Source organism: Micromys minutus (genome assembly GCF_963924665.1).
Source record: "Micromys minutus genome assembly, chromosome: 2".
Taxonomy (NCBI): Eukaryota; Metazoa; Chordata; class Mammalia; order Rodentia; family Muridae; genus Micromys; species Micromys minutus.
The window spans coordinates 73,577,123-73,638,070 of NC_137971.1; the positions used below are offsets into that span (position 1 = coordinate 73,577,123).

General features: G+C 43.0%; 1 protein-coding gene across 1 annotated transcript; it reads right to left on the reverse strand.

Moving 5' to 3' along the window:
• Positions 1–8,808: 8,808 nt before the first annotated feature.
• Positions 8,809–57,595, reverse strand: LCMT1 (leucine carboxyl methyltransferase 1). The gene is made up of 11 exons (XM_080911757.1): positions 57,384–57,595; positions 40,507–40,598; positions 39,485–39,606; positions 34,238–34,314; positions 32,699–32,760; positions 26,654–26,756; positions 23,541–23,661; positions 20,212–20,313; positions 19,073–19,164; positions 11,458–11,555; positions 8,809–8,997 (listed from the first exon to the last, which is right to left on the reverse strand). The coding sequence occupies exons 1-11, from the start codon at positions 57,485–57,487 to the stop codon at positions 8,975–8,977; spliced, it is 996 nt and encodes a 331-aa protein (XP_080767883.1). The 5' UTR covers positions 57,488–57,595; the 3' UTR covers positions 8,809–8,974.
• Positions 57,596–60,948: the final 3,353 nt, after the last annotated feature.

Sequence of the window (60,948 nt, forward strand, 5' to 3'; positions counted from 1 at the left end):
CTATGGGTCTCTGTAGTTGTTCCTGTCTATAGAAGGAACATTCTCTGATGATTTCTGGGTGGAACACTACTAATATGGTACTGCAGAGTGTAGTTAGGGCTCTTTTTTATTATGTTCTTTTACAACAGTAGTATTTGGTTTTCCCCTAGGTCCCTGGCCTGTCTGGTCTCAGGTTCCTCTCATAAAAATGGAGTCAGAGATGGTATGGTGGTCTAACTGAGAATGGCCTGCATAGGCTCATATATTTTAATGCTTAATCACCAAGGAAAAGAATTGTTTAAAAGAATTAGAAATATTAGGAAGATTAGGATTGTTACAGAAAGTAACACTGGAGTGTGAGCTTTGAGGTTTCAAAAGCCCAGGCTGAGCCCAGAGTGTCTCTGCCTGTGGATCAGGATGTTAATCTCTTAGCTTTAGGATCAGGATGTAAATCTCTTAGTTTTAGGGCCATGCCTGCCTATAGGCCACCGTACTTCCTGCCATGATAATGAACTAACCCTCTGAAGCTATAAGCAAGGCGTCAATTAAATGAGTTGTCTTGGTCATGATTTCTCACCATGAACACTTGTCAGTAGAGGTGAAGGTTCTAGGTAAATACCAGCTTGACTTCTACCTGTTCAATGAATTCTGTAGGTGTTGTCTTCAGTTATAGGGCCTTGCTGTCAGCATGTGAAGAGCAACCAATAACCTTGGCAATAGTATGGGTTGTTTGGGGATTTCCATGGAGCCCCTTTGGCCAAATTATATCTAATTTGATTAGATATAATTCATTCCTGGCACTGGAAGCTTCATTTGGTAATAAGAGATGTCCATTTGGGGCTCCCCACTATTTAGCAATTTCATTTACATAGAGTAATATATATATATATATATATATATATATATATATATATATAATTACATGATGTATATATTTCAGGAAGCTTCTACTGTATTAGGTTTCCATACAAGTGTCAGATGGCCCTTAGTTTTAGCTGCCCCTCCCCCTATCCCACCCCTTACTCTTCTCCATGTTTGATGCTCCCATTTCCTGCCCCCTCACCTTATCCATCCATAAGTATTTGTTGTGTCCCCTTCATTACAGAGATTCATCCTGTAAGCATAATATTTTTGTGCATTGTGTAAAAGTCATCCTTGTGTTATTCGAATGCTTACTTCTCTGCCCTTATATCTTGTCCCATTCCAGACAGGGCATTGTAATACTATGTCAAGAATTTCCTATCTCAAGTTTGTGTAAAGAATGCTTACCATTTATTCTCTGCCTTGTCAATAAAAGCTGATCACCCAATGGCTAGGCATAAGAGAGATTAGGGTGGGACTTCCACCAGCCAGGGGAGGGAGAGAGAAGAGTAAGACAGATTAAGCCATGAGGAGGAGGGCGAGTAGCCATCATGAGAGTTCAGCTGGATTATGGAAGGTCCTAACTGCAAGTGTTATGGGGAATTTTGGTGGGAGGTAGCTAGATTAATTTAGACAACTAAAGTAGATCAAATGACTGCCCAGGTATTACAGTAAAGTTTGATTAAATAAATCTTGGTCTTCCTGTGTCTTCATCGGGGAATTATCTGGGATAATGAAAAAACAGCTGCCATATTAATCTACCGCATATATTTATATTAAATATTACTGTTACACCATCTCTCTCCCACTGTCCCACTGTTTCTTTACTCTATGCCTTCCTGCCATTATACAGATTATAGTTTGCATAATGAAGAATTAGCAGCTAATTTCCACATATAAGTAAGCACATACCATATTTGACATTCTGGGTCTAGGTTACCTCACTCGAGATGTTTTTATTCCTAGCTCCACTATTTTTACCTAGCAATTCCATGATTTTATTTTTAAAAGCTGAGTGATATTTCATCGTGTGAATGTACCGTTTTTTTTCCTCCATTGATCTGTTGATGGACATCTAGGCTATTTCCAATTTGTGGCTATTATTAATAAAGCAGCAATAAACATGGTTGAGCAAGTGTCTCTGCATAAGATGAAATGTCCTTTGAGTATATGCCCAAGGGTAGCAGAGCTGGATCTTAAGATAGAATCTATTTCCAGATTCCTGAGAAAGCACCACACCTATTTCCACAGTGACTGCAAAGGTTTTCATTTCCACTGGCAATGAACGAGTGTTCCATGCACTCTTCATCCATGGTAATTTGTTTATTGATCATGGCAATTCTGGTTGGCATGAGACAAAAATCTCTGATTGTATTTCTCTGATAACTAAAGATGTGAGTACTTCTCAGCCATTTAAGTTTCTTTCTGAGAGTTCTCTGCTTAGATCTATATCCCACTTTTAACTGGGTTGTTTTCATAATGTCTGAGGTTTTTTTTAATAGTTTTTTGTGTATTTTAAATATTAGTTCCCTATCAGTTGTGTAGTTGGTAAAAAATACTTTTCTATTGTGTAGCCTGCTGCTTGATCTGAATGACGGTGTCCTTTGCCTTACCGCTTTTCAGTTTCGTGTGGTCCCATCAATTAATTGTTGTTCTTGGTGCCTCTGTTGTCAATGTGTTGTTCAGAAAATCGTTTTTCTTGTACCAATGAGTTCAAGCCTATTCCCCATTTTCTCTTTTGTCAGATCCATGGTGTTTGAACTTGTTTTGAGGTCTTTGATCCATTTAGAAATGAGGTTTGTGCAGGGTGACAAGTACGGATCTATTTGGATTCTTCTACATACAGCCATGACTGTTTGTTCAAGATGCTTATTTTTCTTTCCCAGTATGTATTTCTGATTTCTGTATTTAAAAAACAAACAAACAAGTGTTTATGGGTGTGTAGACTTATGTCTGTGTCTTTAATTTGATTCCATTGATAAATGTTTCTGTTGTGTTATGCCAACACCATGCTGTTTTTACTCCTTTAGATATTTCATACAAATTGAGAGCAGGGACAGGTGGTTCTATTATTTTTCAGGAGTGTTTTAGCTAACCTGTGTGTGTGTGTGTGTGTGTGTGTGTGTGTTTCCATATGAAGCTGAAAATTGTCCTTTAAAGCTCCATAAAGAATTGTGTTGGAATCTTGATTGTACATTACTTTTGATAGGATTTTCACTATATTAATCCTTCCAGTCCATGAGCATGGGAGAACTTTCATCTTCTAATATCTTCAATTCTTTTATTCAGTGATTTAAAGTTTTTATCATGCAGTCACCCCAGGTATTTTTTGATGCAATTGTGGAAGCTGTTTCCTGGTTTCTTTCTCAGTCCACTTATCATTTGTATAAATGAATGCTACTGATTTTTATTTGTTAATCTTATATTCTGCTACTTCGCTGAAAGTGTTTATCAGCTGTAGAAATTTCCTACTGGAATTTTTGGGGCCATTTATGTTTGCTATCATACCATCTGCAAATAAAGATACTTTAACTTCTTCCCTTCCTATCTCCTCGATCTCCTGCAGTTGTCTTATCCCTCTAAGACTTCTAGTACTATACTTAATGGTGAATTAGTCAGGCTTCTCTAGAGTAACTGAATTTATACTATATATGTGCATATGCATGCAGAGATCCATTAATGGTTGCCTATGAATGGAAGGTCCAAGAATCCAAACTGCATGGCCTCGGCTTGTCTTTAGTATACACTGGAATCCTGAAGAGGTAAACTCTAAGACCAGCAAAGGAATGGAATTGCATGCAAGAGCAAGATCAAGCAGGCAAGGAGAAACACTTCTTCAATACCTATAGGCTTCCTGCAAAAGGCATGGCCCAGCGTAGGTAATCTACTTCAAAAGATCTCAAAGGATGGGAATTCAAATTAGGCAAAACTCTTTTACAGGTGTGCCCCATTTCTGAGTTTTAGTTAATTCCAGATATAGTCAAATTTAAAATTTTCCAATTTGGTGGAATACAGGTTTTTAAAGCATGTCTCTATGATTCCCCGAATTTCCTTGGTGTCTCTTGTCATGTTGCCCTTTTCATCTCTAATTTAGTTAATTTGATTATTTCCTCTTCCTTTTAAAGTTAATTTGGCTATGAGTTTGGATTTCTTATTTTTCTCAAACAATCAATTTTGTTTCATTGATTATTTGTATTTCTGTTTCTATTTTTATTGATTTTTGGCCCTTGGGTTAATTATTTCTTGTCATTTACTCCTTTGTTGTGCTACTTATTCTTCCTGTTTTAGAGCCATTACGTTACTAACATGAGATCTCTTCCATTATTTTATGGAGGCACTTAGTGTTATGAACTTGTCTCTTAGAATTTCCTTCACTGTGTCCCCCATAAGTTTGGGCATGATGTTTTTTCATTTTCATTCAATTCTAATACGTTTTAAACTGCTTTCTTAACGTCTGTCTTGATTCATTTTTCATCCAGTAGCGAGTTACTCAGTTTCCATTGAGTTTGTAGGCTTTCCGTTGTTTCTGCTGTTATTGAGATCCACCTCTAATCAAAGATTTGAAGGTCAAATAGGATATAAGGTGCTATTTCAGTTTTCTTGTATTTGTTGAGACTTGCTTTGTGCCCATATATGTGTCCAATTTTGGAGAAAGTTCCATGAGTTGCTGAGAAAGTATATTCTTTTGTGTTTGTGTGAAATATTCTGTAACTATCTCATAGATCCATTAGGTTTATGATGTCAGTTAACTCCAGCATTTCTCTGTTTAGTTTTTGTTTGGATGAACTGTCTATTAGTGAGAGTCTGGTATCACTGTGTGATGTTCAGTATGTGATTTAATAGTGTTTCTTTTAGACTTGAGTGTTCTAGTGCAAACACCCGTGCATAGATGTTTAAACTTGCAGTGTCCTCTTGGTAGATTGTTCCTTTAAGGAGTATGCTGGAGAGATGACTCAGTGGTTAAGAGTACTGACTGTTCTTCCAGAGGTCCTGAGTTCAATTCCCAGCAACCACATGGTGGCTCACAACCATCTGTAATGAGATCTGATGCTTTCTTCTGGTGTGTCTGAAGACAGCTACAGTGTACCCATATACATAAACTAAATAAATAAATCGTAAAAAAAAAAGAGTATGCAGAGTCCTTCCCTATCTATTTTCTCAGGTATTAACATGGCTACACTGGCTTTGGGGTGGGGTCATTTGCTTGGGATATCATTTTTCCATTCTTTTGCACTAAGGTTATATCTATCTTTAATGTTAAAGTCTGTTTCTTGGATGTGTAGATCTTGTTTTTTAATCAAGTCTGCTAGACTGTGTATTTTTATTGATGAACTGAGACCACTGCTGTTGAGAGTTATCAGTGAGCAGTGTTTGTTGATTCCCATTGCTTTGGTGCCTCTCCCCGCCCCTTTTAATTTGCTAGTCTTGGATTTATTCTTGTATTTTCTTGGTTGTGGTTAGCCTCTTCAGGTTGAACTTTTCTTTCTAATATCTTCTGAAGTGCTGAATTTATGTCTTTCTCCATCTTTTGTGATTAGAAATTTTGCTCGTTGTAGTAGTCTGGATGCAACTGTGGTCTTTTAAGAGTTTAAAGAACATTTGTCCAGGCCTTTCTAGGTTTTACAGTTTCCATTGAAAAGTCAGGTGTGATTCTAATAGCTCTGCCTTCATGTGTTACTTGGTCTTTTTTTCTGGCAGCTTTTAATATTATTTCTTTGTTCTGTACATTTAGTATTTTGATAATTATATGCCTAGGAGAGGACTTTGATTTCTGGTCCAGGCTGTTTGGTACAAATAGACTGATGCTTCCTGTATCTTGATTAGACTCTCTTCTTCGGGTTAGGGAAATTTTCTTCTATGATTTTGTTGAAAATATTTTGTGCCTTTGGCTTGGGGTTTCTTTTCTTTCTATTCCTGTTATTCATATTATTTCGCCTTTTCATAGTATCCCAGATTTCCTGGGTAATTTGTGCCTGGCTTTTTAAATTAGTTAATTAATTTAACATTTTTCTCTGGCCAGGGTATCCATTTCTTTTATCTTGTCTTTGATGTCTAAGAGTCTCTTCCATTTCTTGTATTCTATTGATAAGGCTTGCCTGAAAGGTTCCTGTTCAGCTCCACAGTTTCTCATTCCCAGATTTTCCTTAATTTGGACCTTCTTTATTGAGCCAATTTCTACTTTTATTTCTTGAGCAGTTTTTTTTTTTTCATTTCATTCCACTGTTTGATGGTGTTTTTGTGGATTTCATTAATGGATTTATTCATATCCTCTTTAAGGTCCCTAAGCATATTCATAAAAGGTATTTTGAAGTCCTTGTCTTGTGCTGCAGCTATATTGCATTTCTCAGGACCCACTGTAGTATGATTGCTGGTCTCTAGGAGAGACATATTGTCCTGGCTGTTATTGTGTTTTTGCACTGGTGTCTAGTGATTTGGGTTTGGGATGATTGTAATTGTAGGTACTGTTAGCTTGTCTTGAGTTTGTTGGGTGTGTGCTCCATTCTTTGGCTTCTGTTGTTTTTTTCTGGTTCTTAGGAGTGTGATGATTGTGGGTTGCCCAGTAATTCTGGGATCCTGCCAGGAGTGGCATTGGAAGTCCTGGGTAGAATGTCTTTCTAGGCATTGGGAGCTGACACTAAGAAATGGGCTGGGCTAGAAGCAAAAGTTAAGAGGGTCTATAGGGAGGAAAGCTGAGTGTGCCACTGGTGCCTTCACAGACCCCTGGTAATGGGGGAAGAGAGGAAGAAGAGGCCAGAGTAGGCAGTCTGCTACAAAGCTGGAGGTAAGACTGGAGTTTAGAACTGGAGAGAGAAGAGTGCTTTTCAAGTACCCAATGGCCCAAATATGTGTGCTCTGACAGGGCACTTGTGGCTCCCTTGCAGCTTCCCAGAGGAAACATGTATTTGGGAAGCACACCACTATAGCCACATGTAACTAACCTGACCATTCTGGCAGTTACATTTTATTAGAAATGGCCTTCACTTGCTGGCCCTCACCTGGATGACCTCCAACTGTAACATAGCAGCCCTTCTGCTTCAGGGCTTGTTCATTTGTGTATGCTACCCCAGGAAGGATGGTCTCTTGTAGGCTTAGACTTTTTCAAATACCTACTTTTAATATTGGTTCTTAAATGCTTTAACCTCTCTTCTAGCCCACCACCCACCGGAGGTAGTGGGAAAGAAAGGTTATTAGAATCAGTGGAAGTAGACCTGTTTAGAAATTGTTCTTTTTGAGCACTTCCATCTGCTTTGTCAAGAAATTGGCATTTTAGTTCACAGGAGTCAGCAGTGACAACTCGATTTACTTGAAAACACTTCATGGACACACAATCGGTCCAGTTCAGTGTCAGGACAGCAGCGGCAGTGGCAACACCTAGCTGGAACAGCCAGGCCTCAGCCTGAGTGAGCAGGAGGATTAGGACCAGCAGGAACACCAGAAGTTCTTCACCATGCCTCTCTCAGTGACCAAGAAGCACTGTTGCAAAGCTAGCTATGCAAACAAGCCCCTCTCACTGTCTGCTGAGTTCTACTTATACTCCCTCTTTAAAAAGAAAAAAGAAAAAAATGAGTACTTACAACACAAAAAATGAAAAAGGCCATAAACTGCCACCACCCCCATGCCCACATTTGCCAGTGTTGATGTTCTCTTGTGTTTATTCCATTCCTTATATTGTTACATCATGGACTTGCGTCACTCACTATGGTCTCAAGAAAATGACACACATTATCACAACTGAAAACCTACACCCTTCCTGAGAGTGGAAGAGATCAGAAAAGAAAAGCTTTCTCGTTTGGAGATTCGCTTTCTGTTCAGGCTGTCTCAGCAAACGTAATTCCACTAACAGGCACACTACAGGTAGAGCATACCTTAGTGTCCACGGAATACTGCCCCAAGGTTCCCCACAATGCAGCAGGGGACTATGACCTCAGCTAAGGGCTGTGACAGAACTTCCACGTGGCAATCCCTGTTCATGCAGCTCCAGTGTTGGGCCTTTTTCTGTGCTGGGGGTGGGGGGCTAATCTGCAACACAACTATATTAATCTCATTACTGCTGCTTTGGTTTATCACAACCCCAGGGGCTGAGAACAGCACACATTCAGCTGCTTGCGGCTCTGGAGGTCAGAAAGAGGAAATCAGTAACTTTAGCCCAAGGTCAAGCTTTCTGCAGGGGTGAGGTGGGGGTGTGTTTGTGAGGAGGGTCTTTCCAGGAACTTCTGGCCTTTTTAGAAATTTGATTTTTATTAGTTTTAGCAATTTATGTATGTGCACACCCATGCATAGGTGGGTGCATGTGGGCGCCGATGCCCACAAAGTGCAACTCCTCCTGGAGCTGGAGTAACAGGTAGTCAAGAGCCACCCGATATGGGTTCTGGGAACTAGATTTCAGTTCTCTGCATGAACAGTAAGTGCTTTTAACCTCTTGGCTGTCTCTCCAGCCCCCTGGCCTTTTTAACTTCTAAAAGTTGCTTATGTTATTTATTTTTTGGCCTTCCACAATTTCTGCTCTGTCACTGCCCCCTGTCTGGCTTGTCTGGACCTTGTGATTGTACCAGAGTCCCAGATGATCCACAACAATCCCATCTGAGACCCTCATCTCAACCTCATTGACAAAATGCCCATTTACCACAAGTGACATGTGTCCAGGTTTCAAGGCGTAGGGGCCTTTAGGGAGGCATTATTCAACCTGCTAAGGCAACTGGAATGAAAGAGATAAGTAAGCAGGCCAGCCTGGCAAAGGCAGCAGCAACACCAGAGCATCTGTAGCAGGTCAAGGGTTAAGGGTCACAGCCCATGAGGTGTCACAATAAAGAGCAGGGAGGAGCAAATTCCCAAATCGATTCTGACTCATGGGGTAAACCAAGGTCCAAGTTGAAGACTTGGGATCCTAGATTTTAGCTGCCATGGATTTGAACCCTGGTTTGCCCACAGAGCAAAGAATGTCACTGGATAGTAGCAGAATCCGACACAAATGGCAAGTGAGATTTATTTAAACAATGATACTGACAGGAAAAGGGTCTGGTGTGACCATCTTTGTAACCCAGGGTTCTGGATGTGCAACAGGACCAGCAATGGCGATGAGGCTGCCCATCCCTCAGGAGGCCCAGGCACTCCCTTAGTTGGAGCCTCCAGCAGATCAATAGGTTATCTCCTTCAAACCTACGGGAGAAACACAGATGCTGTCAGACGATGTGGCAGAGGAAAGGAACTAGGGATGTGTGTTCTGGGCACTGGAACAACTCACTGCTGAACCTCACCCTCCTCCAGTGTGAAACAAGAGCTCAGAAGGAAGTGAGAGGTCAGGCCAGCTTTCGTTTATGAGTGGCTTGGAGCAGATTTAGAAAGCATTTCATAACACTTTATGAGCTCTCTGCAGTAAATGTCCAAAATTTACTAACTGCTGAACTCTAAGCAAACACAAAGAGGGTTCTTCACCTTGTGCTGACACGCCAAGGACACCTGACCTTAGAATGTTTACTATCTTACCCTGGGTGTGGTGTGCATACCTGTAAACTCAGCACTTGGGAGGCTGAAGCCGAAGGAACAGTATGAGGCCAGCTTGTGCTTCAGAGTGAGACCCCCCCTGTTCCCAAAGCACAACAAAACCAACAAACAAACAAACAAAACAACAAAAGGCAGTTCAACTTACTGTTTGAGTAAACAACAGTTAACTCAGTTAACTTAAACTCATTTAGAAACCTGTCTTTTAAGGAAGACCAGAATGTGGATGCGTCAGTCCTTCTTAGAAGGAAGAACAAAACAAGGGAGGAAATACAAGGTCAAACAGAGGAGCAGGGATTGAAGAAAAGATCTACAGAGACTGCCTCACCCGGAGAACCACTCCATATACAGCCACCAAACCCAAGCACTATTGCTGATGCCAAGAAGTGTTTACTGGCAGGAACCAGACATGGATGTCTCCTCAGAGGCTCTGCCAGAGTCATACAGATACAGATGAGGATGCTTGCAGCTAAACATCAGACTGAACACAGGGACCCCAATAAAAAAGCCAGAGAAAGGACTGAAGGAGCTGAAGGATTTGCACCCTCATGGGAAGAACAACATCATCATCAGCCAAGGCACTGAGGTGGAGAGGGTGATTGGGAGAGGGAGCACCTTCATGGAAGCAACTTGAGGGGGAGGAGGGAGGGGAGGTGGGGAAAGGGTATAACATTTGAAATGTAAATACAGAGGATATCCAATAAAATTGGAAAAAAAAAAAAAAAAAACCTGTCTTTCGAAAGCTCAGGATGGTTGAGTACATTCAGCCCTATCTTCTGACAGAACTGAGGACACTCATACAGTTATGTCATGGAGAGGTTCAGTAGCAAGGGAGAAAAGCTCGTGTCACACCCTGCAGGAGTTCAGCACACGTGCAGGGTGCAGGCCAGGAGTGTCCCACGCTCCCCATGGCAGCTCTGCTTTCACGTGTGAGGCTCCATCACGTCAGCTGAGGCACATCTGTAATTCTAGGAGGCTAAAGTCGGAGGACTCCCAAGTTTAAAGCTTGTTGTACTTATATGTCTCAAAACAATCAAAGAAAAACTACAATTGATTTTTGTAAATGTAAACATAAGTAGCAGTTCTAGGGAACAGGAGGGGGAGCGCCAGTAGAGGCTGCTTGAGGCCAGGCAAGGAGGCCTCCTGCGCTCTACTCTTCATGAGTTTCCCAAGGCCCAAATACAGCTTCCTTGATAACACAGCAATGAAGGTTTTCGTCCAAACCACATTGAAGGGACTCTGTGGGCTGAGTGTGGAGCCCAAGCAGGCTGCATGGCCACTGCCTGCCTGTTACATCTGTAGGAGGCACCAGTGACCTGGAATCTGATGTAGTCTCGATGGACTATTCTGCTCAAGGAAAAACCAGTCACTGGGAAGCAACAGCAATCAAGGCAAGAGTCAGCAGAAGCTGGATCCACACCTGGGCAGCCAGGTGCCAAGGTGTCTGTCTAACCTCATGGTCACCTGCCTCTGTCAGGGACCTACACCTTAACCCTAGACAAGGAGAGAAACTGCCCAAGAAACTGAGTGGGTCCTTTTAGTTAAACATTATTTTATTTATTTTATTTTAAATAAATAAATTTTTTTTTGCCTGCATGTGTGTCTATGAGAGGGCATCAGATCCTTTGGAACTGAAGCTACAGACAGCTGTGAGCTGCCATGTGGTTGCTGGGAATTGAACCTGGATCCTCTGGAAGAACAGGCATTGTTCTTAACCACTGAGCCATCTCTCCAGTCCCTGAGTGGGTCTTTTACACACCAAATGATCCACATGTTAATATCTAATAAACCTGGCTATGAGCCCGTGAGGTTAAATGCTGGTTATTTTTATTAAACGTATTACTTTAACTCCTCAAGGTTTTCAACTTTCCCAACTACAGAAATACCATGGCCAGTGAGACAGGGCTGGTTGGTTATTTGGGGACTTGTAGTTTAAAGAGTTCACCCAATTCTGTGCTAGTAAACCTGGAGAAGGAAACCATGACTTCTCTGCACACACTGTGGGTACGCACAGATGTTTCTCTAGTTCTCTGAACCTGAACTTGCAGGTGTGCCTTTCCTTCTTGGAGAAGAGGGCTTCCCTGCTTTCAGGCCCAAGTGAGAGAAGCAGTCTCTTACCTAGCTCCTGGCCGCCTCGGGTGGCCCAGCACAGGCAGTAATGCCGCATGAGCTGCTCCAGAAGCTCCATTTCATCCAGGAACTCGAGGGATTCTATTCTGTGCAGGAATCAAAACAGGAGATGGAGGTCACAGAGTTAGAAAGGAAGCTGCTATATACAGCAAACCAGTAGCCAGCATCAAAGTAAACGGTGAGAAACTTGAAGCTATCCCACTAAAATCAGGAACTAGACAAGGCTGTCCACCTTCTCCCTACCTATTCAATATAGTACTGGAAGTACTAGCCAGAGCAATAAGACAACAAAAAAGAGGTCAAGGGATACAATTTGGAAAGGAAGAAGTCAAAATATCACTATTTGCAGATGATGATAGTATACTTAAGTGACCCTAAAAATTCCACCCGGGAACTTTTACAGAGCTGATAAACACCTTCAGCAAAGGGGCTGGATATAAAATTAATTCAAGCAAATCAATAGCCTTTCTCTACTCAAAGGACAAACAGGCTGAGAAAGAAATTAGAGAAGCGACACCCTTCACAATAGCCACAAAGAATATAAAATACCTTGGTGTGACCCTAACCAAGCAAGTGAAGGATCTGTACAAGAACTTCAAGCCTCTGAAGAAGGAAATTGAAGACCTTAGAAGATAGAAAGATCTCCTATGCTCATGGATAGAAGGAACAACATTGTAAAAATGGCCATCTTGCCTAAGGCAATCTACAAATTCAATGCAATCCCCATCAAAATTCCAACTCAATTCTTCATAGAGTTAGAAAAAACTTGCAAATTCATTTGGAATAATAAAAAACCCAAAATAGCAAAAACCATTTTCAACAATAAAAAAACTTCTGGGGGAATCACCATCCCTGACCTCAAGTTGTATTACAAATCAATTGTGATTAAAACTGCCTGGTATTGGTATAGAGATAGGCAGGTAGACCAATGGAATAGAATTGAAGACCCAGAAATGAACCCACACACCTATGGTCACTTGATCTTTGACAAAGGAGCTAAAAAACATTCAATGGAAAAAGGACAGCCTCTTCAACAAATGGTGCTGGTTCAACTGGCAGGCAACATGCATAAGAAAGCAAATCAATCCTTTCTTATCTCCTTGTACAAAGCTCAAGTCCAAGTGGATCAAAGATCTCCACAGCTACACTGAAATTAAGAGAACAGAAAGTGAGGAAGAGCTTAGAACACATAGGCATAGGGGAAATTTTACTGAACAGAACATCAATGGCTTATGCTCTAAGATCAAGTATCGACAAATGGGACCTCATGAAATTGAAAAGCTTCTATAAGGCCAAGGACACTGTCAAAAGGACAAAACGGCAACCAATAGGTTGGGAAAAGATCTTTACCAATCCTACATCTGATAGAGGGCTAATATCCAATATATACAAGGAACTCAAGAAGCTATACCCTAGAGAATCAAATAATCCTATTAAAAATGAGGTACAGAGCTACACAGAAGCTTCTTAATGGACGAATATCGAATGGCTGAGAAACACCTAAAGAAATGCTCAACATCCTTAGTCATCAGGGAAATACGAATCAAAACAACCCTAAGATTCCACCTCACACCAGTCAGAATGGCTAAGATCAAAAACTCAGGTGACAGCAGATGCTGGCGAGGATGTGGAGAAAGAGGAACACTCCTCCAGTCTTGGTAGAATTACAAACTGGTGTAACCATTCTGGAAATCAGTCTGGCAGATCCTCAGAAAACTGGACACAGTGCTAGTGCTACCTGAGGACCCAGCTATACTACTCCTGGGCATATACCCAAAAGTAGCTCCAATATCTAACAAGGACACATGTTCAACAATGTTCATAGCAGCCTTATTTATAATAGTCAGAATCTGGAAAGAACCCAGATGTCCCTCAACAGAGGAATGGATTCAGAAATTGTGGTACATATACACAATGGAGTACTACTCAGCTATTAAAAACGAGTTCATAAAATTTCTAGGCAAATGAATGGAACTTTAAGCTATCATCCTGAATGAGGTAACCCAGTCACAAAAGAAAACTTATAGTACTCACTTATAAGCAGATACTAGTCCCCCCCCAAAAAAGAGCTCAGAATACTCAAAAAAACATTTGAAATGTAAATACAGAGAATATCCAATAAAATTAAAAAAGAAAGAAAGGAAGCTACTGACCCACAGTCATGACATGTTCATGACACTACATAGAAAGAAGCTGGACACAAAAGAGTGCACATGCTAAGAAGATGGGAGGGGTGCCATGGCTCAGCACTTAAGAGGACTTGCTTCTCTTCCAGAGGCTCCAGGTTCAATTTTCAGCACCTACCTAATGGAGACTCACAACTGTCCTTGACTCTAGTTCCAGGAAATCTGGTGCCCTCTTCTGGCCTCTGGGGACAGATACCCGGCACACACCACATGTGTACATATGTGCAGGCAAACCACTCATACATGTGAAATAAAAATAAATACACTTCAAAAAAGAAAAAGGAGAGGTGGAATTTTAGTGCAGGGGAACAGTACAAACTTAGAATGTGCAAGGTCTTGAAGAAAGGAGGAGGGTAAGGAAGAAATGGAGGGAGAGAATAAGGAAGGGCGAGAGGAGAAAGGAAGAGAGAGGAAGGGTTACTTATCTCAAAAGTCAAGGTAAGCAAACCAGAAAGATATGCTAATGACAAAGGACTAATTTCTTTGCCCTATAAAGAGCTAAAACTTCAGTATGAAACTTTTACAACAATTTAAAAGATGAAAAAAAAATCACTACGATAGGAAAGAAAAACAAGAGGTTTTCAAATTCATTTATGAGAAAACAAATATAAATAAAGACACAAGATAGTTGTTTTGGAGATACACTGCTGTGATGAAACACTATGACCAAAGCCAGTTGAGGAGGAAAGGGTCGATTTAGCTTACACTTCCACGTCACTGTTGATCATCACGGGAAGTCAGGACAGGAACTCAAACAGGGCAGAAACCTGGAGGCAGGAGCTGAAGCAGAGCCGCAGGGGGTGCTGCTCACCAAACTGCTCCCCATGCCTTCCTCAGCCTGCTGTCCTACAGAATCCAGTACCATGAGCCCAGAGATGGCCCCATCCACGACGGGCTGTGCCCACCCCCTGTCGATCACCACTTAAGAAAACGCTCTACAGCTGAATCTTACAAAGTCATTTTCTCAATTCTCTGCTCTCATGTGACTTTAGCTTGTGTCATGTTGACATAAAATTAGCCAGCATGATAGTTTTTAAACTCTCAGATAGACAGAGATTAGAAGCTGGACTCAGGGCTGGAGAGATGGCTCAGTGGTTAAGAGCATTAACTGCTCTTCCAGAGGTCCCGAGTTCAATTCCCAGCCACGACACGGTGGCTCACAACCATCTGTAATGGGATCCGATGTCCTCTTCTGGTGTGTCTGAGGACAGCTACAGTGCATTCATATACATAAAATAAATATCTTTTAAAAAAAGAGAGAGAGCTGGACAGAAAAGAAAAGGTTTTGTCTACTGCTAGTGAGATGACAAAACAGGCTGGGCTTCCTGGAGGGCACTTTGGCCTCTTTACATGAAGAACATCCTCTGACCCCTGGACTAACCCTGCCTCTTTAAGAATTTACCCTGTGTGCAGAGATCCATGGTATTTCTACAGCATCACAGCTCCCATCTAGCAACAACAGAAACTGAAGTACAGAACCCACCTTAATGAACTAAACCACACTCACACATAGGTCTCTAAGCCAGGCTATGAGGATTAGCGTGGTAGCATGGGATAACTTCCAAGACAAGTCCTGAGCTTTACAGACAGGCTGTCAACATGGACTGTATGCTTAGTATACCACCATTCAGGGGGACCTAGAATAATCTAGGAAACACAAACAAAGCTACATAAGTTGTCTCAAGAGGTAGGTAGTAATCAAATGGGTGGTGGGTGAGAGGAAGGTTTTCCTTCGGTTTTTACTCTGTAATTCTTTGCTGTTTGAAAAACCAGATAAACGGTATGACTACCCAAAAAGCATTTTAAATGTAAATAAATATATTCAGAAACATGTACAAACAAAATGCCAATACTCCTTATACTCCTGTACTCTCTCCACGGGAATATGGTCACAAAGTGAGGGAAACTAAGACAAAAACAAAACGTTATCAGAATAAAGTAAACAAGGGTCCATAGCCCCACTGTGTGCAACAGCCTCTGTTAGTAATTTCCTCAGGCTATTTCCAGTCTTTGTGTGCACTTAGTGTGTGCACACACATGCATGTGTCTGTACCTGAGCACTCGTTCCTATGATGGCCTGTGAGCCAAAGGACAACATCTGGAGAGAGAATGACTCTCCACAATGGACTGTGGTTGCTTCCCAACCACTCCTACCTGACAGCATCTAACATGGTTTAAGTAAGAGTAACCCAAAGGCCCATCTGTTAAAGAATTTGTTCTCAGGGCAGTGCTGGTGAGAAGTGGTGGAGCCTTTAAGGGACTTAGCAGGAAGGAATTTAAGAGCCTGGAGGCGTGTCCCCAAATAGAGTTGTGAGGTTCTAGCCCCTTCTTCGTCCTTCCTTTTGCTGCAAGGTCATGCATGAGTCATGCAACTTTTGCTCTAACATGTTCCTGTCATCATGTGACCTTACAACAGATCAAAAGTAATGGTGCCCACCAGTCGCAGACCAGATGCCTCTAAAAGTCTGAGAAAAATAAGTATTTTCACTTTAAACAGCATTATCTATTGAAAGTACTTGTTATTAGGAACAGAAAGCTAAATAGTGTAGAAAATCGGCAAAGATTAAGCCATGTTTTGCTGCTGCCCCAGACCTGATTGCTGGACAGCCTTTGGAGACGGTGTGCTGGACAGTGTGGAAGTGGAGAGAGGCAGGGCAGAGCAAGGCTGAGATGCGGGTAAAAAGCAGACATTATGGCAATGCCGGGGAAGTGTATGGGGGGAAAGGAAGGAAACTGGTCTGGGAACTGGACATGAGACCAGCTTTGTCACACTGTCACAAACAGATTCAGAAACTGTATCTTGTCCATGCCAGAGGCTTTGTGTGGGTGGAGAGGAAAAATAGCAGACTAGTTCCTCTGGTGCAAAGCACATGGTCCACAGCAGCAGGACTGTTCACAGAGAAACTCAGTGTCAACGTGCTGGAGTGGAAAGATTGGAATGAATACAGCCCTGCCTGGAGGGGAAAACAAAACAAAAACTACTCTGCAGGTAAGGGTGGGACTACTTCCTGCTCTTCCAGTTCTCAGCACTCACTCCAAAGGACACCTGAATCCCAGCACCCACACTGGGAGGCTCACAATTACCTGTACAAAGAGCTCCAGGGGGGCTTATATACTCTTCTGGCCTCACAAACACCCCACAAATAAAGCATACACAACAGACACATATACAAAAAAATTAAAAATGAAAAAATTTAAATGGTCAAGTTACTTTTTATTATCAACTGGACACAACCAAGAGCCACCTGAGAATGAACCTCTGAGGAATTGCCTAGATCAGATGGTCCTGTGTGCATGTCTATAGGACAGTCTCACTGCTCATTCATGCCGGAGGACCCAGCCTACTCTAAGTTTCACCCCTAGGTCCTGGACTGTATAAGAAAGGGAGCTGAGCATAGACCTGTAATAGGAAGAGCAGTAAGCAACATTCCTCTATGGTTTCTGCTTTGGTTTCAGTCTTGAGTTCCTGCCTTGACTTCCTTCAAGGATGGATTACAACCTGGAAGTATAAACCAAATAAACGCTTTTCTCTCCAAGCTGTTTTTGGTTTGAGTGTTTTAACACAGGAACACAAAAGTAACTAACACCAAAACCAAAACCAACGAACAAAGACAGCCTGGATAAAAAAGAGCCCGGACAGGTTGGCCCACAGTATAGTTACTAGAACCTGAATAAAGAAAAAGTGTTGCCCAGGAATCACAAGAAGGGACAGTTCAAAGATCACAGCTCCACACAATTCAGATGCAAATGCATCTTCTTATGAAGACTTTCCAGGTAGCACTGGGTGCCTGGCCTGCATTCAGATGTCTGTCATCTTCCTCTGGTTCCTGGCCATGAGAGGACAGTGTGCTCTGCTACATACATTAACACAGTCCCAAAGTAATGACCAGCTAACCATGGGATGAATGTCCACACTGTGATGCGAAATACCCCTTTACTAAGTTGATTTCAGATGTCACAGTAACAGATCCTGACTTACAAAACAAAGTTCAGAAAAGAGCGCAGGGCCTAATGTGCTTCCAGAATAGAACAACTATCACTAACAGACACACACAACTGTGAGCTCTTCACCAGCGTGTGGGCTCCCAAGAAGAAGAGTGCTTGGGGCCGGTTTGATCCCATATCCCTTGTGCAGATAAAATCCATGTGACATCCAGAGTCAGGAAACCTGTTCAGGGCAAACAGAGCAAAGCCCATCTCTTGTCTCTGTTAGGGTTACATGTTGCTGTCTGTAAAAGGCCACAGCTGCATGGAACAAAGGAATGCCGGGAAGAAAGTTACCCTCTCTGTGGCTGATGTTCACCACCGATTCCCCGATGGCTGTTTAGAATAAAATATGCCAAAGCAACTTCATTATACGCCTTGACATGTATCCAGTGGAAGCCAGCCTCACAAGAAAGAAATTCCCACAAGAATCCAGAAAGTACCAGCCTACAAGACTGCACTCCCAAGGCATTGCTGCCTAAATAACTGATTCTTAGACACAAGAAAAAAAAAGTAATACTTTTCTAAATGTCAGTAAGATCTAAGGCAGAGCAAGGTCAAAGGTTCTTCCCGTGACTTTGTAATAGACCCCAAACTGTACCTCTAGGTCTCCAAAGGAAAGGGGAAAGGACAGAAAGGAAGCAGAGAGTAAGAAATGAACCAAGTAGGCACCAACACAGATGACATTACCTAGCACTATTAGTGGAGACACTAAAACAAATAAAATGCAAGATCATGCTACACATACGAATCTGGCCATTTAAAATTACCACAGTGCCAGTCCGTCTTCTGTATGTTGTTAAGCAAGCCTTGTGCACATGTAAACAATGTGGAGACTCACTATTTTGATACTACAGCTATAAATATGATCCATTAAGCTTTAAAAGGGGAGTATGACTTCTGTGACCACTGTGTACAGTATGGACTCACTGATTTAGAAGTCAGGAGTCGATGTATCAATTAATATGTGTGCAGATACCATGAGAGAATAGGCCCAACTTGTTAATGAGCCCTAACTGTACAGTGTGGCTACACAAGACTTTGTTTGTGCCCTCAGCATGAAAGTTTTAGGACAGTGAATTTAACTTTCTTCCATTAAAGGTGTCATTTGAGACCATTAAAGGATGTCATCTAAAGATGTTTTCCTTTATAAGTCATGGGAATATCATCTTCTCTCCAAAACAGGGATTACAGTTTCCCCAGCAGCGGTGGCTCTGAGAATTTGCTGGGTGTAACTACTTATTTAGGTTTGAATCATTTGCTTTGACAAAGGTGCTATCTCAGCAAGTGGCTGATAAGTTACTCTTACAAGCCTCCACCAATGCTTATCTTATTTCAGAATAAGTCTAAGATTAAGGTTAGCTTTGTGTTCCCGTTGAACAGTTAGCCTTTGCCTCACAAGCGTCTGGCACCTGGGCTTGGCACTCACATACCTGTTCACCTCTGCCCGTGGCAGGCCACTGTAGAGCTCCATCATGTTCACTGCAGATGCTGTTTCCCACCCATTCAACAGCAGCCGTTCCTTCTGCAAGGGGGTAGACACAGGGAGGATTCTAAGCGCAGTGTGTAGGCCCCAGGCCCTAAGACACGCAGAGTTCTCTGAGAGCGAGCCTGTTTTTTTCATCTTTCTTTACAAGTTTTCATTTTTTGTTTGAACATACAATGTTTTCATGGGGAAGCCCACTAGAGTGTAGAGACACAAGAGGCGCTCTTCCAACACAACTGTTATTTGTCTGGCTGGCCAAATGACTGGCTGCTCTCAGAGTCTTGCCATGGAGGCCAGGCTGGCTTTGGAGCTTGCTAGACCAGGCTAGTCTCAAACATGTGATCTTTCTGCGTCAATCTACAAGTGGTAGGATTATAGGTGTGAGCTACCATACTCGGCTTAAGTAACAGTTATTTAACAGTCATGTGACAAAGTTTACTTAAATAGTGAAAGGTATGGGTGGTTATCGCCAGCAAATAAATGACTTTTTAAAAGGGGATTACTACAGATTAATCAGATAGAAGGCTATGTTATCATCTATAACGTGTAGATCATGGATAGATGCCAAATCAAATACACTAACTATAAAACATGCCTTTAAACTACCAGGGAAAACTGACGCTGCTCTGAGAAGCAGGTGTCTGAGGAGCTACTGCTGATTTGTGAGGAGTGAACATGGCAGCACGGTCTACACTAGGAGGTTCTTTGGCAAGCATTTAGGGTGAAACCATGAATAGTGCAGTATGTGTCTGAAAATACTCTGACACCACCAACAATAACATTGTGGGTGAGACCAAGAGCCACTACTGGCAAAACACTGATAATTACAGAAGCTGGCTGATAAGACGTGGGTATTCACTCTACTATTCTTTCTACTTTTATGTTTGTGTAAAATTTTGCATAATACAAAGTCAGTTGTACAAAAGATCGGCATAATAAAAATAATGTACAATATGGAATGTAAGCTTATGCTCTCGTATCAAGGAGACAGGCAGGACTTGAGGCTTCCTACACCAGGAACCGTCTATGCCTGAGGTGCACCTGCCACTGAGTGTCCTGCTTTGCTGGCAGAGGGAATGCTCTGACCTGTGACTCCAGTGATTTGCAGGTTTCCACTCCTGCCAGGTCACACTGTCGCCTCCGGAGGTTTTCAATCATGATCTGCCCAAACCGGTCATCCATGTTGACCTGAGATGGAGAAAAGCTGGTGAGCCACCCTTAAAGATCTGTCCTAAATACACAGAGCACAATGTCCAGTCAAGGCTGACATTTGAAATGCACAGAGGAGCAGCTGGGGAGGGTTGTGGGACATGTGACATGAAACTGAGCTGGTGCACCCTACAAAGGGCAGCACACACCCACTTATTTGCCCCCTAGTACAACAATGCCATCCATGGCTGGAAGAGAGGCTCACATACATGTGCAAAGATGCAATGTTACATGTAACTGGACGAATATGGAAAGAAATACTTATTAAGTTCCATCAATTCTATTACCATCATAAAATGACATACCATACATCTGTGAAAGCAGACCAAAAAAAGGGGGGGAAAGATCAATACAGGCACAGAATGACTGTAAGGTACACTCTTAAGAATCAGTACAGGACTGAGGAGAGCTCAGCAGGTAAAGCCACTTGTTGCCAAGCCTGACTATCTGAGTTCAATTCCCAGGACCCACATGGTAGAAGAGGACAACTCCCACAGGCTGTACCCCCCCACACATGTACACACTCATCATAGCATAGGAGTCCCCACACACATGCACAAACATATACAATAAATAAATGTAAAGAAGATTTTTTTTAAAGAAGAATCAGGGGTTAGAGAAATGTGAACAGAACGTTCCCACCTGTCTCTCCTGCATTTACAAACATAAAACACAGCAGGCAGTACTGTGTCCCAGACAGAAGATATGGGGTCAGAGAGATCTGCTTGTCTTGTAATAACCAGTCTTATATTTGCCTGAATGGGTCTTAAGCTGGTATTTTTCCTGTCTCAGCCTCCAGAGAGCCAGAAGTCATGGTGTTACTGTGCGGTCATAGCAGTACACCAGTCCTCTGTCAGATACAACTAATGTGTGTACGTACATTACGTAGCTGGAAGACATGCTGTCTCTGTACACCAGTCCTTGTTCACATGCAAGGGAACAAAAAAAAAATCACTTTACTAATAAGACCCCCCGCCCTGCCCCGAGCCAGACTAGTAACATGGTACCCTCGCTCATGAGTGCCAGGACAGAAGGTGTCTGACAGCACATTCTTCATTTTACAAATAATGGTTTGAACCCTGGTTTGACAACAGCTGTGACCCTGAAAACACTGGATGGCTTCACTGGACTGGGGGAGTACTAACACCAGCCTTATGGACTTCTATGGTAATGAAATGAGCAAATGCATAGAAAACGTACACAAGCAGTGCCCAGCAGAGTGTGTGGAAAGCAGAGTGTGCACCGTCACCACGAGATTACCAACATGGCTTGTGGCTGTAAACAACTAACTAGGAAAAACACACAGGCAACTAATCTACACTGTTGATTCAAGTTACATTTCTACTGACAAAGTGAATGGTGGGAGCCGAACCAGGTGAAGGACAGCTGCGGGCAGTGCTTGAGAACCTAGCCCAGTCCCACGAGTGCTCCTGAGGGAACAGCCTTGAGTCAGAACCAAGCGGCCTCTCCCAGAGTACACTAGATAAGTGTTCTGGACGGAGTAGAGGCAAGGCCAATGAACGAGGTAGCACACACAGGACTTGTGGCCGTCACTCTCCACAGGTGTACACTGTAAAAGCAGACAGTGCCCAAGATGCAGTAAGAGAGAAGCTGAGGGCCTGGCTTTCATAGCCAATGCTCCTGGACAGATGTTTGCACTTGTAGATGGGAAGGAAGAAAGTTAGTCAGCGACCCCAAAACCTGAACCCAGACTGGAAAGGGAAAGGAGGAGCAAACCCTGGTCTAGCCTGGACCTGTTCACAATTATACGATACGGCCAAGTCTCCTTGCTCCTCCTACATACAATAAAATAAAATGGAAACGAAGAAGTGGATGAGATAGGACTACACAGTGAGATCCCATTAAGAGAGATTTTTTTTAAAAGTTAGTTATTGTGGTACACATCTGGTAGCCCAACACTTGGAAGCAGAATGATTACCCAGGTATGAGGCTAGCCTGGTCTACACAGCAAGCTCTTAGCTAGCCAGAGTACACAGTGAGACTCTGTCTTAAATAAACTAAGTAAATAAATAATGAAAACAGCTAGCATGCTGTTTAGCATCTCATGGATTTCTTCAAGGCACGTGCTAAGCAGAAAAGAACTGCAGCTTGAGAGGTGGCTCCCTGGGGAAGGGTTTGCTGCACAAGCATAAACATCTGAGCTCAATGCTCAGCACCCACATTGAAAGCCACTGTGGCCACATGGGACTACAACCCAGTACTGGGGGCTGGGGACAGGAGGGTCACTGGGGCTGTGCTGGCCAGTCAGCCTAGCCAAAGTGCTGCAGGTGCCAGGTTCCATGAGAACCACCTCGAGGTAATGAGGCAGAGAGAGAGAGCAACAGAGGCCTCCACATGGTGGATATGGGTGTATAACCTCCCCCCACCCCGGCCCCACCACAGCAAACATCTAGAGCTCGGAAGACTCTGAACAGCACACACTTACTAAACAGGGTGGGTGGGGTGGGGGAAGGGAAGTGGCCCAGGAGTAAATGTACACATAAACTCTCAAGTACCTCAACTAGGAAGCTTTGGCATCACTATTTTCAGGCAAGAAAACAAAGGCACAGAGAGTGTATGCAACTTGTCCTCATCACACAGGACTGAGACTCAAGCTTAGATCCTTTGAAAGCTTCTAAAGGGCCTTTTCTGTAGCCATTGGACCAATGTCAGCAATTAGTGATTGTAGGAATAGAAAATTTTATAGTTACAATCTTATATATCAGATTTCTCTTACAAAATTAGAAGCCTTGCAAATCTAGGTCAAATGCTCACATTAAATTCCTGGCTGGACCTAAGGAGTGGCCTCTCCAGCCCCCTCAGGTCATGCATGCCCTCTAAACCACCCGGCAGCCCCAGGTCCCTCAGTCCCCATCCTCCAGACCATCACACAGTCAATGTCACCCACTCACATCCCTGCCTGTCTAAGGCCTTTGAGTTTGCTCTTCCTTCAGATATGGCCAAAACTACGTCAATACATGGTCTACAAGCCTGTTGATAATATATGATAAAAGAAAAAATTGGAAACTTTCCTTAAGAATCAAGGTCCAAAATCTCTGCCAAGAGCTGGGGAAGTCAAGAAAGCAGGAGAAAAGGGTTGCTAGACCAGGCTGATGAAGCAGACACACACAGAAGGAACTGAACAAGGACCGAGGCAGAGCTACTCTGGAAGCCCATGCAGAATCTGCCTCTCAGGAAACTCTTACCTGCTCATAGTTTATGAACATGGCCGTCTCAAAACTGCTGGCTGCCCATTTTAGGAGGTTGGCTGACTGCTCTGGAGTCATATACACCAGCACACATTCAGTTATCAGGAGTGTTGGCAATCTTAAGGGAAAACAAAGGAGGCAAATGTGTGTTCATCAAGTCAAGACACCAACTTACGCAAACATCTCAGCAATGGTGCTTCATAGCCAAGAAATCCAGAATCCTGCGGCTTCATCAATGTCTAGTACAAGTGTCAAGACACACAACTACAGAAAGGACAGCAAGGAGCTGGGGTCTGTCTATCTGAAGGAAACGAGCTCAGCACATGGAATGGCTGCTGCTGTGTGCCCACTGTCCAGGGGCAACAAACCCTGTAGGATCTCCCATGGGAGGGTATTCTCCTACCCTGGAACTGGGGCTGTGTAGACCCTTGTTCTTGTCAAAGGGCAGCGGCAAACAGTGTGGAGATCACACTGCACTGAGCGTGACCTGTTCCTACAATGGAGTCCTGACAGAAAATGAATGAACTCCAGATAGCCAGGTAAAGGGAAGAAAATGAAGCGTCTTTGCTGACAGTCCCCAGCTGCCCCGTCTGCTGGCCACTCAAGGGGGCCCTAGAGCTATCAGCATTCTTGGCCTCAAGAAAGAACCACTCACTTAAGCCCAGCCCCCATTGCAACTCACAAAATCCTTTAAAACATGTGAACTGTTTCAAACCACTGAGTTGAAATATGCAGAAATTACTAATATTCATTCAGCAGAATCTAATCCCTATCAGGTAAAGATTGGCCATAAAGAGACCAAAAATAAATAAATAAATAAATAAATAAATAAATAAAAACTTTAGAGCTTAATTCAGTGGTTCAGAGCTTGCCTAGCATATATAAGGCCCTAGGTCCATCCCCAGAACCAAATAAAAATTAATTAATTTTAAAAGCTGAAGACATGCAACCACTCTAGAAATCAATCTAGCGGTTCCTCAGAACATTGGACATAGTACTACCTGAAGACCCAGTTATTCCACTTCTGAGCATAAACCCCACAGATGCTCCAACATACAATAAGAACACATGTTCCACCATGTTTATAGCAGCCTTATTTATAACAGCCAGAAGCTGGAAAGAACCCAGATGTCCTTCAGTAGATGAATAGATACAAAAATTGTTGTATATTTACACAATGGAGTTTTACTCAGCTACTAGAAACAATGACTTTATGAAATTCCTAGGAAAATGGACATATCATCCTGAGTAAAGTAACCCAATCACAAAGGAACAGACATAATATGCAGTGACTGATAATTGGATACAAGCCCTGGAAAGCTCTGAACACCCAAGAAACAACTTACATATCATATGAAGCTCAAAAAAGAAAGGCCAAAAAGTGGAAGGCTCAGTCCTTCTTAGAAAAACAACAACAACAACAACAACAAGTGTATAGCACCCACTCAGAGTGTGGTACACCTAAACCTTAAATCATTAATAACTCAAGAGCTAAGAAGATAGCCTTGTGGCAATTTTTGGTATTTAAAAATCATTATGTTTAATCTATACATACCAAGAAAACTTTGACTATTTCCATGTTATGTTTTGTTCTACATGTACTTTATGCTTATGATAACTAGTAAGATTTCACTGAATACTATCAAACCTTTAAAAAAAATCAAGTACTGACAAAAATATATTTATACAGTTTTATGCCAAAATGCTTTTAAAAATCTGTACATCTCTCTCTTTTTAAAAATAAAGTTGTAAAAAAAAAAAAGAAATGTAAAATTTAAAAAAAAAAAAAAAAAGAATGAGACAGGGCTGGAGAGATGGCTCAGCGGTTGAGAGCACTGACTACTCTTCCAGAGGTCCTGAGTTCAGTTCCCAACAACCACATGGTGGCTCACTGACTGTTCTTCCAGAGGAACAATCAGTGCTCTCAACCGCTCCCAACCGCTGAGCCATCTCTCCAGGCCCTTAAAACTACTATTGAGGGTACCCGTTAACATGAAAAACAGGATTAACATTTGACTTTTTTAAAGACAAAATTTCACTTACTGTGTGCTATGTAGCCCCAGCTGCCCTTGAACCCATAATAACTTACCTGCCTCGGCCTCCCAAGTACTGGGATTACCAGCATGAGCCATGATGCTCAGTTCAGGCTCACTACTTTTCAAAATGTAATGGGAAGGAAAGCACTGAGAGGATAAGGAAGCCACCCAGGAAATCAGGCACAGTTCTCACACTTGTAACAACTGCTTTTCACCTTTGGTATGGAGTTCTAAAAGTGAGGCCAATTTCCCCATCAACAGCTCGCTCACTTATAACTGGGTCCTCCCTGCTCTGTCACAACACTGCAGAAGCCACGGGTCCCTAAAGCTCAAGTCAGACTGAGGTGTGACTTACTCCAGAAGTGGGCAGTACAAGTTCCTCCTGTTCTTCCACTGTCACATGCATTTCTTCATCCAATCTTCAAACCCATATGGTGATAGAATATTTACCCATAACATAATGCAAAAAAAAGAACTAAGGACCAAATAAATTTTTAAAAATATTTAAAATGGCCTCTGTCAAATAACTGGTTCATCAAAAGGTTTGGCACTATGCTCAGGTAATGATGAGGGTCCACAGTAACCTAGGAGCATCAGATTCCATCCCCTGGTGACTTTCACTAACATGCTCTCAAAGCACAAGCCTAAGGGACCTGGTGTCCTTGAATATACTATGTTCAGCCAAAGGAAGAATATGCTACATGAGATCTGTGTAGTGGAAAAGCCAGACATGTCCTCAGACATCCTGACATCCTGTGACCGTCACTATCTACCTCTTTGGCCACTTTTAATGAGTGTTGGCCTCTATGTATCCTAGACACCAGCTCTTTCTTTGCATGTTGTTATAGGCTCTCGCACACTTACTTTATTATATTAGGGCCAGCATTTTAAAAAGGAGTCACCGGTGAAAAGCATACTTGAGAAAAACACAGCTTAGAAATCTCAGAAACTATAATAAGTAGCAATGACATAATACAGCGTAAAGACAGAAAGCAAGTAGCAAGCTCTACTCACTGGATCTCCTAACGCGAATGAAACAAAAACACATAAGGGGTTTAAAAAAAAAAATCTCACTGTGTATTCATGTTACATTTCTTTAGTTTCTCTTCCAGCTCAGAAAGGTCTCGGAGATCTGCTCCAATGATGGCATATCTTTTTGAATCCAGCATGTGACTATCTGCAAATGCAAAAAAATAAAACGCTCATTTCAATACAAGCCAATGATATCATACTTTTAATGGAGATGACTTTTTCTTTTTTAAAGGTTATTTTATTTTAAATTTTTAACCTTTTTATGTGTATGAATGTTGCCTGCATGTTTGATCGCATATTATATGCATGCCTGGGGTCCTCAGAGGCTAGAGGAGGGCATCAGATCCCCTAGAACTGAAGTTACAGATGATTGTGAGGCTCTATGTGGATGCTGGGAATCAAACCTAGGTCCTCTGGAAGAATAGCAAGTGGTCTTAATGCAGAGCCATCTCTCCAACCTAGATATGGCTTTTTCAAAATTAAAATAACTTTAATCCAGGTATGGTGGTGCACACTTTTAATCCTAACACTTGAGGAGGCAGAGTCGGGTGGCTCTCTGTGAGAGGTTAGTCTGGTCAACATAGCAAGGTCCAGGACAGCCAGGACAAAAGAAGAGAAACCCTATCTCAAAAAACAAACATAATAATAATGATGATGATGTGATGATGATTGATACAGAAAAATCTAGGTTCAGTGCAAGTCCCTGCATCACTGAAATGGGATGGAGAGCAATAGAAGAAGATTCCTTTTCTGGCTTCCTTATGGGTACATGCACATACACATTCATATTCATGAATGCACACATAAATACATACTTGAATACACATGTAAATCACATGAGCAGAGTAAAAATTAGCCCAAGTCACATCTTCTAAAGGTGTCAATATAACATTGTAGTTTTTTTCTTTTATACTTAAGCTCAAGTAAAACAATTCTCTCCCACACGCAGGTATTTAAGAAAATAGGACCACTCAGTACCTGTTTTATAAACTATGTTTCCTACCTAATATCAGCATTGAAGACATCATTCTCTTTATTTTGATTTGTTTTCTCAAGATGAGGTCTGACTATGTTGCTCAAACTGATTCCTCCAACCTCAGCTTGTCCAGTTGGGACTATATACCTGCACCGCTATGTCCGGCTCAGGGCACCATTTTCTATATTGATTTCCTAGCATGCCACTAAAAGTCTTTCACGGCTGAACATATGGAACCACCAAGCAAAACCACCTTGTATTTGGCCAATCCCTTACTATCGGACATAAGTGGTATTACCAGATTGTCTTCATCTGAGACACCTCAATGAGCACCCTGGTACACACACTGATGAAGCACCTGTCAGTCACCTCAATGAGCATCCTGGTACACACACTGATGAAGCACCCGTCAGTCACCTCTTCAAGGCAGAGGATTGACAGTGGAATTATGAAGTCAAAGACTAGGCCTATTTAACTACTGATACCCACCCACTGGTGAGTGGTTCTCCAAAAACCGTACCATTTGTAACATGTTATGTTTAAAAGAAAGTAACTTAGGTAGCAATACATTTTTAAGATGAGTAAGAACATGAACTTCCAGGTGTGCCAGAGGTAAGATGGAATGGTGTGGTTCTGAGGACCCAGAGTTACGACTGTGTAGACCTTGCCACTGTAGACTCCTACACATCTAGCACATTCCCAGGGACTCTGATGTTGTCAGTCTAGAAACTACATTCGTGGAACCATGGATCCAAACACAATGACACTGGCCTTTGGTGGTCATCAGTGTGGCCTTACAAACTTTCCATTATTCAATGACTGGGTTTTGTTTGTTTGCTTTAACAGGGCCTTGCTGTTTAACTCAGACTGGCCTTGCACTGACAGTCATTCTCCCACTGCTCGGGTGCTGGGATGGGGGTGTCTTATGTGCCCAGATCAACTACCTTTCTACCACAGGCATTATTTACCATTTCCTGAGTGGTACAGAAAATGTAAGGTGACAAGTCTTCCTGAGCCACTGCTCCTGATTCAAGTTCTGCCTCTGAGGCCCTTATCAACAGGTGCAGAAAGTGGCACGGTGCCTGCCTAGCATGCACTAAACCCTGCATTCAATCCCCGGACTAAAGAAAACAGCTATAGCGTGGGAGCAGGTCCCTTGTCATCTTCATCGGCCCATTTGGATGATGCAAATACATTGGGGGAAAAAAAAACAAAACACCTTCTGGGAGTCCCTTAGATGTCAGGAAAGCAATAAAGGACAAACAGGGAACCAGAGTCAGCCCCAGAGTACCACAACGCTGTATCAAGAAAATAAAGAATACAAAAACACTTGTCTGGCCTGTAACAGAAACAACAATTCCCACATGCCCGTGTGCCTTCTTAAAAACAATACATTGATAGTAAGCAAGTCTTTAATGAGTTTTTCCGTTTCTGACAAAAACTTGAAAGGCACACAACAGAACTTTGAGGCAAGCAGTTCTCTAATATAATGGAAAATATAATATAATGGTGGAAAGGGGCAACAAAGTGGTTTGGGAGAGACTTATCTTACTAGAACCAGTATCAAAGAACAAACAGTGCACAAGGACAGCAGATGTGAAGGCATGTAGTGATCAGAGGCTCTCAGGCCCAGTCTGTATCAAGAAGGCATACCAACAACAGGCAGTGCTACCACACAATATGACCTCGAGCCTCTGATGTGACAGAATCTGAAGACTGGAACAGCACACACTAGCACTGCATACAGTTGTCCCTAAGTCAAAGCTGTTCCAGTTGTTTAGATATACCAGGTCCATCGTCTGTCCTCAGAGAAAGTCTCTTTACCATGCCACAGGTAACACAATGGACCTATGGGGGACAAGGGCTCAGAGTAAGTTCCAAAGAAGTCTTATTATTCTGAGAAAACACACTTTTATGAACTCCAGCACTGGCCAGAGCCCATAGATTGAGTAGAAAGCCCTGGAGCCTCCCTGGAGGTGATGTAGGGACTTCCCATAACCACAGGAGACACGTCCCTTCTCTCCTTTTAGGTTTTCTGGTAATGAACGTGGAGGAAGGTTCAAAGTATTTTGTGCAATAGTTATAGAAGGCTTTCTGAAATAATAGACATATCCAGGTTTGGAGAGCCAATTAACATTGATTTAACACCTGTATATTGGGTAGCAGGGTGCAATCCTGAAATCTTAGCACTTGGAGGTGGAGAGGCCTGAGAGCTGAAGGGCAGCCTCGGTTACCTTTGGGCCACCTTGGGCTTCGTGAGATTCGGTCATTGGGGAAAAAATTATAATGACACCTGTGTGTTACTACAAGCAGTTTTGTAACCAGCACTCCTTCAGAGGACTTGTTGCTAAGAAAACAGACAACGGAGAAGCTCTAACATACAATTACTATGTAGTAACAACTAAGAACTGGCTTATACATGGCCAAAACGAGAGACAATTATGAAAATCCTTATTATACAAGCTTAGCCATTCTTCAGTGTAAGAAGTGGTTCTCAAACAGAGCCACTTAACGGCTAGAGAGCTTGGAGCAATATCTAAAGACAAATTTGCATGTCGTGACTGAGGGATGTGTGTTAGAAGTATCTCATGATGAGGAGAATCAGACCATAAATATCAATAATGAACACAAAGACCCTGACATAAAGAGAGGCACAAGAACCCAAAATCTACTAAGTAGTAAATCATTTAAAGTCCTTAAATAACACATATTCCCAGCTACTCAGGAGGCTGAGGAAAAAGGATTGCTTAAACCCTGGAATTTGACACCAACCGGACAACATGGAAAGACCCACCTTAAACAAAACAAATAATCCAGTGGTCCTAAATAGTCTGTGATTGGGGAATCACAGCACTTTGTGATCTATGCAGATCACAAACTAAAATCCGAAAGCAAAACCTTCTTTAAATTGAATTTACAGTAGTGCATGGTCACATTTCAACTTGAGCACCATCAGCCCTGTAGCTCTGAGCAAGTAACATAACCACGTGATTACATTTCTTTTAACCATAAAATGTGGAAATGCTGATCTCAAATGATTATGTTTAGTATTGAAGATGTTAAGCTGATATGCACTGAGGTATCCTGGGTGGCACAGCAAACTAACAGGGATGAAGCAGAATGTTTTGAATTTCGGCAGGAAATGGATACTTAACATCAGACAAACATAAGCAAAACACAGTTTCAACAGTACATCTCTTTGAATTCCTCCAATGTTACCATCCCCTAGGGAAGTTAAGCTCTCATATGCTGTAGATAAAAAGCAAACACGGTGAATGCTGATGTAGACATACATGGTACCCAACCTGATTCCAAGGTGAAGTTGTTAAATATTCAACGATACACGTTTATCATTAGTAATAGCAGTTAAAGATTGAAATAGTCACACATAAAGAACGGGTGTACATCTGGAATCCTAGTACTTGGGAGGCTGAGGTAGAAGGATTCAAACTTTAAGGCAGCCTTGGCTGCATAGCATGTCTAAATGTCTAAATGACAAAATACTGCTTGTCCAACTTGTCCACTCAAATGACTAATGCATTGTTACAACATATATACTTAAGTTTGAATCCAACTAATTAGTAAACTCAAGTGTGGGAGATGTCTTTATGCCTAGAGTACTGTAGAGTTACTGAGCCTTCAAGGCACTGTAATTTTAAACAGATAGGGTCAGCCTGACCTAGCACAATGCCTGGGGACACACAGGAGGACTTTGGCAAAGACAAGAACCCAGCTGAGAAGTTCTACCCAAATGAACCCAACTACAGAGACAAGTCATGCTGTGAGCTAAACAGATGGCAGATGCTTCAGACCACACGGTTTGCAGAGGTTTGCTACAAAGGGTAGCTGATAAAGGCTGTGGTCATCTGCTCCTAAAAGTGTGCAAAGAGAGACTTGATAGTACTGGTAGTCTTCAAGGAAGCACTTCAAAAGGCACACTGATCTGAGATGAACACAACCAACCCAACTCAATGAAAGACTAATTTCCTTCAATAAAAGACTAATTTATTATTTTTAAAGATAACAAAGGGCTCTTTTTAGATAAGAAATTTTTCCAGAAAATTTGAGTCTTGTTTCTTGCTTTTATTTTAAGGTAAAGGGGACTCTGTCTCAGGTGGATTTCTTGACCACATGCAAGATTAATTTGCCCACCTGCCCACTCATGTGATAATTTGTTGGCACTATGTACAGAGCACTGAGCCAATTCTCAGAATACAAGGATAACCAAGATGTGGTGTGAGCTGGGCTGATGGCATTGTCTGTGACCCTAGCACTGAGGAGGTATAGGCAGAAGAAACCTAAGTTCTAGGCTAGCCCAAGCTACCCAGCAGGGCCCTAAAGAAAAAAATAAAAAACAGCCAGCAATAAGCCCCTGTCACCACTGGGCTCATTATCCAACAGGAAAGATGAAAACGGAGCACAGCCAAGCAGGGTAACGCCCATGGGGAGTGTGCACAACGGGAAGTGGTTCCACATCATCCATTTCCACACTGTTGATCAAGGCGATGCAAAGCGCAAGGGTGGCCGTGTCACCCTAATGTGACACCAATTAACCAAGTACATAAATGGGTGTTACAGAAAAGTGAAGAGCAACAACAGGTCCAGTTGATCTGTGTGGGGAACAAAGGCTGGCAGCCATACATACATCTGTGGGAACATTAGCGGACTCTAGTCACAGGGAACATAGCTATAGCACGGAAGCTGTGCTGAAGACTACTGTGTTGATTATCAGAGGATGGCACTCTTCAAACATGCTCTCTCACCTGTACAACTATTAAACCCTTTGACCTTCTCTGTCAACCACAAATGAACACAATAGAAAATGTTGGTAGAGATCTACAGACAGACAGACAGACAAACAAACAAACAAAATACCCACCACAATCTCTAGGCCTCAGCACCGAGAGAATGTGTCAGGCATCTGCGGATATGGCTAAGTGGTAAAGGGCTTGACAAGCATGTAGAATATCCTAGGTGACAGCTGGCGCTCAGCAGATTAGCATAAACGAATGGACTGTATTTACACTGAGACTATTATACTGAGAAGGGGACCCTGCCTCAAACAACTAAGTGTGTTATGATCCTGACCGCACCACTCGTAGGTCACTTGCCCATTTGAAGCGTGTCCTCTGGGTGTAACTCCATGATGGGTCTGAATAGAAGTGGCTTGTTTCTACGGGAGAATGGAAAGAGGAGAAAAGGGAGTCAATAAACACATGAGTGAATTTCCTGCCAAAAGGCAGCCATCGGTCACAAACTGAGCAAATAGACTCAGGATGTCTGTGAGAGTCTAAGATTTGCATAGACTTTACTGTTACACTCCCCAACTGGACATGCTGCCAAAAAGGTTTCTGATTGTGGAGCATTTTTATTTCTGATTTCTGGATGAGGAAAGTTTGGTGTACTGCTTATGTGCAGAACAAGGGCCACTTCAGAAATCTTTCACTCTCCCTACATTTGGCCCTGTGTACACGGTAACAGTTCTGTCTGCATGGCGTCAGGTTAAGGCAGCTCTGCATTTGGCATTCAAACCACACACTGATCCTGAAGTAATTCAGTTTGACAATAACTAAAATGCTAACACAAATTTTCTGAGTGTTCCAGGATTATCCTCTTGCTCTCAAACAAAACTGTATCTTATGATCCTGGCTGTTCTTTGTCATACAGGTACAAAGAACTGCCTCTTAAAATCAACCCAGCAAATGAAAACAATCAGAAACTAGAGACCTGCGTGGCTATGCACAGGTAAACCCAGTCTTTCTTTCCAGGAAACCCTCTGAGCTTCGGCTTCACCCGGGGCCGTTAACGCCTCTTCCGCCAGGGTGCTAATGAGCTCAGCAGAACTACACAGTTCTGGGTCCCCGTTCATCATCCTAAAAGCCTACTTAATATAAAATGTATTTAATATTAGAAAAACTGGGAAACTCAGAAGACCACAGAAAAGGTTGAAAAGCACGCCCAATGTATAGAGACAAGGTAGCTCTAAAGAATAAACTGAAAGTTTTAATGTCTACAGAACTTTAAAACATAATAGCTAGGCTTTTATTTAAATATCTATTTATGGTGGGGCAGAAGTGTTAAAACAACAACAACAAAAACCCTATTAATTCCTGATACAGAGCTTTCAAAGTCAAGGTTTAGATCTTAGTTCTAGCCAGGTGACACTGAGCAAGTCAACTTGTCTGAGCAGAAGATTCTAGTCTCCAGAAGAGGGGTCTGAGTACTCAGCTCCTGAGTCTACTGTGAGGACTGGGCCATCCAAAAAAACATGAGACAGCAAGAGGCAGAGAAAGTGCACCATCCACAGCTTTGTAGGCCCTCAGAGGAGCCCTCACAGCATTCACATACTCAAAGCAAAGCAGAATCACTATGTTAACTCAGGGCCCCATGATAAAGCAGTAATCACAAAGAATGTTCAGAGTATTCAACTGTTTGGCATAGGTTTAGAGAAGTTAGATTAGTGAGTAAGGAGGGTCGCGCAGAAGGCTGCACTGACTGTTGAAGACTGTGCTAATCTGGACACATGGTCTCAGAGCAAGAATGGAAACCAAAAGGCAACTTTCTCTTCTGAGGTCGTTCACATTCAACTAGATACGCCAAGAGCTGAGTCTCCAACTGGCATCCTGTCCCCCCAACAAAGCCATACTTACTTGATGGTGTGCAGCTTTCTTGTGACTATCATTGGAAAGTCGACTTCAAAATATTTATTTGGGAGAAGGCCTTCATCCTGGAGAAAACCAAACAGAATCATCCCTTAGCTCAGTCACTAAATGCAGCAAGCACTAAGTACTTACCTAACTGCAAAAGGGGTACTTAAGAGATTCTAGGTCAGAAGATTCCTATGATCACAAGAGTTATTTATTTTTATTTGTGTGTACAAATGTTTGCTGATCCTGTATGCATGTCTGCACAACAAATCTGAACCCACTACCCTCAAAGGTCATCAAATCCTGTGGAATTAAAGATGGTTGTAAACTGCCATGTGGGTGCTGAGACTTGAACTTGTGTCCTCTGCAAGAACAAATGCTCTTAACTGATAAGCCATCTCTTCAACCCCCAAAGGCATTTTTTCAAATTCCTATGGTCTCATTATGAATGCACCTGAGAGGAGCAAGAATGAATACAGAAGCTAGGAAACAGCTCATTACTGAAGTGCTTGTCTTATGAGTGTGAGAACCTGAGTTTAATTCTAAAACTCATGTAAAAATTCAAAGCATGGTGGTATGAGTTTGTAATCCCAGGGCCAAGGAGAAAAGAGAGAGGACTACTGGGGCGCTTTGGCCAGTTAGTCTAGCCTATTTGTTGAGCTCTAAGCCAATGAGAAACTCCAACTCAAAGGAGGTAGATAATGTTCCTAAGGATGACAACCAAGGTTGTCCTTTGGCCTCCACAGTGTTTGTATACACATGTAAGTGTGTGTGTGTTTGTGTGTGTGTGTGTGTGTGTGTGTGTGTGTGTGCCTACAAACATATGTGCAACACACACACACACACACACACACACACACACACACACACAGAACACATACATTAAAAAAACAGATGCAGGAAAAACTAAGAGGTTTCATGTTTGTCCAGGTAAGATCTATAGAGCTTGCAGTGGGATAGTGGGGGAGGAACTGTGAGTTGTCAAAAGACAGCACACACAGCACACGGGGTTACAGGAAAGTCTGGTGAAGAGCAGAGCTTGAGTCCCAGCTCCAGCATTTATCTGAATGGGCCAAGAGGTCATCTCTTAAAAAGTGAAGGAGAACTGGAGAGATGGCTGAGTCGTTAAAAACACTGATTGTTCTTCCAGAGGACCCAGGTTTGATTCCCAACACACATGCACACATGTACACACACACACATGCACACACACACACAATAGTTCACGAACACCTTTAACTCCAGTTCCAGGAATGAGACAATGTCTTCTTATCCAGGAATATACATGGTGCACAGACACACATGTAGGCAAAGCACCCAAATAAATACATTCAAAAAAATTTTAAGCAAAGACACTGCTAACTTTCATGTGGTTGAAATGAGTTAGTCCATGAAGGGCGTTCCGAGAGAGGCCTAACTGTAGTAAATTCTATGTCTATGCCTTTTATGACCTATAAACACAGTAGAAAGATAAAAGACCCAACATTAATTTCTCAGTATGAACTACGGTAACAAGTGTGAAAATGCACATTAAAACATAAGATGTGTGTGCACACCCACACAGCTCCACTCCTTTCTTCTGTTTCTTAGTATCGTGGGTGGCTCTACTCCACCCACCGAACTACTACTATTCGTCTTATCCTTTCTCCATCCAAATGGTATTCCAATCATCCACTCACTCAACCCTGCTGACTGTTCTCAGATCTGTCCATTCCTCTTCCACTGTCCCCTTTCACACTGACTATAACAATAAAGCTTCCTGGTCTTTCTGCTACACACTATGCTACTTCCACAGCTCTTCAGGGTGAGATCCAATGAAGCAAGGCCTGGCCAGCCTTTCTCCTCAGTGCCCATGCCCTCCCCTGCCATCTGAATATCCCAGAAACACAGACTTTACAGGACGTGCAAGAGACCAGATCTCCTGAGTCTGGTGATGGCTGTACGGGTGCCTGAGGCAGTATGGGAAAGGAGAATCCGGGACAGGGGAACCCTTAGCTCTGCCTTGAGCAACTGCACATATGACAACCAATCATGGAGACGGTTCTAAGATATAAAGACCAGGTGTGAAGGTGTAAATGAGTCTGAGGGACCAAACAGCAATGACAGCGTGGTGGGGACAGAGCTACCACAACTGTACAGCCACAGAAAGTAATCCCTTAACTCTACCAGCATGGAGATGGCACAGCCTGGGCTTCCTTTACAAGGCAGGAAGGACAGTATCCTCACACCCTTGACTCAGAAACCTCAGCTGTCCACACTTAATGGTTTGTGCTCCAAAAAGCTGAGCTGTGTAGAAGCGGCCCAAAGACACTTGAAGGATGAAGGATATATGTTCAGGGGACATGGAAGCACTTCAATAAGAAATCCTATTAAGACTATTCACGGTATAAAACCTGCCCGAGATGTAAGAACTGAACCTGGTATAGCTCAGTGGTAGAGCACTTGCCTAACATGCAAGAAGCCCTGGGTTTTATCCTTAGTACCACAAAAACAAAACAAGATCACTTAATCAAAAGATATATGTTACATGTCATCTGCAACTCCAACAGACAGCAATGGAAGCAAACACAGTCGGTTGTCTGTCCTCCCAGCCAAGCTTCCTTTCCTGAGGGGGGAAAACACGTCAAGCTTCACTCACTAATGCTCTGAATCTCTGGGCTGTCAGCATCCAGGCCTAATGAGCTCCCAGCTAAGGAGCTGGTATACAAGGCTCCCTGGTCTGTCAGACTTGCACAGGAGCAGCCTGGAATGCAGAGGGAAGCCACCATGGCTGACCATCTTGCACACAGCCAAGGACAACACTGCTGCCTGCTACGGGACTCAAGAGACATCAAGAAGTGGCGCTACCTCAAACAGCTTCACCTTTCAACCAGTATTCCTTCTGTGACAGTCCCAGCTTTCTAGTCTCTAGGAAACCCCAGCTATATAAAGGGTCTTGAGATCACACAGAAGGAGCAGAAAGCCCATAGTAATAGCTTCAGTTCTGCAGATACAGCCTTTATAGCAGGAAGCCATGTGACAGTAAGAGCATAAAAGATCCTCCCTATGTGTCTATGGGAAGGGAAACATGTCTAAAGTTTTGATTTGTAGTTTTTCGTTTTTACAAAGAACCAGAAAACAGTTTAACCTTTGCAGGCCATATGATCTCTGCTCTAGCTAGTTAACTCTTGTTATCCTAGTCATACCATAGCCAAAGATGAACAACATAGTTACAAAAACAGGTGGTGGGCCAGATTTAGCTTAGAGCTGGCAACTTCTGCTCTGAAAGCAAACAGTGAGCTAGAGAGACAGCTCAGAGGTTAAGAGCACTGGCTGATCTTCCAGAGGACCATAGATTTGACTCCCAGCACCCACAGGGCAGCTCACAACCATCTGTAACTCCAGTTCTAGGGGATCTGACACCCTCTTCTGGTTTCTGTGAACACCAGGCATGCACAAACATGTACATAAACATACATTAAAGCAAAACACCCAGATGTAAAAAAAAAAAAAAAAAAAACAAACAGAAATATCTACAATAGCCCAAAGAAAACTTTGGATTTAAGAAAAAAAATGCTTCAGAACAAAATGATTATCAGTACAAATATGAAATTTTCACAAAAGACTTCCAAACTTTCTGTTTTTCTTATAACTTGACAGAAATGCTTTTTTTCCTTAGAAGAGGTAAACTTTGTTCATAAATAAAAATCCCAGATTTAATAATTATCAAGTTATCTACACAAAGGGAAAGAAAGCAACCCATGTGATCAAGGGACCTTGGGCCCAGTGGAATGGTCTCTCAACAGCAACACCCTTCCAGAGAATACCCACTCAAATCCTTTATACCAACCATGAGGCACTCTGCCAGGAAGATAAAACAGGCCTACTGAAAAGATGTCTCTCAAAAGGCACCCCCTGAACTACCTCAGCACTGAGTAAACAAGGGCTTGAACTCACTGCATGTGTGTCCAAACTCTAAAGCAACTGGTTGTTGGATCCCAGAAGACACTTGTTCCAGCCCCTCCTGCTCCATCTGTGAAACCCTCACAGACTCATGCTAATGTCTGTCACATAAAAGTCCTCATAAATGCTAGTCATCTTTCCTAGAGAATGCGAAGCAAACAACACCAAGATCACTGGTCCCTCAGGTAAAACAAAGGCTGGGAGCTTTGATGCCCAGAGTCCTTATCAGGTGAACTGATTAGAGACCAAAGATCTAAGTAGGTTGGATTGTGTACATATATCCTTATCTATCTTATTCTACACTTACAAACAATCTGGAGAAAAGTACATACCCACTACTGCACATGACTGACCTCACAGAGAAGTCAAGAAATCTGCACAAACCTACAAGAAGAACATGTAACACAGAGGACATATAACAGTAAAAGCCAAGCCACAGAGCAAAGGCAGAACACCAGCAGAACCATATCTCCCCTTGTGAGCACGACCAGACCTCCCTCTCCACCCCTAACAGGGTGGCCAGAAACCCAATCAGAACAACTACAGCAGGCTTCGTGTCACATCCTGTTCACCTCACAAATGTCTGAATCTTACCCTGAACGGCATTACGTAGTCAACTGATCTTAGTTACCATCAAAATTAAAAATCCATACGTTCGTTCTCAGTAATTCCAGTAGAATTTTTTTTCCTTCCCAATGTATATCAACACATACAGAAGAAAATATGTGAATTTTTTTACTGTAAGTTTTAGTACAATGTAATCTGAAAACACAATCAAACTTCCTGGGCCCTGATGAGACAACACAGAGTTGAACGTTACTGTGGAGGTTATTGTGGGAGGCATCTAGGCAGCTGGAACTGGATGAGAAAGTCTACCACTGAATTTTTTAATGTATTTTTTTATTTATATGCATGTGTGTATGTACAAGTGCTGGTGTGCGTGTGTGTGCATGATCCTGTTAGTTTGCACATGCATGTGGAGTCAGAGGACCACCTCTCAGGTACGTTCTACTTTTTTGAAACAGGATATCTCACTGGCTTGGATAGCCCCCAAGTAGTACAGGCTAGCTGGCCTCAGAACTTCCAGGGACCCACCAGTCTCTGCTCCCTAGCTCACGAGTGCTGGGATTACAGGAATGAACTACTGTGCCCAGTTTTTTCCTGTAGATCCTGAAGGCAGAACTCAGGCCTCTGTACTTTACCAGCTGAGACAGACCCCTCTTTAAATATATTTTAAACATTTTAAACTAGGAAATCATCATCAAAAAATTAAGCTGGAGCAACTGTAGTAGGAGAACCTTTAATTACCTTTAATTTCCAGAAGGTGGTATCCATCCCAGCCCCGAGGTTGAGAATCTGACAATGGCATTCTGTCTTCCGGAGGAAAGCTTTAATAAGCTGACTGACACCATGAACTCGAGCAAAATATCCTTGAAGAGAGTTTTAGAGAAACAAGCTGTCAGTCACTCAGGGACAACACACATTATCCCTCAAAGCCATTCGAGAGCCAGGAGCTGTAAGGGTTCCTGGCTCAGCAACACTCAAGAAACCCACCTCAAGACTACAGGGAACACTGCCAAGTAACCCAGCACGGCCTTACCTCAGGACCCTTGGTATTCAAATCTGAATACAGAGACTATCTGCCAAGATCCACTTTTAGGGGCCAAGATCCCCCTACATTACCCCAGATGAATTAAGATAATATGGTCAGTGTTCATTGGGGCAAAAAGTAAGTCATGTTTCTGCCTGGATGAAGTTACTTAAAAGCCTAACAGCTGATACCAAACACTAAAAAAGGCACAAAAGTTTACCCCCACACAGGCAGACAGCTCATAGCAAAAGATGCGTGATAGTTTTGTTCTGTTTGGTGTTTCGGGTTTTTTGAGACAGGGTCTTATTGTGTAGCCTAGATGAATTTAAAATCAGTTTCCTGCCCGAACCCTCAGAGTACGGGAAATAGAGGCATGCCCCACTATACTTGGCTTATAAGGAGGTAGTGTGTGTCTTCGTGTTCATGTTCACAAACTTTCAGTGCTAGGGATTAAACCCCTGAACCTGTACATGCTAAGCAAGCACTCTATGAATGAGCCACAGCTGCAGCCATTGATAGGTTCTTATACATGGGAGAATTAGGCAACATTTCAGTAACATCATTTTTATGATTGAATTGAGATTGAAAGGGTTTATAGCATGCCATATTGGTGAGGATGCTGGGAACTAAGACCTTCTATTTTCCTTGTAAAGAGAACCCTGGAAGGCTCTCTAAGACTAAATGTGTAAACCTTCAGGGCCCGTGGGGTTGAGTGGCGGGGAGGCAGATGGCCACTTACCTCTGTTAATTTCAGGGGCCTTTCTCTCTTTAGACTGCCTCACAAGATGTTCAATGTACGGATCATGCCAGTAGCCAATGCTCACCGCAAACCTGGAAAAGTTGAAAAGGTATGCAGTGAGCTTGGATTTTCAGTCCTAGGGACCACTGTTGAGTTCTCAAGAATCAGATAGAGGATCTAGAGGAAAATCAACAGCTTCAAAAGGCTAATGTATGCACATGTACTGCCTGACGGCCCTTTACCAATACCCATCTAACATGTCCACACTCACGGGACACCACCCCACATGCCTCCCACTTCAATCACACCTCATCTCCTCTCCATGACCCTACACAAACCAGCCTCCGTTCATCACCCCTGAGGCCCTGTGAGCATCTGTTCACTGTGTAAACACTCAGGCCACTCACATAGAGATTTTATCAACTGTAACAGAAAGTTTTCTAATTGCTACCCTAAGTCTTCACACCTCAGACTCCATGTTCCTTAGTAACCAAGTCAAGACTTAAAGGGTACGTGCAGTACAACTCCAAGCTACAGTTCAAGCTCCTGGAAGCAGACACTACATCTTTTCTTTGACTCTACCAATAAGACTTTTTTTTTTCTTATTTGTTTTGGTTTTGAGACAAGGTCTCACTACATGTCCTGGCTGGTTTCAGCACCTGAGTTTGTCTTGCCCAGCCTCCCAAGGGCTGAGGTTGCTGATGTGTGCTACCACACTAAGTAGCAAGTCTGACTCTGCCTTGCTATTTTCTATACAAGTTTGTCTCTCACTGATATTTGCATATGTGTGATATCATGAGGAAGCACATGGACTGAAGTAGTTAATGCAACATGTAAAATACTGATTTGCCAGGCCTTGCTACATATGTCTCCATAGTCCAAAGCAAACGACACACTTAGAATTTGACCACAGTTAGTGTACTTAGTCTCTATACAGTACCTAAAGCTCAGAGGTAGACCCAGTCAGAGTGGCAAACACCTTTAATGCCAGCATTTGGGAGACAGAGGCAGATGGACCTCTGAGAGTTCGAGGCCAACCTAATCTATAGAGTGAGCCAGGGCTATGTAGTAAAATCCTGTATCATAAAGCAAAACATAAAACAAAACAAAACAACTCAGTGGAATCATTCTTACCTAAGGCACTACATTCAATCTCAATACCACAAAATAAATAAAAACAAAAAACTCTAACAAGTATGGCTTTCGATATGTGACTCCCTACTATCAAATTCAATTTAAACAGTATGTAAATCTTCATTTTTAAATATAAAAAAGAGCTTAAAATAGAAAATACCGTATATTACAAAGGGGAAGCCTAAAGAAGTCTTGAAATGTGTATTGCCTTACTGAGTCCTGGTTGTGACTATCTGACAGTTTTCAGGGGAATCGTGTAGTGCCATCTAGTGGTAAAGATGTGTCTTCAGCTGACTAATAGTCTTTCCAATCCTTAACCGAGGGAAGGGGAAGAGAGTGTTCTCAACTGAGTCTAAACTCAGGACCTCACCATTTGACCAGGCACAGCAGCCAGCTCACTAGGGTTTTTTAACACACAGTAGGGGAGGAAGGAAAAAAAGACGAACATCAGAATCTGGGACTCACGGGCCATCCATTTGGGGCTAACTAAGCAAACTGGTGTACCAACACAAAGCAAGGCCAACCGGGTGTGTGGGGGAGAGAGGGCAGCTGCCTAGCCATGCCAGCAAATGCCTATTGTGTCTAACTACACAGATGACAGCAACCCTTACGGACAAAGACCATGAGGCACACAAAGAATAAACGGTATATGACTCGAAAGGGGTAAAATGCAAAGACCTAGGTGCCATGGAATTGAATAGTCGCCTTCACCATGAGAGACACCTAAGCCTGACTATCTGATAACCCTAAAAGGCAAGGATTCAGCCAGGAGAGACACCAGAAGCCCATTATGAAGAACTTATGTCCTCACAAAATAAAGAACTCTCAAAAATTAGGAAGAACTTCCTACAGGTAAAAATGGATTAAAACACATATTTGGGGGATAATTCATAAAAGAAATTCAACTAATAAGCTCAGCCTTAACAATTCTTAAAGGCAAAAGGAAAGCTCAAATAAAGTGCCATTTCTCCTCTCAAACTGGCACCAAAACTATTTCTGAGAGGAGCCTGGACTGGGGGATGAGGAAGCAGGCACCAGGCGGTGATAGGCACACCTGTGCCACAAGGTGCTGTGCCAATGGGAATATATAACATGGGAATATATAACATGGAATACATACATACGCTATGAGCCAACAATCCCACTTGATCCTAATAACCAAGAACGGGCACAAAGAGTTTCCCATAAGAGTATGACAATTCCATGGAGTATGACAATTCCACGTGCAGGATGTCCCAACTGTTAGGAACTAACTCACAGGTACCCATGATGCCCCAGTAGATACTAATAGATCGAAATGCAGCAGTTAACTCCAATCACTCATGATGCTAAACACCAACTCTGCTTGCTGGTTCTACTGTGCTCTCCTCTGTGTGTGTGTGTGTGTGTGTGTGTGTGTGTATGTATATACCTAGATATGTATATAGCACATATGTTTAATTGCAAAGACCGTTCTTAGTACCAAGCTTCCATCCTGGGTGTAAACTACATTCTGTTTGTGGTCTCAAAGGCCTCTCACTGCTTCCAGTTATAATTTTATTGCTGCTCTTTCAGTTTCACTTTTACTGTACACGGCCTGTGCATTGCTTCTTGCTTTATGAATGAAACGCAGAAGTAGCTCCTTCCGGGTCATAGGCTGCCCCTAACTAAGCATTTACTGAGGTCTGAGTGCACCTGCCAACATGACTTATTGAAGCATGCAAGAAACCACACACCTCTGGAGACCACCCCTTTGTAGAAGCCATGCCTCCAGCTGGAGGCCTGAATAGAGTTAAAGGAGGAAAAAGAAAAGCTAAGTGAGTTTCCCTCTCTGCTTCCTGGTCTGCCATGGCCAGAACACTGCTCCTCTACCACAGGCTCCTGCCAACATGATGTTTCTCCTCAGGCTTCTAGAGCAAAGAAATACTGGACTGACTGTACCCTCCTAACACTGGGAGCCGAGAGCTATCGTTCCTCCCTTAAGTTATCTACACTAGGCAATCTGGTCATGGCAATGGAAAAGGAGCCTATGCCCTGTTGAAAGCAGTCACTGAACACTGAGAAATGGTACCAACATTCACAGTTGGGTGTTGCAGTAAATATTAAAAAATAAAAATGAACTGTTTATCTCTTTGCCAGCCCTGAGGTCTCACTCTTCAGGCCCGACCCTGATACGGGGCCGCGCACACCTCTGGTACTTGGTCCAAGCTGCCACCAGACCAATTTGTTCGCACAACTCCCTTCCCTGGCAGTTTTCTACCAAATGTTCTCTGCCTCTCTGTCTCAGGGTGTTTCTCTATGCCAAAATCCCACAAACACAACTCTACAGCCTGATAACTTTTCATACAGGTTTATATATTCAACTCTCAATTCACAAACCCTCTACACAAGATTACATCAAACAGAAAGATACAAACTGCCCTTCTATTCTATATGAGATATTAGATCTATAAAATCCTTAATGTTTATAGCTATTTAATGCCAGTTAATATCACCTGGGTCTAGCTGGTCCTTGGGAACCTGACCTCTTAGACCTCCCCTCTCTCTACCTCCCGCTCAGTCACTGGCTTTCCTTCATTTTACTAATTAAACTGGGAAGGTTCAGTTGGAGTCATGTGACTAGACCCTCCTTCTTGGGGAAGTGGAATTAACAAAACAGCTTCAGGACAATCTACAGTAGGGTGCTACGGTAGAGTTCAACCAGAAGGTCCCTTGGTCTCCAACTTAGCATACCATGAGCCAATACTTCATATGATGCTAAGATGCCATGATGGTCTATCTCTGTTGTCAAGTTGATGAGATCAACTCTGAAGCAAACCTCTGGTCCCATCTGTAAGGGAGTTTCTAGATTGGATTAACTGATACATGGGCAGCACAATTCGAGGCTGGAGTTTTAAGCTGAATAAAGCCGTGTGCTACGTACCAGTGTTCTCTCTCTGCCGCTTGCCTGGCTGATGGAGTTACTGACTCATCTCCCTCGCCACTGCTCATTACTTTTACAGTAAGCTTGATAACTAAGGTTAGGGTAGAACACCAAGACTGTACGTTTTCCAATTTTGATCTTTCTAAAACACTGAATCTTTTTATTCCAGATCCCTTATATTTCCATATGTATTTTAGAATAAACCTGCTATTTCTTCATTAAAGAAAAATAATGAAGCTGAATTTAGACTGGAGTATAATGACTCTATATATCAACTTGAACAGAATAGAAATCTATCTTTTGTTTTACTCTGTTTCTGAGGCAGGGTCCCATGCTGGCCCTCACGATATAGTTTAAAATGGCCCTTTAAACTCTTGATTCTCCTGCCTCCGATTCAGACATGCTGTGATTAGAGGTTTGCAAAGCCCCCCACTTGGCTCAAACATCTTAGCAACACCCTACCTCCAATGTGAGAAAGTACATCTCCATTTAAATCTTTAGTCTAACTAAGCAAGGCAGGGTTCTGTGTGGAAAGATTCCATATCTCTCATCAGATATGAATCCTATCATGTATAGTTTATTTTTTGTCCTATCACAAATGAGAACCCAGTATTTTATTTCCCTGTGTATGTAGATACATGCACTCAGAACACGTTTGCCTGACAAAAGATTATACCTAGAATATATAATGACCTCCAGCAAAGGAACAATAACATAAATAAAAACAGACAAAAGAGTTTAACACACTAGATAAAAAAATGTAGAAATGGCAATGAATACATGAAAACATGTTTGATTGCCATTGGTCACCAGTGAAATGTAATTTAAAACCATAATGGATACATTTCACATACACTGGCAATGCCACATGCGACAAAGATCTAGAGACTGGAGTTCTGGTGCATTACTGAAGGACTTGTAAACTCACAAACCAGGAGGGAAACCAGTGTGCTGGTTGAACCCACCTATGACTGGGTTTGACGACTGTAACTAATTGGTGATTAACTCCAAGTCACCAGTAATGAATCAGTGTGGCACGAAGAAGAAAACGACTTCCCCTTGGAGTCATTTAATCAAGTCCAGGTTTGAATTCACTGCTTTGTGCTCCCCATGTCTTCTGTCCTCTGTCTGTGGGATGAGTCTAAATCTGTGCCTGCCTGAAAGCTGTCTTGTGAATCTGACCCTGTGCGTGTGTTATGTGTGTAACTGTGTCTTTGTGTGTGTGTATCTGTCTATGTGTCTGTCCCTCACAAAGAGCTTTGTCTGTATTTATTGAACAACACAGAAAGCACCACATGAGGAAGGGATGGGATACTTGACAGAAATCCTTAACAAAGTTTTACAAGAGGTCAAGTCACTGGCTCCACCTGATCCCAACTGACCAGATAACACACACTGTTTATCAACCATTGTCCATAAGTGGGTGCTTTCAACCTTTCTGCAGATCTAAGGGAGCTGCTGCTCTCAGCTAATGACTCAGGTGCATTACTCGGGTAGGAGGAATGCAGAGCACACAACTGAAAACTGCAGCTATGCCTTAGCTACCACTGTGAAAGCTGACTTCATGGGAATCTACCCAAGTAAGGCTGATTGCCACATTGTTCTCCTACAGAGCAGTCTGAGTACACAGTAGGCTCAGTCTTAAGTGGCCTCAAAGTGTATTATTAACCCTGGCTGTGAGTGAGGTCTAGCAAAAGTTTCAGTCTCTTAGAATGTAAGAGATATTTTCAGAATATTGCATTGCTACCACCGGGCAACTACAAAACAAAAGAACCCGAGAGAAAGGAAAAAGAATGCCGACCAAAGCCTATTTACAATGGCCTGTACAGGACCAAGAGCAGGTAAATGGACAAACCAGACAACAGATACAGGACTGCACGACTTCTGACCAAATGTCCTGCCAAGATCCTGAGCCTGCTGGTTGACTACGCCTTGACCATAGGCTTTATAACTGCTAAGAGCTTAAGGACCCATCTGCAGGATGGCCCTAACCCACCTTAGGGTAACCATCTAAGAAAATCTGAGGCTGCTAAAAGAAGTTACTGTTTGTCCCAGTCAACACCTGAACAGGGCCCTGGCTGTCTCCCACCCTGGGGGGGGGGGGGGGGGGAAGAGCCTAACTTCACAAACATCCAGGAGATTTTACATGAGCCAATCTTGTCTTCTAAGGGTTTGTGAGTTTTCAACACCCTAACCACACTGAGAGTCTGCGCACTTCCATTTTCTCATTGTTCCTTGAAACACTTGTTTCTATTGAACAAGAAGTTCGGTTCAGTTTGTGCTGGACTGAGTTGGATTGGACTGAGGAAGTTTTACTGATTAAAATCTACTTTATTGTCTGTGTATCTCTGTTGATATGCACATGAACAGATCTCAGAGAATACACTGTGTACAAAACACACTGGGACAAACCTTCCATCCCAGTACTGTAAGTCTGAGGTCATCCTGATCTATATAGTAAGTTCTAGCCAGACAGGGCTACACAGTGAAACCCTATGTCAGAAAAAAAAGAAAGAAAGAATAGGCACCATATGATTCATTAAAAAATTTACAAAACAGTCAGATCTAGGGCTGAGGATCTAGCTCTTATCTCCTGAGAGTGGCACCTGCCTTAAATTCAGCATTCAGGAAGCTGAGGCAGATGGATTTTTGTGAGTTTGAGGTCAGCATGGTCTATATAGAAAGCTCCAGGACAACATGGCTACCTGGAGAGAGCCTGTTTCAAAACAACCACAAAAAAGAAGTCTATACAGCAGGCTTCCCCAGAGGAGACTGCTCCCTTGACAAAAGGGGGCTCGAGGCATACAACCCTCGGTCAGCCTCTGCTTCCACAGCCACTGAAGAAAATGAGCAGACTGCTGTGAACCACAGGGACCAAGTGTCCACTGGAAGGGAGCCAATGCTCACCGCAGTCCTGTTAAACTTTTGGAGCTGGAGAGATGGCTGAGTGGTTAAAAGCACTGGCTTCAAACAGACCTGGGTTCAATTCCTAGCACCCATATGGTGGCTCACAAATGTCTGTAATTCCAGTTCCAAGGATCTGCATGAAGATACCCGTGTAGACAAAATACCAATGCATGTAAAATTAAAATAAATAAGTCATTAAAATTTTTTTAAACTTAAAAATTTAAGTTTTGGAACCAGTGAGATAGCTCAACAGCTAAAGGTGCTTGCTGCCACATGTTTACATCCTGAGTTCAAACCCCAAGCAGAAAGAGAACAGACTCCTGCAGATTATCCTGTGTATTCAACTGTAACAATGTATAAATGCACATATGCAAACAAACAGACAAATGAATTTTAAAAAAGAAAAAAGGCAGTAGGTCTGGTAAGCTGCAAAAGAAGGTCTAGTGAGGTGTGCATGCATTCCCAGAGAGGCAGGAAGGTAATAAACTTGAAGCCACCTGGGAGACAGAGAAATAAACAATCAGAAACAAGAAAGAAGGAGAAAAGAAAGGAGGGAGGGAGAGAGATGGAGGGAAGAAAAGAAAGCTGCGGTGGGTAGGCAGGAACATGGTGTACTATTCTTCATTTATAGGCAAGTTTAGAAGCTCATTTACCTCGACTAGAATGGTCCACTTCTATAGTATATTTGCTCAAAATGGAAAGTAGAACTGACTTTGAAATATTTTAGATCAAAATCTCCACCTTGCTCTCTGGTGCACAGCTCCTAAGATGTAATCAGTACACTATAAAGGCCTGCGTCAAAGTCCTCAGAACCAATCTAACTTTGCCTAGAGGAGACCATACGGCCTGCTCCCGTGTCACTTGTACTGAGAAATTATTACCTTCTATAATAGCTCAAAGGAATGTCAGTCTTGGTCCAGGTCTGGTTTCTATAACACAATGACCACTCACACCAGTAAACCAGGACTTCATGCATCGGGAAATACAATCCTTAACACCTCTTGGATTCAGTTTCTCATTTGACAGATGTTCACTGCGTGTCTACAACATGCATCCCTGCTCTGTGTTGAGTCATTCTCCTGGAAGATACAAACATTAAGCAGTTGAGTTTTTTAGTTATGTATGTCTGAGCTGCTGACCACAAGGGAAACACTTGGGCACTAGACAATTAACAGAGGGGCTGGGGTATGGGGAACAGATCAAGTACTGAGTAAATGTGTCTGCTGATATGAGCACAGCCATGTCATGGACCTTAATGCCTCAGACCCATGGTAATGGCAAGGCCTTCACCAGGTCAGGCGCAGAGTAATGGCAAAGCCTTCTCCTAGTCCTAGTACAGATGCTGACAGCGTGTTCAGAAAGTATCAGCCACTGCTTCCTCCTCTGGGGTGACTGCAGCCTGAGACTACTCTCCTACAGAGATCAGCTAACTTGACTTCTTGCTTAGCAGTACCTAATAAAGCACACTGAGTTTCTAGGCTACTGGTGCATCTCCTTCAGAAAGCATGGCCCACCCAATTCCACCTTTTTTTATCTGTGTGTTGTTTCTTCATTCCCGTCACCCTAATCAGGTCAATCAATTCTAGAGCCATGCCAGTCACACCGTGTATCAGAGGTGTCTGTTGGAGCCCCATCCCATCTGAGCTAAGCAAAACATCCTGGAATAATCCTGAGAGTCCTCAGCCATCAGTCAGCACTGTCTATCACCCGCTCCACCACCAAAAGTATCATGGATGTGATGGATCTGCAGTCCTGCCCCCATGACCATTCTGCCCCGAGTACCTGCAGCTCTCACTTAAGGTATTTCTGGCAGTAAGTCTTCGTCTCCCTGCCTCCATCCTTGCTTCCTACCGTCCATTCTCAGACTTTTCAAACCCAAATCAGGCTACTTCGTTCTCCAGTTCATGCTCCTAACTCGTAAGAGAAAAGTTCCAAGAGGAGCTGGGAAGTTGTCTCAGTGACTAAGAGTACTCGAGTTCTTCCAGAGGATCCAGTTTGGACGCCTATAACTCACACCGGCTATAACTTCAATGCCCACTCCTGCATGTGGTGCACATACATACCGGCAAAGCACTAATACATATAAAATAAATTTAGGAATTGTTCAAGTTCCAAGAACCTACTATGCACAGACTCTTCTCCCTCCTAATCACTCTGGATTGCTGCTTATAAAAACAAGTCCAGCAGGCTTGAGAACACTTCCATCCTGTTTTCTGCCTGGGATACTGTTTTCTCAGATGTCTCCAGGGCACACTCCCTCAACTTCTATGAGTGTTTGCTGTAGATGTATCTTCTCTGGTCTTTCCCCCTTGAAATCATATCTGGTATGACACGTGTGTGGCTTGCTTCCTGTCTAGTTTCTAAGAGCTCCATTTGATTTCTTTAATTCCTATATCTGTAATCTAAAACACCACTTCCATAAATGAAGCAGGCACTCACTAAAGAATTCTGGGTGAACGGAAGTTCACTTCTGTAAACTGACATGAGGGACCAGCATGTTTGGTGGCTCTGAGGAAGGAGAACTGAGAGGAAGACAGAGTGGGGTGAACTGATGCTGGAAACCCATATCAGAACAAGCAGGACCCTGCAAAACTGGGTAAGGCCTGTCAACAAGAAGCCATTAAGCCATGAAGGGAACAATCCAGACAGCCTTTTACAACATCTGGCTTCACTATGACTTATGGATTAGAAGAACATCTGAGGAAGCCCAGGAGGCAGAGGAGTTCTTTAACTCTGATCAACCTCAATTCTGCTCATACCTTGCACTGAGAAACCAGGAGCTGAGGCGGAAGGAAATAGATTCCAGAAATACTTTAAGAGGAAAAGCAATGGATCTAAGTAACAGATTTCATAGCTGGAAGGCTTAGAAGACCGCATTTCCCTGCTTTACCTGTGACCTAGTGACCAGTGGAGTAGGGGCAGGAGAGGAAGAACATGCCAGAGTAATCTTTAGCAGGACAGGTTAGCAGTAGAGCATCTGAGGCCATGCTGAGATATCCGAGTGAATATTTTTAATTAGGTGGATAGCCAGTGGAGAGTGATCAAATCAAAAAAAAGGAACAGTGGGTCAAATATCACATTGTATGTAGTTTTGTACCTGTGGCTAATAGGGACCTAGAAGATTTTTCAAGTGGCAGGATTAAGTCACCCTGAACAGGATAAGGATGTGTATTAAGAGACTGAGTGAGGGGGAGAAGAACAGGGCTTTGGCAGAGAGAGAAAGCCCCCTTTGCCACTACCCATCTCCTGCACAGCTAGTAGAGGAGTGCTGCTAGCCTGTGTCAGGCCACCACTTACATCCGTGAGGACGGCGCCTCCTTCTGTGGGTCTTGCTCTCCTGCTGCCCAGTGTCTGCCTCTGCCAAGGTCCCCTCACATATCACTCTGCTTCTGTCAATGTTCCTAGTCAGGCCTGGCAGCCTCTGTGCATGTTGTAAAAATTCACTCTTCTACTGTGCACAGAAAGCAGCCTTGGCCTCTAGGAACTGGCTGGTTAGCATGGGCTAGACCTTCATTAGCATGAGCTAGGCCTGGACCCACAGTGAGACCATGCTGTTTTCCTGCTGAGCATAAACAATTTTTCAGAACATTAGAGTAAGGTATTTTGCAACACTGATAAGTGGCACAGACTACGTGTCCTGCTGAATTCTAAATACAGATTAAAAACAAGATCACTGTCTTAGTTCGCTTGCTATTTGTGTGATAAAACACCTTGACTAAAACAACTTAGGGAGGAAAGGGTTTATTTGACTTACATGTCCTAATGACAGACTATGATGAACAGAAGTCAGGGCAGGCACCAAAGCAGAAGCCCTAGAGGAACACTGCTCACTGGATTGCTCCCCATGGCTTGCTCAGCCTGCTTTCTTATACAGCTCAGGACCACCTGCCCCGGGGTGGTACTGTCACTTGCCCACAGTGGCCATCATTAATCCAGAAAATGCTCCACAGACTTGTCTGCAAGCCAATCTTACAGAGACATTTTCTTATTTGAAGTTTCCTCTTCCCAGATGACCTGAGCTTGTGTCAAACTGGCGCAGTAGCACAGCATTGTTTCACCCACAAAAACACCAAGCCCCCTCTCTCCCAGCTGACAAGTGGCTGGGTTCCTGTTACCCTTTGGATCCTTCTCCAGACAAACATTCTAACATGCTGAGTGTGCCCTCCCCAACAGAGCTGCCCGGCCTTGGCTAATAGCATTTGATCCACAGCACATCTGTGTCATGGACCCTCCTACAAACAACCCAGCAGCTGAAGCACACATCCTAACAGGTATTTCCTACCCCTCACTGAGAAGCTGCAACTGTCAAGCTCATCTCTAGGGCAAGTGTGTCCTACAGGAAAGGTCTGCCAAGGCTCAGAGGGACATGAGTACAGCTCCTTGAAGGCTTCTGTGCTCTCTGTCAAGCAGTGTACGGGATGGAAAAAAGTCAAGTTTGGAAGTAGATAAAGTAGGAAACTTAGTCTCAGCTGCTCACAGAGCAGAGACAAGAGGACAGGAGTTAAGGACCTGTCTAGGCTACACAATGAAACCTTATCTCAAAAACAAACAAACCAGGTGTGAGGGCAATGCCTCAGCAGGTAACCCTGCTTTGGTATACAAGCTTGAGGATCTGAGTTTTAACCCCAAGAACCCAGGACACACATAAAAGCCTGCATGGGTGTCTATAATCCCAGAATTCCTAGGAAACAAGACAATTCCTGTGTGTGCAAAATAGAGGACTGAGTTTAGATCCCCACCACTCATGTAAAAAGCCAGAACCTGTGCAGCTGCAATCCCAGTTTTGGGGGAAGGTTAAGATAAGTAGATCCCTGGAGCTCACTGGCCAGAGAATCTAGCTGAGTCTGTGAGCTCTAGACTCAGTGAGAAACTCTTAAAAAATAAGATGGAGTACAATAGCTGAAGACACTTCACATCCAACTCTGATCTCCACATGCACATATATGTGTGCATGCACCAGTACATGTATATATGCACATATATGTGTGCATGCACCAGTACACATGTATATGCATGCATGTGCATATGTACAGACATACACACAAACAATTTTTTTTAAAGAGGAAGAATGAGTTGTCCAGAGAAGCAGTTAGGGGTACAGACCAGGCTGGCAGACACAAACTCACAGGAGTATCAAGTTGTTCCACTAGGAGGCAATGAAAACTAGAAATTGTGCCATTTCTCTGAGATCCACCACCATACCCGGCTGGACCACACCTTCTTGCTATTGTCTCCTGACTACTCACCTAATTCATCAAAGAGGTCTACTAAGACCAAAGGTCTACTGCCAACTCAGCTGCTGAATGATGGACTATGAACTCTAAGCTCTGACTTGAGGACAGGAAAAGCCATAGTCCCAAGTAAAGCTGATTGAGTTCTGATAACTGATTAAGGCAACTGCAAAGGAGGAAGATGATTATGCGCCTAAACAGAGACCCAGGGTACTAAGGTGGGAAAGGGTGGTCACTAAAGTAAGAAAGGGTGATCACAAAGGAATGGGAGTATATAAGCAAACTGGGTGCTTACAAGATGCTGAGCTCACCCAGGGACTATGTCAAGAATTAGGGATGGTGCTCGTTTCAACAGCAGATAATCTAAAATGGCAATGCCTCAGAGGTTAGCAAGGTCTTTGTGTAAGGATGATACAAAAATTGTAAAGTGTTCCATGTCTTGCATCAGTTCCTACAAAGGTGTGGGATTTGGAAAGGTTACCCAAGACCCACGCCTAGAAAGAAATAAGGAAGACCAGAAGAGGAAAGGCATACGCACAAGTCTTCAAGGAACTCATTAACTCAGGAAGGGGGAACCCTGCCGGATATAAAGAACCTCTAAAAATGGAAAGGAAAAAACAGCTCAGATAACACAAATCTCCAACACCTGATCCTTGGGGACATTACATATGAGAAACAATAAGACCTCAAGAAAAGGACATCTGTAGGGAAGCATCCACGTTCAGGTACAGGGAAGGAAGGAATGGTTATGATGGGGCTGATGAACTAGAGGGAGTTACTGAACATGCCACTCATTTGAGAGGACACGGTATGGTGGACCCCAGGTCACTGGCATACAATGAACCGAGTGACCCGGCACAGCATGATGAGCTTAACGAGAAGACAAGGAGACTCGAGAGTCTGATTCACGTTGCTATAATGAAATAACGGGGCTTACTACCTTAAAAAGCAGGGATGCTCATCTGGTGAATGAGTCTGCTGACTAGAAACAAACGGCAAGGCAGCAACTGGGTAAGATGCCCTGACTGTGTCATATCAGAGTGTAAAGCAGATGAAGGCGAAGACATATAAAAAAAGAGAGCAAGAGAGCTTTTCTTGACAGCCCACTCTCACGACAATCAACTGAATCTCAAAGAATGAAAATTCCCTCCTCCAAGAAATACAATATCCAGGGTTGGAGAGATGGCTCAATATTTAAAAGTGCATGCTATGCAAGCGTGATCTCAGCACACACACAAAAAACCAAGCCTGGTCTCGAACATGCCTGCAATCCCAGTGGGAGGTGGGTCAACTGGTGGGACATGCAGGTTGTAAACCTAATAGAGAAAACGAGAGCTCCAGGTTCTGCAAGAGACCCTGCCTCAAAGGAACAAGGCATAATAAAGGACACCTATGGTATGCTTTTCCAGCAGCTAATTGAGTGTGCACAGGATCATGTACCTACACACACACACCCCAACACTAATGGACACACAGCTTTTTCTAACGGCCTCAAAAGTTCTCAAAGGCATCATTTAACAGTGACACACCAGGAACTGAGTAAACACAACCCTGATCTAAAAGGAGGCCATGATTCCGCTGGCTTGATGACTACAGGGTGAGAGTGGTAATACTAACAGTTTGAAACATCTGCTACAGCCACTGCTGAAAACACTCCACACTCACTACAACCGCCGGCCCAGACAACCTCATCAACGGTTCCAGGACTCTGTACCAAAGGAGGGGTGAACCAACAGTGACAGAAGAGCTGTGGGTGCCCTGGGAGGCCAACTGACTTTTTCAATGTTGTCTTTTATGGGTTTGATGCTGTAACTCAAAATGGCAGGAACCAGCCAGACCCCACTACCACCACATGGCCAGCAACTCCAACCAAACAATAATCTGATGCAAAGTAAATCCAAACACTCACTAGTAAACTATTGACAGTTTCACTTCGTAGCAACAACTCTGCATCAATTTTCACATTTAATCCTCACACACAAAAGGCATGCTAACTTTATTATTCCCATGTTAAAAGAATGGAAGACAGGCACAGGAGGATAATTTGTTCATACGCCCCACAAGCAAGCATCTAGTGATATCACAACTTTTGACAAGATTGAAACATTTTGTGTGATACAAGAAAGATTTTGGTCTCATAGGCAAGATGGCTCAGGAAGAAGGTGTTTGTAACCAAATGTGATTATCTGAGTTCAATACCCAGGACCAACAAGGTAAAAGGAGAGAAATGACCCATCCTATGAGGTCTGCTGACACACATACGTAAAGTGAATAAATGGAATTTGAAAAAAAAAATTGTTCAAGGAGGCTGATTACAGAATCATACAAACCAAGAGACACTGAATCCTCAAGTATAATTTAAGGATTAATTTATGGGGCCTGAAGAAATGGCTCAGTGGTTAATGGTTAAGATCGAGTACTGAACCCCAAGTTCAATTCCCAGCACGTTCATTGGGTGGTTCAGAACTGCCTATAACTCCAACTCCAGAGGACCTGCCAAAACAATGTGCACTCACACAGACACACAAATATACATATACCAGGTGGTGGCGGCGGCACACACCTTTAATCCCAGCACTCAGGAGGCAGAGGCAGGCATCTCTGTGAATTGGAGACTAGTCTTGGTCTACAGAGCAAGTTCCAGGACAGCCAGGGCTACACAGAGAAACCCTGTTCAAAACAACAAAACAAAACAAAAACAAAAATCTTAACAACAACAAAACAAAGCAGCAAACAGAAAAGAACCCAAACCTGATGCTCAGAGATAGAGATCCAGTGCAAACAGCTCTGGGTGCAAACCACAAACCCCCAGCCACACTCATTGCTCTCAACGATCTGCTGATGGTAGATGGTGGATATTATCACTGAATCTTCAAAACACTTATGAAACCAGATCGCCATCTCCCCCCCCACCCCAGCTGCCTCCGTCTCTTTCTCACATACTTTTACTGTGTGATGTGCACGTGCTTACCTGCATGTGTATGCAGCTATGCATGTGTAAGCTCGGACCTGAGATTGGGTGTCTTCCTCTATCACTTTCCACCTTATTTTTTGAGACAGGCTTTCTCACTGAACCTGGAACTTGCCATTTTAGCTAGACCAGTTGGTCGGTAAGCTCCAGGGATCCCCTTGTTTCCAGCTCTCCAGGCTGGGGCTATAGGCATGCCATGTGCAGTTTCTTACATGGATGACATTTGAACTCAGGTCACAGTGCTTGCACTGCAAGCACTTTCCCAACTAAGCTCTCTCCCCAGCCCCACCATCCCTACTTCAGAGACAAGAAAACTAAGGCAAAAAAAACAAAAACCAAAAACCAAAACACACACACACACACACACACACACACACACAGGGGGCTGGTGAGATGGCTCAGTGGATAAGAATGTTTTTTGTACAAGCATAAAGACCTGAGTTGGATCCTTAGCACAATAAACAGAAGGTCATGGCTTCACATACCTACAACCCGAGGTGCGGGTTGGGAGCAGGAAGACTGCCGAGATTGCTAAGGTTTGCTCCCTACCTAACCAGTCTGGCTGAAAAGGTGAGAGATCCTATCTCAAGGGAAAAGAGCAGAATGATAGAGCAGGAAACCCAACATCCTCCTCTGGCATCCACAGGTATATTCACCCACACATGCATGCACTTATAACACACACACACACACACACACACACACACACACACACACACACACACACATTTTCTTTTTAAAGTTAGGAACTTGCCCAAGTTCATATAGCTTGGGCAGTCTGGCTTTAGGATTGATGCTTTAAAATCCCTATGCTTAGTTTCTAAGACTCTACAAAAGTGCAACACTTCACCCCAAAACTTGTATTCCCCGAACCATAATACCTCTCTGGCCCCAAGCCTAGGCCTATCTCCAGGGCATTGTCCTAATTGTTCTAAAGCCCACACTCCTCCCTTGTTCTGAACACTATCCTACTTCCTTGTTTCAGGCTTTTCTTGCCAATTTAAACATCCAGGTATAACTTTCAAACTCTAAAAGACACGGCTGCATCTCCAAGAGCCCAACAATACATTATGAGTTTACTGTTGCTCCACACTAGGCTGTGAGTCTGGTATGTGACCATCATGTCTGTCTTGCTCCTTTAAGTATCTGCAATCATTGAAACCGAACCCCACTAATTAGCTTAAAGTAAAGGCTTGGAATAATGTTATGTCCCATTAACTTTGATGCAGGAATGAAGTACATGCAAACTTTGTGATTTCTCGTGCACAGACAACACCCACCACCACCTGCTACAACTCCATAAATACTGCCGCCTATGTATAATATTGATTCTACAAACAAACACTGCGGGGGGCGGTGCGGGACTTTTAGGTGCACAATGGGGAATCACCATGACCAATTTCAACACAAGTAATCTACCAAACAAAATTGCATTTCTAACCCAGCAAAGCTGTAGTTATTACTGGAAACACACCCTGTCTTTCCTGAGGGCCAAGATCTAGCAAGCTTTGTTCAGCGCCTTTCTTTCAGTCGTGGTCCACACACACTCGGTAATTATGACTTAAATGAACTCCTCCCCGCTCCGTGCACTTCCCAGGTGTGAAGCCAGGGCCGCTCCAGATGAGTGCGACAGCTCCTTCCCAATGTCCTAGCGTATGCCTTGGACAGTGGCCCACTTGCCACCTAGGCTCCAGACACCAGCGCCCATCCCAAACCCAGCGCCCCCAGGCACCTCTTGCAGAGAGAAGCATCTTCGCAGGTGAGGCGCACTCCCTCGTCGTCCAAGTCACAGGACGCGCAGGAAGAGAACGAGGACTCCCTCGAGCTGGTGGCCATGTACGTGGGATGTTCTGGGGTGCGGCACCCACCAGGGACATGGAAACGGAGCGACGAGCAGTGGGAAAAGAGGCAAGAAACAGACACAGCCTAAAGCAGCAAGGATAAGGCGCGATAGGCGGGCGCTGTTCAGTGACGCCGCCCCCCGCGCGCTGCCCACCCACCTATCAGCTGATTGGTGCCGGGGACATGACGTTTGTTAGACCAAGTTCCTAGTTCAGAAAGACCATTGGAAGGTTCTTTAGGCTCCGCCCGTACAACCCGGAAGTTTCTAAAGAGAGCCCGGACATGCTGGTGGCGCCGCAGTGCTTTCTGGGAAATGTAGTCTTAGTCGCTCTGAGTTTTCCTTTTGCCTTCTTGCTGGTCAGGAGCTTTTATAAATATGGTCAACTCAGGGCTGAAGGGTAATCAGGATTCTTAACGCTGGTACAAAGGGCAGAAAGTCCATTCAAAAGAAACAAGTTTGAAGCATTAACTTTTTGTTGCCCTTTGTGTCATTCAACAATGTAACAAAGTTTTAGTGGGGGAGTCAACACTGTGCCAATTAACGCCTTTGAGATGTTAGGAAGTGACTAGGGATGTAGCTCAGAGCGCTAGCCTGGATAGGATTCTTGGCAACAGAGGGAAAATAAAGTTGTTAAAGAGAGAGTTGTGAAGAATAAAATGGAAAACTGTGTAACTGTGGCAGTAAATAGGCTATGGGCTACAAAATTCCTTGAGCTCTGTTTTAGAAACAACAGATGTAATAAAATGTATGTAATGAAAATAATCCTCGGGAATGAGGGACGAGTGAATAGTAACCAAGGTTTAGGTGACATTGAATGGGGAAGGTGAAAGAAGAGAAGCCAGTGTAGCTACGGAGGGAGAGAGTTCGGTTTCTTAAATGAGTAAATATGTTTCATAATTGTACGTATTCAATGATCTTTACAGGCATTTCATAATGGATCACTATAAAACACTTTCTAAATAAAATGGAAGGGTTATGTTCTCTTTTGTCTGTTGTTTTGGGAAAGTGGAAGGGATAAGCTCTAGCTTTATGAAGTTCGAATCATACCTATAAAAATTCTGTGGAGATAGGGCAGTGATAAACACGTGCCCTCCAAGGTTTTGGGTCTGAGCCCAGAAACGCACACACACACAGAGAGAGAGAGAGAGAGAGAGAGAGAGAGAGAGAGAGAGAGAGTCACAGTAGTCCACACCTGTTTGGGAAGCTACAGCAATAAGATCCCTTGAACCTAGTATTGGAGGTCAGCTTTGATGATATTAGCAAGACTCCATTTCAAATAAAAAGATTTAGATGAGTTCTCCTATAATGAAGCCTGGCTTTTAACTCACTGTGTAGCCAAAAATGACCTTGAACTTCTAATTCAATGACCTTGAACTTCAGGTGCCTACAAGTCTCCAGCACTTGGATTGTAGGTATGTGTAACCACATGCAATTTGTAAACTATTGAGGCTCAAACCCTGAGCTTTCTACACTATGAGAAAATATTCTACCAACTGAGCGACATACTGACTCACTTTTTAAAAAAGGAAAACAACGAATCAATATATATGTTCATATATTTTGTTTTACTTATTATTCACTGGAGACACAAGTAACCACTGATACTTCAGAAGGAAATAGCAAACGGAATAATTTGAGTTCTGCAATGTTGTTGAAGCTAATCTCAAGGGATTATAATAAAACACCCTGACAAAAGAAACTTAGAGGACAATATACTTTATTTTGTCTTACAGTTTGTTTTAGTTATTTTTTTATTGTTGTAAAAAGATACTATGACCAAGGCAGCTTATAAAAGAAATCATTTAATCAAGGGCTTGCTTGCATTTTCAGAGGACTAGTTCATGGCTATCATAGTGATGAACAAGGCAGCACAGAGGCAGGCTTGGAGAATATAGCCTGAGAGTTGTGGGGGAGGGGTGGGTGAGAAGGAATGGAGGGAGAGAGAGTGAATGACAGATATTAGGGGAAGGAGGGGAGAAAAGAGGAAAAGGGGGACAGTGAGTGATAGAAAGAGGGTGGTTTTGAAACCTCAAAGCCCACCTCCAGTGACACATCTCCAACAAGGCCACAACTCTTAGTCTTTCCCAGGACTGTTCCACCAACCGTCAACCAAGTATTCAAATACATAAACCTATGGAAGTCTTTTCTGTTAAAACCACCACACAGCTCCAGAGGGATAAATGGCGGGGAAGACATGAAAGTAGGTAAGTAAGCATGCTGGCAGGAGGCTTACAGGTCATACTAGATCCACAATTAGTAAGCAAGAGAGCAATGGGTGCATGCTGTGGCTCAGCTCCCATTCTCCACATATATACCCCAGGATCCTAGCCACCCATATTACCTGGGCCTTCCTCCCTCAAATAATCTATAGGCATTCTCAGAAGCCCAGCTCCCAAAAAACTCTAGACTCTGCTAAATTGGCATTTAACACTAACCATCACAGGAAGCTAACACATCTTCCCCTTAAGTGGTCCTCTGCAAAGCAATCCACAGCTTAGTGTCCCCATGTGGGGACTGTACACTTCCTATGGGTGTCAATAGGTAAACAGCAAGTTGTATGGGATGCTGGTCCCATAACGCTCTGCCTCTCTGAATGGCCCTTCAGCCACAATTAGCTTTATCTTGGAAGGAATAGGCTACCCTGAGTACCTGAACAACTTAGACTGCCTTGAATAAGACCCTCCAACAAAAAGCTCCAGAATTTCTCCAAAATAAAATCAACAGGTAGTGCTGTTGTATCAGCAACTCCAGTGACCTTAGTGGTAACCACTCATGGAGTCTCTGGGTGACCCAACATGATTATAAGTTGTCTATGGGCTTCTAGTGCAACAAATCACTTCTTTGGCCATGAAATATTGCCATTAGAGTGGTGCACATTCACAAATTCTGTTTGAAATGCCAATTCTAACTGTATGAAAGTCCATCAAGTTATAAATTTTGGGTCTGGTTTATCTTTGTACATTTGCACATTTTAAAAGTAAAGTTAATAAAATTAAAAACAAGGTAGAAGAGTCAGCACAATTAGCCAAACTCTGGGTATCATCCTAGTGCTGGGTACTTGTTTGGGTCCATCCAGTCTGCTGTAACACACGAGCATACATTTGGTGGTTCTTAAATGACAAGTTTCTCACAGTTTTGGGGGCTGGGAAGTTCCTGCTCACATTGAGTGTCCAATGAGCTACGTTCTTGCTGCTCAAACCGCTCAATAAGAGACTCGTTCTCTTCATTTACGGGTGGAGTTTACTACTTGAACAATCAAATGATCTTCTTTCCTTTACATTAGTTTCCATATCCAGATACTGAACATTTTCTATTTGGAAAACATCAGAATGTGTTTGAATCTCTTGTCTTTTTCCTGCAGCTGAATTTTGATCTGTTCTACTCTGTTTTAAGGTCCATCATTTTTTTTTCTTGAGAAAAGGTTTCATATGGCCCAGACTGATCTCTAATTCTG

Excerpts from the sequence above, each read along its gene's own strand:
- LCMT1 (XM_080911757.1), bottom strand. The coding sequence starts at position 57,487 with ATGGCCACCAGCTCGAGGGAGTCCTCGTTCTCTTCCTGCGCGTCCTGT. Across the intron at positions 26,757-32,698 it reads AGAGGACACGCTTCAAATGG|ATAGTCACATGCTGGATTCA; the intron begins GCAAGTGACCTA and ends TTGCATTTGCAG. Across the intron at positions 19,165-20,211 it reads GCAAATCACTGGAGTCACAG|AAGGAACGGCTGCTGTTGAA; the intron begins GTCAGAGCATTC and ends ACCCCCTTGCAG.